This window comes from Aulostomus chinensis, chromosome 7 (assembly GCF_037954235.1).
Source record: "Aulostomus chinensis isolate RoL2024-O1b breed Wild chromosome 7, RoL_Achi_v1.0, whole genome shotgun sequence".
In the NCBI taxonomy this organism is placed as follows: domain Eukaryota; kingdom Metazoa; phylum Chordata; class Actinopteri; order Syngnathiformes; family Aulostomidae; genus Aulostomus; species Aulostomus chinensis.
In genome coordinates, this window is record NC_141326.1 from 17,443,351 (window position 1) to 17,512,329 (window position 68,979).

A 68,979-nucleotide genomic window follows, 5' to 3' on the forward strand; every position below is an offset into this window, starting at 1 on the left:
TTTAGTCTCTCTGGCAGCTGAACTGCCTCAGATGAAGAGAGGATATGTGACCAATCGGAAAAAACTATTGAGAGGTTAAAGGTCAATGAGGTGTGGCATCAGACTGTACTGAAAAAGCCATATCCATTTCATGGCTGCACGTACTGTGTTCGCCGGAGGGATTTGTGAATGCCGGCAGCAATATGAGAAACTCCCGGTCATGCAAAGACGCGGCGCAGTTCTCCTCTGGAATTCCATACACACATTCTCAGCTATATACTCCCTAATGCAATAAGACTCATCCTGACACGCAGTACATGTTCAACGTGATATCCCTATTCATCTAGTGTATTACATTAGCTGGATATTTTGCAGTTGCAGTATATGAATCGGTCAGTTGGCAGAGCTCCACCGAGCTAAAAATAGAGACAATAGTAAATCCTGCCCATCTGCAGACACAATCAGCCTTCAAACAGATGCTCTCATGTGAAATCTAAATTTAATAGATGAATAAATGAGATAAATACAATTATTCAATTAGCCACAGCTACATGCAATACATAAACGCCCTTCTACGTGATCAAACTGACCAACGCATAACTGGAGGAAAGTCATGGTTTATTGATAAAATGAATTCATATTTGTCAGGAATTTGAATTATTTTAGCTGCACCAGAATAAATATTCGATCAATATATATTCGATCAATATAAACATCTCTTCTTTCTGACTGACTGTAAAAACTATGAGAAATTGATACTGGAGAACAAACACATCACCCGTTTCAAGGAAAATGTCCTCCATACATTAGGAGGCGGTCTCATTTAATGAACATTATTTTAATTCCACCTTAAACCGAACAAAATCCTTCCGATTATTTGGAGAAGAGTAAATGAAACAAACCGTTCAGCTGTTCTGACTCAGTCATATATTCACACCTTTAGCGTAAACCTTGGTTGGTCAAAGTTAAACCAACAAAGCATTTAATGTGTTTTTGTGTATCCAGTGAAAACGCCAGGAATGCGGCGTCTGTATGCACTGACAGCCTGAGAGGATTCAAGCTAATCTCCAACTATTTTCTGAGAAACAACACATGCTCAAAACCTCCGTGTGTTTTGGCCTGCATTGCTGGTGCTTTCTAAAGGACAGTTTATAGCAGTTATCGGCTATAATGGAAAATCCTGCATATTAAATGATTGTACAAGTTCCCCTCATGGTCCCTATATTTTTTTGTAAGTGTATTGAGTAGCATATCACATGACATGCGAAGCGATAGATAGATAGATAGAGATAGAGATAGAGATAGAGATAGATAGATAGAGAGAGAGATAGATAGAGATATATACATAGATATATAGATATATATACACAGATATACATAGATATACATAGATATATACACACACATATATATAGATATATACACACACATATATATATATATAGATATATACACACACATATATATATATATAGATATATACACATACACACACACAAACACACACACACACACACACAATATGCTGTATATACATTTAGTTGCAAGGTCAATATTTTCCACTCTTATCTTGTTTGATGTGTCCAGACTGGACCAGCAGCCACAAACCAGTCCTGCAGATGATATGAAGAAGATAATGAGATGAAGATATTTTGTGCATTTTCATCACCAGTCGATGTGATAGATGGACTACATTCTCTACATACTCTTGTGTTGGGGGGCTTCTAGCTGGACCCCCCCCCCCCATTTCCAAAGGGGACAGGGACCCTCAGCTGTGAGGATTAGTTCCTGGTTGGTTTTGTTTATTATAACTGACAATTTTCAATGCTTTCTTTAGAAACAAAAAAAAAACCCGAATTCAAAGCCATTTTTTTCAAAGTGCTCTCAAAATAAAGTCATCAATTGTCATTATTCTGGTTGAATAACGTTGTGAAGATGATCGTTCTACTCCGAGCAGATTACCGTGGCAGTGGGGAGCAGCTGTCAGTGTGCAATCTGATCTGCTCTTGTCCATGTAGCGAGATCAAAGCTGTGAACGAGAGATGTTTTAAAGAACTGAACGTAGCCGGTGTGATGTCACCTGCTGGGTTGTGAACTGGAGTTCTGAAGCTTTTGACTTTTAAAGCTCCTTCCTTAACAACTGACAGCGCCAGATCATCCAGAATGAACCTAACCAGTTGCAGCTGATGCGTCTGACTGTGTACTGTATTGATTAGAGACTCTTAAAAGTGACGGTATGGAATTCTGTATCAATCATACAGCTACGTTTGATCTGCAGTTGTGTTCCCTAAACTCTTGTCAATACCAACAAGATGAATAAGCCCGGCAGGCTTTCTTCTTTCCATGACCCTTGACCTCTAATAAGAACAACATGGGCCTGATCAGAACTCTGGCGAAAACCGTTCCAACTGGAAACAATGACGGCAGGTATCTAATCAGCAGCTCTGAACTCGCATCCTAATTCGGTTGCAGGCCACTAAGGGGCTCTTTTATGCAACAAATCTATCAAAGCCTGTTTAGGATATCCTTTGCATCCTGCCTGTCATGCCACAAATCCTGGAATGAGCAGGGATCAAGTACATGGGGGAACGTCAGTAAATCAGGCTGAAGGAGAACAGGTAGTCATTACTCAGAGGAACAACTGTTTGTAGCCCATACGCACATACCTCTCGCCTTCCAGGACCCTCAGGCGGTCATCTATACCGCTGAGGAGCGACAGATCCCATACAACACATGACTGTCTCCACCCGGGCCAAGACGTTCACTGTCAACGCCTGACAAACACAGACATCTGCACAGCTGTAAATACCCTGTAATATACAACCAGAAACACCTCTGTGGACGTCTCAATTCCGCTCTCTCCTTCGCCTCCTCCCTCTGTCTCTCCTGTCACGGCGTTTGAGATCTTGATTCTGCCCTGGTGTTGCGGAGGTTTTGCCCTGGGACAGTTTTTATTGTGAAACACATTTGCAGAGTTGCATAAACTGAGACAAATATGCGGTTTGAAGAAAAACGGAGGCAGTTGGCATTGAAAGCAACATATTTGTGTGTTATTGCAATCTGGTCATTTGCGTGTGCCAGTCGGCGACTCTCACATTCCCGAACTTCGTTTCTGTGGAATATTTTGACGTTCCCTTCAAACCCTCAAAGACACTGAGCTGTGTTGCTGTGAGTGTGTTGCTCAGTCACACACAAACTCCACTGTGATCTGCCTGAAAAAGGAAGCCACTTTTTGCTAATTGGCCGGGTGTATTAACGTGTAGCGATGCAGCACCGCACCTCGCAGTACCTGAAGTTGATGTGGTCTTAATAAGTAGCCGCACACAGGAAAACCTCGCAATGGAGGAGTCAGCTGTTCAGATCCACTTCTGTGTGAAGCCTCTACGGGGGTCTTGAGGAGAATGACTTGCTCATTAGACCAATCACATCACATTAAGTACTTCCTTCCATATTTTTTTTTCTGTTTCCTTGATCCCTGCTGCTTCCGTCTGCCAGTCTATCGCGGCAAGTTATCATTACTCATTGGTTCATCTCCAGCCACATGTGAAGGTCAAGCCTGATGCACACTGGGTAACATAACATCTGACAACAGATTTTTTTAATGTGGAACGGGACTCTGGCGTCGTGCAAAATATAAGGTAGAGTCAATTAACTTTCTTTAATCTGTTAAAGTCACTGAGCGCCGTGACGTTGTTCAGTCGGAACATGAAATAGTGGACTTCAGAAATCACAGCCGCCTTGCGGTCACGCCATCATATGGATGAGCAGTACTCACATGATTTGACTGGTATGAAGACAGAAGAGGGGTAAACACCCGACTTCTGGATAAATCTCAATATAAAATGCATTTTTCTTTTTTCTTTTTTTTTTTGGCATTTGCAAACCGTCACTCGTCCTGCTCTCTCTCCCCTACATCTTTCTCTCTTTGTGAGACTCCTACTCCCCCAAACAAAACAAGCGCTCCTTTAGCTACTATCGTTCCCCTTAATTTCCCTGCGCAAAAGTTTGCTTTGAACTCTTTCTTCTGGAAACTCTTTTTGAATGAAACAAAAAAAACAACAACAACCGGCGAGCCTTTTGTAATATGTTGAACACATTGTAAATGGTAATTATTTCAACCAAAACATGTTAATCTCACTTGACCACAATAGTTTTCTTGCCTGAAGCTCAAGAAACAGAAACAGAAAAAGGAAAATACTTTTTTTTTAATCTGAAAAGTACAACAAAATCCAAGTCAAAAACTGTTGCTAGAACTCGAGACTTAAACCCAAGTTGTTGTTTGTTTGCCAGTCACCTACTGTACTTTGAAATATTGATTTGTTAGAGCACTTTGTTGCTATGTTTTTTTTTACACATGTATTCCTTGAGTTTTCCTGCTAGCAATGTACCAGAAAACATTCCAGGTGGAATTCTTTCAAGGCAAACTCCTCCCTTGTGCCTGTGTGTCCTCTTTGATTGCCTCTTTCCTCCTCTTACCGTGGCATGTGTGAAGACGTCTCAGTGCGTGAGATAAACTGCCATAAATATTATTGTTTTGCCTTTGGTTATTGGCTATTATTATCATTCATTTAATACACGCACTTGCATGAGGCAAGAGTGTTCCATGTTAATGAGTCAATGACACACAAAAAAAAAATTATCATAAAGATAAATTTGGAACAGACAAAAATGTGTGATTAATTGTGATTTACTATGGACGATCATGTGATCAGCTCAAGAAAATATCTGACAGCTCTTTTAAAAAGTGAACTACTTCTGTTTAACAATTACTTCCATATTTCCATGTTGATTTGATGAGTAGCATCTTGGAACATATCAGTGTTTTTTCCCCAGTCAAACCCTTCTCATAACCTCGTTCATTTTCTCCACCTCTCAAAATCCCATAATGCCGTTGGCTCTTTCCTCCTCATTTAAATCCAGATTTGGACCGAAGGGGAGAGTCGCTGAGGGACAGAGGGATGAGTGACACCTGCTTAACGCACTCGTCTTTCTTGCATCTTCTCTGTCTTTTTTAGAGGAATATGTAGTTTGTTCTTTGCAGCTGACTGATGAATAAACTATGGACATAGAGGAAGTGCTTCAAATATTTATTGTCTTTGTTACAAGACTCATGGAGAAATCACTGTGGAGGAACATAAAACGTGGAATTTCCTGACCTGCTGCTGGTCATATAGTTTATAGATGAAAAAAATCCAACCCAATATCATTTAAAACACCTTCTGATGTTCTACTCTCATGATCTACTGTTCTGATCATCTGGATTATATTTTCACTGCATGATAAATATGACTCAGCTTTTTCTCTGTGTTGCAGCTCTGGAATGCATGAACGTTCTATAAAAGTTCTGTATGTTTATCCTCGCTCTGAAACCACACTGAAGACCACTAAATCAGTTAAAAGAAAGAGGACTCCCATGACTCTGATTAGACCTCTCAAAAAAAAATGTCCTCCTATATCTAAGCATTGTGTATGATTATTATCTACATGATTACATAATCCCACTCACTCAGCTTGGCGTTGCATAATGATTGTTTTCATGCTCACGTCGCAGATGTTTATGCTTTTGCAGCTTTATCGGTTTATTGTAGGAAATATGTAACTCTTGGTAGGTTAGATCACATGCTTTCATGTTTCCTCCTGGAGCTACTTTTTCCCCTCGCTTTCTCTCATAAACAAACACACACACACACACACACACACACACACACACACACACACATTTTGAGTAAACAAGAGACCAGCTGGTCTTGAATCATCCTGACAAACAGCGCACAGGGACTTGTGTTGCTATATCAGGACTGACTCGGCTCACATTCTCAACCTGCTGTGGACTCAAAACTGCATGTAACTGCACATTTCATCATTTAATAGATTGATTTCTCACTGTTCTGCCTTTGTGTGCACGTGATTCAGGTCTCAGAGGCTCGAAGCAAATTTATTTAAATAATTTTCCAATGAAGATAACTGAACTTTTACATTACATACGAGTGGAACATTTGTACAAAAATACTATCAGCCCAAAACACAACAGGCTACTTGATTATCCTTATAGTTATACAGTACACGCTACTGTAATTAAACTACACTGAACATGCTGTGTCAGCTGTACATGTATATATATATTTACAGTCATTCAACATGAATGCATTGCAAATTGTTATGATTTATAAATACATACACATTCACTGTGCAATGGAGGACAATCCAGTACAACAGCTTCTGTCATGACTCCAACTTTATGCGGAGTTTGTAATTCTACCTTATGTTTATAACTCAGGTTATCGCGGCTGGTGCTGCGTTAACAGTCCACTGAAAGGTGTTTATTAATACTCTGACCATCTTATTTATGTAAATACGGCCAAAATACTAGAAAAATCTCAGTTCAACACCACTGCAAACCGCAAGATCAGTGATAAACGTAATGAAATCAATAATGTGCATTATTATCATTGCAAATGCAGAACTTAGGGCAGAAATGGTGTATTGGATCACATTGGCTTGTATAAGTGTACCGAAATGAAGCGTTTTCCCCAACATCATGAATTTTAATATCCTTTAAGCTCCACAAGTGAAATCTTTTTTGGGATTACAAGTCATGTTGTGATCCTGTTGCATTGTAACATCGTTGAAAGTAATTCAATATTTGATGTTTTGTTTAGTTTCATACGGATGAATGAGAGGAAAATGACATTCGTTGCATTGCTGGCATCCAAGATGTTTCTCTTCTGCATGAAAACTTCCGAACAAGAAGAAAATGATGTTTACCTTCTAAAACAGCTGAGATCCTGTCACATGGTCGACATAAAAGATGACACAAATTCATAAACAAACACCATTTTAAATGACTGTTTTATATACAGTGGTTTTGACCTGTATATGTAACTTGGCCTGACATATTCTCTGTAGATTTTCCTCGCTCATAGACTGATCCGTCATTGATTCTCGTCTCCTCCTCCATACCGCAGTATCACTTCTGCGATTAAACCAGCAACGTGAAGTCACTCCCCCCCTCTCTTTTCTCTGTGGTGCCTCCTGTTCCTGCTCTTCTTCATTTCTTGGATGTGTTTCCATTTGCCACCTCCTAATCCTCGTCCTCGCGCCCGCGACGGTCTCTTCTCCAGCCAGAGGGAGTCACAGTACTCCTCCAGCGAGTTGATGGGTGAGCTCATCAGTCTCAGGTAGTCTTTATAACGTTGACGGGATTCCCCAACATGGTGTCGCTCCGTCATGGGGCCCTCGCTGGGTCTGGGCTTTCCGTCCAGTTGTCCGTGTGTGAGAAGTTGCAGTGTGAGACGCAAGAGAGTGCGGGTGAAACGAGTGTGTTCTTGAGCAACGCAGTAATACACACCAGCATCGGAGGCGTGGAGGGTGCGAATTAAAAGACCTCGATCAGTGTTTACCACACGATCATCCAGCCCGACCTGTGAGGGGAAGACAACAGAATGTGGGGTTTTTTTTGGCACATGAACTAACTTCATCACAAAAAGTTGATGACTGGCTAACTGGCATACCATGGAACACAAGATATTGTCTTCGAACTGTCAAACTTCACAAAACGACTCCAACAAACGGTGTCTGTCTACACTTCAACAATCAATCAGCATGACTGCAGCCTGATTCCTCCCACCCACTGAACACACAAACATTTTCACACCTGATGTTTATCCAAGGTGTGTTAAACATGGTAATGACCCCTGAAACAGGAAGCACACTGAAATGGGTGTGGTGTCACCCCCAGTGTTGTCAGGGGTCAGGGGTCATAAAGTGGTGTGGACAGATCTTTAGATGCACGATGCGTGTAACCAGTGACCGTTGGAGGCAGAGTTTATGTGTTGAATCTGTAGTGCTTTCCCTGCTTTTCTGATGTTCCCCTACAACGTTTATGAAACTTATTTTCTCAAATTATGCTCTAGTTTTTTTTCGTAAGGATTACATTTTAGAGATCATCTCCAAGAATTGACGAAACAAATTTTAGTCAAGTTAGTCACAATATTATCTTCTGATCAGTCACAGGACTAATATACTAATAAGTTTTATTCTTTCGTGAGCGCGGTAAAACAAATACATGTGTAGTAATGGAAGACAGAAATACAACTGTTTCGAGGAATCTAAACTGTATGAACTTCTTATTGCAGATGATTTCTTAATGAGAAGTTACAGAGTAAAAAGTCTGCAGGAGTTCGTTACACTGGCATGCAGAGTTGAATTGCTGCATGTGAAAATGTGGACAAGCCTCAAATATTACGTATTTGCAAGTGATCCAGCATCAGACTGCTCCGAACACTCCATTTCCAACATTTTTTTCCCTCTGCTTTTGCAACAAGCTGCTTAATACACATTATAGAGCAATAAAAGAGCAATAATAGGTCCCTTTTAAGCTGTAAGTCTAAGTAGCGTGCACATTTTTATGGCCTCCTCCTTCTATTTTGCATCCACCATGATTCACCAGGTGGTATGGCTGCTGTCAGGACATAAAACAACACAGCTGTGTTCAGACAACAGGGAAAGACCATGAGTGTCTACGCTCATGCAGATGCTTCAAAAGCATACCCCACCCTCCCCAACCCCCCACCCCCACCCCCCACCTCACACTTGTTCGGACCCCACAGGAAATGTAACCGATATGAAAGCTAGAGGCCCAGGTGTAGACATCAGGCATCCCATATTTGTCTGTGCAGTTATTTTTCTGTATCCTTTTTTTGGATGTGAGTTTCTGTTCCTGTGTGTTCAAGTGTGTATGTTTCCTGGTCTGACACTGATGATGTGTCGTCCAGTCAGTTGCAGACCCACAAACTCCATAGCCTCTTTGAACCATGACCTTCGCTCACATTGGACTCACTGGTCTGTCTTCTATCACTGTCTGTACCATGTTTCCTGGCATACCTGATGGATACAGCAAAACACACTGAAAATCTATAATGACTTAAGACTTTTCTTGTTTTGTTTTTTTCAGGCCATCTGTAATTAAACTACAGTGCCAGATATATCAACTCACCCAGATGGCGTGCGTGCTTGTGTGTGGCAGTGTGGACGTGTGTATCTGGGTATGACTGATAAGTGATTAAGCCAATAAATGCAGATGCGATGCAGCTAAGTGTGCATGCATCTGGACTAAACTGCTGACAGACAGCTTTTAATGGCTGAATGACACAATCCACAACTGCGAGTGTGAACTTGTATTTCCCATGCCTTTAGTAAGTCTGTGCTTTCAGTTCATAAACACATGCATGGCGTTCAACGTCATCCGGGCTAATCTCATGACTAATTTTTGAATGCGCTGGTATTCTTGGCTCCAGGAGTTGAATGCACACCTTGGCGCAAACAGATGCACTTTGAAAAACCAAAATCTCACAAGTGCACATCTTTAATAGGTGAGCTTTACGAGGAGATAAGAGGAAGGAATGTGTTGGTTGAGGATGTCTCTATCAAAGTAAGAGCCAAAAAATGTGAGGAGAGAAACCCAAAATGGAAGCAACTGTGGCAAATCGTGAAGAAAAGACGAGTATGAGAAAACAAAACATACGGAGTAACGATCATGAATTGAAGGGGGGAAGTGAGGAGAGATTAATGTTGAAGTGATGAGAAGGGCGAGGGACAGGAGAGGAGAGGAGAGGGGGATGACATGCGTGTGTGTGTGTGTGTGTGTGGGGGGGGGGGGGGGGGTATAGAGAGTGAGAGGCTGAAATGAGCCAGAGACTTTCAGACATGACCTGCTACAACAACACATGCCCAGCTGCAGCGGAGGAATGAGTAAAACCTGGAAATAAGTTGGCATTGTTAAACCTTGATTTCTTTTTTCCATTTGGTTAAATGCCTGTAATAAGTCTGAAGACTTAAAAAAAAAAAAAAAAAACTAAAGTGGCAGAACCAGACTACAGACATCATTGCAGATGTTAAATGTCATCACGCTGAACACAGAATATGTGCATAACGTGGTTTAAGTCATTTCTTTCTGAAAAAAACACACGTTTCGTGGGGTTTGTTCACTGCAGAGCTTATTTTTTGGCCAAATCTGCACCCACGGCAATGCTAACATCCAGGGTTGTGTGAGGCACACTTTCTATCCAGACCCCCTAGTCGATTTATGTCCACTTTTTAATTGGAAATATATAATGCTATTGGGGTGCAAATTGTTACATATTATTCATACTACAAAAAGTCTTCACATGCTTGTCCCTCAAACCCCGTGGATTTATGTAAACAAGACTGTCTCTGACCTGATAAGATGGAGAAAATGGAGCGTTCCGACCTGCTGTAGCGTTACAAACCAGGGATCATGAATCTGAGAGCGGTCTATAAACTGAGAGTACAGTTTTACATATGGCTCTGCTTTTTTCTGATAATGGAAATCTACTATTTTATGCAAGTTTGGAGAAACTTTGATTGATCTGGAATTTGGCCCAGTCAGTGTTTGTGTTGACTTCTTCTTCTTATTTTATTTTTCAGCCAAATGAATAAAATCATTGCTGCCTCCTGCTGGTTAAAATATGATTTTTTTCCCCCTCCCAAATAAAAACATTGTAGGAGTTTATTTGCATATAGAGCAGGATAAGTAGGATCCATGTGGAGATGCACTGGAACGCCAGATGTGAACTCGGATACGTGGAGCTGTCAGATCACACATTAATGAAGAATTGTCTTAGTTCGCGTGAGGATCACTAAGTACTTTTTCAAGACTCATATTGAGTCTGCGAGAGCTTTTGTCCTCTTTGAAGAAAAGAACCCCAATGATGTCATCAGTATCGTTGGTGGCTGGTAAAGAGAGAGGAGGAGAACAAAGGGAAAGAACAAAAGCGGCAGTGACAGTGAAGTCGTCTCTGACTGCAGGAATACGGAAATCATTAAACCTTATGGCTATTTGATTGTCCTTTAAGCAACTCACACGAACAAGAAGCTGAAAAAAATCAAGCAATGTAAAACGCAGACAACTTTTTCCGTCATGCAAACGACGGAAAAAGTTGTCTGCGTTTTACATTGCTTTTTACATTTCCCGTGTTGAGCTCAAGCTTTGTGATGCTCACTACTTTTGCGCTGACAGACCAACTGCCAGATCTGAATTAAAAACGCCAAACACCTCGGGAATTTTCATTTGGTTTGAGCACGGTGGTGTCGCATTTAAATAATCTGACCAACAGGAGAAAAATAACCATGTAAACACTTAATCTGGTCATTTCTGTAGTTCGACTAAATATACTGTTTTCACCAATGCTCGCCACATGTGGATTTAACACAAGGTGACGCAACTGAGTTTTCAGGAGAATCAGATGTAGAAGAGGAGTTGTCTGTAGTGACGAGAAGATAAAATAGGATGAATGTTTGAACGCCTCAACGCTTGTGAGGCTCAGTTGTTCAAGCAAGAGTGTGAAAGAAATCAGTGAAGCTGCAATTCACCAAACATTCAACCAGATAAAGAACCGTTGGACGTGTTTGAAGATGTTCTACTGCAACGTTGAAAGTCCGAAGTGTAAAACTGGTTCTCACTCAGTTACTAGGTACGGCGTGGGATGTCACGCTGGACCATAACATGCCTGAGGCTCCTGGGGACAGCAGCACTACAGGTGACATTACATCCAGTTATAACAACTTCCACTAACAGCATCTTTCTCTTCCTCTTGTGCTATATTTTGGGCAGATTTGATGATTCATGAGCAGCACGGTGGTGCAGTGGTTAGCACTGTCGCCTCACAGCAAGAGGGTTCCCAGGTTCCTCCTGTCTGGAGCACGGGATCTTTCTGTGTGGAGTTTGCATGTTTTCCCTTTGCCTGCGTGGGTTCTCTCTGGGACTAGAGGGGACGAGGCTGATTGATACTCTAAATTGACCGTAGGCATGGCTGTGAGTGTGAATGGTTGTCTGAATGTGTTGGCCCTGCGATGGACTGGTGACCCATCCAGGGTGAACCCCACCTCTCACCTGAAGTTCTGCAGGGATAGGCTCCAGCCCCCCTGGCAATCCTTAACAGGATAAGTGGTAGAAAATGGATGGATGATTCAGGACAGGCTGAACCACTTTGCGAGTGTCAAAAAGTTATATTCCGATTAAATGTCTTGAGGTGGGTGTGTATGTGTGTTATGGGGGGGGGGGGGGGGTGGACTCCTACATGCAGCTCTTTATCACTTTGTCTGGGGTACAATAGGTCACATATCATTGCATGCTTACACACACAAACACAGAAAACACCCCATTGTGTTCATTACCCCAAAACACATGGCTGTCCGTAGGGATCACTCTGTTGTGATTTCCGCTGTAGGGGATAATAAAGGAGCGTATGTGTACACACACACACACACACACACACACACAAAGCAAAACACAAGGCTTTCTGCTGCGTGAGCCCATAAAGGAACACATGGGTTTTTTTAGTGGCCCTTGCACCTGTCTGTATGTTTACATTGACCCCTGAAAGCAGGGACATGGGACCACTTGTGGAAGTAAATACGTGCAGTGGGACGTGTGGGAGTGGGTTGACTGGTAATGGCTGGGGGAAGGTTAGTGTGTTGGGATAGGGGAGGTGAGAGATGCTTATTCAGCAAATCTCTGCTGTTGGAGTGTCATCATCACTGCGTGCTTTCACCCACCGTCCTGTCAAACGCCATCTGAGGCCATTCTGACGAAACCTTTGATTTTACCTGTAAGAGTTCTCCTAAACAGAACTAAACCTTCCAATCAATGTCTTTCCCGTTAAAAGTTCTTCACAGAGCTGCTAGGACTGAATCTTAATTGCAATAAATACACAAAGAAAGGGGCGGGGTTGACCCTGTTGCCGTGGACGACGTCACGTTAGTACTAGGCAATCCAACATTCCTACATTCAAATTTTCAAATTTCAACCACATTTCCTACAGCTGGTGCATGGTCAACTCAACACTGTCGAAAGATGCACCTTGTCGCCATGTTCCGATAACATTTTAAGGTAAACATTGATTAAATAATGCTAAATATCAGCAGCCTTTTCTATGACTGTATCTTGTTAAAGAAAAAAAAAAACGCTAATACACAAGAACAAGCAGCTTTTTAAAATCCTGATGTGGATTCTAAGCACAGCTGATAAGACGTGTGATGAAAGACTGAACATAAGAGTAACTCTTCCTTCTTGCACAACTGATAAATTAGACGCAAGAACGTCATTAAAGGAACATTTGGACCTGAAATAACATCAAAAGGTTTGAGATTAAGGCGATACCTGTTTTACACCACTGCCTGCAGCAGATGATTCTTTGTGGTCGTGAGTTTCTCCTAAATCAGCAAGTTGGCCTTCAGACGTCCTGTACATACCGGCACTGGTCGTACAAATATGAAGTAAATGTAGTAATACCGTGTTAAACAGTTTTGCCAAATTTGAGCCTCTCTGCTTCCATCACTTTTAAACTTAGATTTGTATGAGAATTTTTAGCGTCAGTGTATCTATTTGTTTATCTCAAAATGTCTGTCCAGGAAATTTCCGTTGAATAGCCTCCAGTGATGGAAGAGGGGTTGCATTCCAATACTCAAATGTACTTGGCTTCCCTGTGTATTTTTTTTTTTTTTAAGGGTGGGGCGGGGGGGTCATCTGTCATTACTCTCCCATCCCCAGGCCGGGCCTGAGTCTGGTTTAAGTCATCCCTTAGCTACCTCCAAGACGGAGGAGCTACAGAACATTTCTGAAAGCTCAGGACACTCATAAACATCAAAAGTGTGAGGAACTAGTGGGATCCTCATGGCTCCCTCATTACCTATAACTACACGACCAATGGGACTCTTTGATATTCATCCCATCATGAGAGCTGTGATTTGTGTCATCAGAGTCCAGACTCTGTTATTATCTTCCCAAGAGGTGCAGCAATGAGATTGATGGCACCAATAGTGACTGATGGTGTCAGTACTCCATACCTCAGACCAGTCATGTTGAAGACAAACTAAGTATTTGATGCGTCTGAGTGCTTTGAAGAACTCAGGTAAGACTTTAACGTCTGTCCTGGACCTGTAATTTCCCTCAAACTTAAAAAAACCAACAAAAAAAAAGTGAAAAAACTTGACCTCAGCAGTAAAAACATGTTCACCTTCAGACTTAAGGAGTTAATTAGAAGAAGAAAGAGAAGAGGTGAGCTGGAGTGTGTGTGTGTGTGTGTGTGTGTGTGTGTGTGTGTGTGTGTGTGTGTGCGTGCGCGCGTTTAGATCAGTGAACTCTCTGACCTCCTCCCTGCGTTCAGAACCGGCTCTCTGGATGAACCACTTGATCTGAGCCTGCTGAGATTTGGGGATACACTCCAGGAAGGTGGAGTTGCTCTGTACCCCAAAGAGAACCTTCTCCTCCACCCATCCCCCAGCAAGACCTGAAGAAAAAACAAAACATTTATCTTTGAAAAACTGTACAATGCAGCTTTTGACTACATAAGTGAAGAATTATGTCCACATACTGTCATCTGCATCCCAGCACTGACTAGCAGGGTCTCCGTGCTTGATGTCCTGCCTCCTGGCTCTCCTACAGAACCAACGCACACGTTTAACCCATGATGGTGACACAAAGTACTGAGATAATATAAAACCTTTACAATCTGACACCAAAAACCTCAGGACCAAACGCCAGTCACTTTAAGTCATTGTCTTTTTCTGATGTCCCAAAGATTCTTATGGATTAACAAGCCGGCATTGATAGAATTTTTGGCATTTTACATAAGTTAAATCCCTTTAAGTGTCTTTTTTTTTTTTTAAGTGAAAATGGGGAGACAAAAGAACAAAAAGGAAAAATTACAGAATCTGTTGATAAAAACAGCCCACATCAAAATACACAAATCAGTGATATTAACCTGCGTGAAGGATGACTTTGGTTCTGTTAGTTTTTTCAGTGTCTTTTAGCAACATGACACAAAAACTAAAGGACCAATTAGCTTTAAAATGACTGGGGACCTGGTGCATAAAGCATGAAGGCAGATCTCAGTATTGATCCAGATTTATTGATTTTCTCATGGTCTTTAACAACATTGTGAGATCAACCACACGTGATCCTGCAGATGTGGATTAATCGTTTCATTTGGTGGAGCGCAATTTCTTTCTTTTCATCAATTTCTCAGGAAACTATTTTCATCAGAAACATTCGTTAATAAGGATTTAATGATTTGGATCATGATTAATGTTGAATCAGATAAATGTAGTAAAAAATGACCACAGATGATCAGAGAGAACATCACACTCTCATCTAGGCTAATGTTCTTACGCCTGCTTATACGAACTCATATTTCATTGAATTTTCTTTACATCTCTGCTTCTGTTTTGACTTTCACACTCATGCCCTAAATTGCAAAGCCCTCTCACCAAGTGATGTGTATCCTAAAATGCCAAACATGTGAGTGTTGCATGACAGTGACCTCCAGCAACAGTTTGTCCAAACCCGGTATGAATGTGATTTAGGATGACATCTTATTACTGGTAACCCTATACTGTTTCGCTGGGTGTAAACTGAAATGCATAACAAACATTCTTAAGGCATTTTGTCTCTTTTCAGGACATTTTCAGGTCAAGCTCTACATACGAGTGCAGAAAGCCGTATGTGTGGATATATTTCTAAAAAATTAAAAAAAAAAAAAAAAAAAGGCCCACCTCATCGGCTGGGCAGGCGGATAATTGTTATTTTATCTCCTTTTTTTCCCGTCACAAAAGTGATAGTAAACGTTCAAAAAATAAGTGGTGTGTCATGTGACTTTCTAGGGTTTCTTCAAATCCACCTCCCGTCAGCCCCGTGTGGTGGGACATCTGTAGCCTACACTTTCAAGGAGCCCTCCAGACCAAAAGCTGAGGCTCCATTTTTCCACAAGCCATAACAGCATCCCCACTGGCATACAAAAAATATGTCACCGTGACCCCTAACTGTAGGGTACAAACTCTATAGAGCCTAGTTTTGTGCACGCAAGTGCACAACAGGAAGGAAAACACACACACACACACACACACAGAGTCTAAACCTCAAGAACTACACTCCAGAGAAGTGGAATGACAATCGCATTAATCAGCTGAGGAATAGCGTCTCTAATGACTCAGCACTCAGATGGACTAATATCCATGCAAAAATGCTGAAGCAGTGAGGAGAACTAAAATAGGAAACATATTTAGTCCTGAACTCTCTCTGACAAGTCCACAATAAAGAACCGGCCTCAGGAACACAGATTTCCCACCGTGGAGAAGTAGGGCGACTTTTAAACAAGTTCAAAGCTGTTTAAAGATTCATTTCCGTTCATCTACATGCGTTCATGGTGCGTTTTGTCTCATCTAATCCAGTAAGACAGTGTGTGCTAAATATCATATATCAGAGCACGTGTCACGTAAATACCTCTTGGATGCAGGGATGTACCGTGAACACGTATGTCCATCCCAGGCACAGTAGGGGTCTCGTGCCAGGCAGCATTCGGCGCAAGCTTGACCGTATAGATGACATCGACTGAGTGACACCTGGGCGAGCCCCTCACGTGACCCCGCATACAGCTGTTGCTATGGTGACACACAAACTTCAACTTTAGGGGAGGTAAATGTGAAGATTTCAAAATGAACCATCGTACGGAAATTCATTTGAAGTGTAAAAAATATCAAATGACAACAACAGAAGCTCACTTATTTACATAAAACTGCAGGTATTTTACACTACTTTGATGTTAAAAAATAAATTAAACTAAGATTGTGTGTAAAGGGATTTGATGCCAAAACATGAACAACAAACAAAAAAGACGGTTTGCAAACTGCCATTAACAAAATAATAAATTCAACGATTCTACACAAACATTACCACGTATCAGCTTCTGACAAAAACAAGCACGATTTAAAAGTACAATAAGAATGTGATAACATATAAATATTAAAGAAAAATGTTGAATGTTAGCTTTAATAATGTTAGTTTCTATAAGGGCAACAGTTATGTGCAGTATTTATTTATCTTTGGACTTTTCAGAAATGTGTTACTTAACGCGTATTAGAATGGATACTTTTTGAACCTGTGGGAAAAAAAAGCCATCATTGTGCGATAGCTTTGTTTTTGTAGTTGTTTCTGATGGTCTTTGTCATGTAAATTCCTTAATAAAACTTACAAGGGAAAAACTAAATGCGTTTGCTTGTAAATTGTGTTTTGCACTGTAAACCCGCTGTGTTCGTCTGAGAGTTATAAGGCATTTGTAAACTGAGTTATGTGCTCATTATATTGTGGCATGAAATTAGCTCCGTACAACACGGTATGGCTGGATGTCAAAGTATTTTAACCATTCAGCTCATTTAAATTCTCAACATGACCACCTGGGAAAAAACAAAAAAACAACCCACACACGCTGAGAATTTCTCTGCGTGAGGAATTTAAAAAAAAATGTATTTCTGAGGTTGTGTTCTGACTTGTCTAAAGTTAAAGAGATTCCTGCACAGAACTTTCACCCTATGAAAACACAGGAAAGTATGCACATACAGACACACACATGCGCGCACACACAAGTCAAATGCTGCTGGAGATTAGGATTGAAATGTGTACTGACACCCCTGACCCCTAGATAATGAGGCAGAAGAGGGAGAGAGGGCCAGGAAGAAACTGAGAGGGCTAAAGAGAGAAAGGAAAATAGAATACCAGAATGAAATGGGGGCAAAAAAAAAAAAATGTCCTGAGAGGGCATTTCCTGTTTTGCAGAAGGTGTGAGTAAGCAGGGAAACGTGCATGCTTGAGGAGGGGCTTCGTTTTCATTCTTTTGTGGTACCCAACAAAACAAAAAAATCAATAATACTTCAACCTGAGTGGGTGTAATTAAACACTGAAAAGCACCTTACTGGCTGTTGTGCATTGATACCCTATTGCTACGAACACCAATCATGTTTTCAATGAAGATGGCATGAATGAAGGCAGAAAGCAGAAGGAAACAGTAAAGGGTTTTAAATTAAAGAGATTGATGAGGTCATACCTGTTTAGAGGATATCTCCAGACTGAGAACGGGAGTGGGAACCTGAAAAAAGCAAAACAAATACATTTTACCAACTCAACAAACACTCACACGCTTCTGGAACATTTTCTTAGCAAAGCGAAGCGATTCTGTTGATAACTCGTGTAAAAGAAAAGAGCAATGCAGGGTTTTTATACCAGATGGTTGATGAATATTTAATTATTTTTGATTCATTTACAATCCAAATCTGGGCAAATGTAGAAAACTTGTCATCATCTACCAAAGAAAGTATCCCTGTAATATTTGCAGTGTGTAGTTGTGTTGCACGTCAAACCTGGAAGACTTGCAGCTCCTCAAGAACAACTTCCTCTGTTGACCAGTTGTCTTGGGTGATGCTCACCACCTTCAGAATTGTTCCAACATCTACAGCCAGAAAATTGTTTTAGTTCATGGCGTGAATCTGCTCAGACCACCAGGACTGCCTGACGACTTGTGTTGATGTAGTGCCCTCTAGAGGCCAGCTGAGAGAAAGCAGGTGTTCAGACTCACCTGTTCCAAGGAAAATGACTTCATATTGTCCATCTTCTGCTAAAACTCTGTCCACCACAATCTTAGTCAGGGTGTAGTCCACCCGGACACGTGTGAACACGGGTCTGCCAGTCAGAGGGTAGACGGAGCGGTGCATCAGAGGGTGGAAACGGATGAAACTGACAACCTCATCTGGGAAGTCTTTGGTGGTCTTGATCCTTGGATCATATGTTTTGCTGGGACACTAGAGTGTGAGAGAACATATGCTGATTTTATGTAAAATTCCACTGCATGATTGTGATAAGTCACTTCTGTCCCTCAAACAAATGGACCGCTTGCTCCTCATAACATTCTAGAGAAACATGTCTCCCTCAAGTGGCCATATGATGAATAGCAGGATTCAAAGCACATCTGGAACATATGTTTATTATTTGTGCCATCCCCCACTTCTCTGGATATATCTTCAGTCTAAAAAAAGTGACTCATCTGTACACCTGAAGCTTATAGTAACTCCTCCATACATCACCAGGCCCCTGATTAAACAAAATGAATCTGATCAACATGTAAAGTAAGCTGACCAAAGCCAAGGTTATGTCATACGTCATGGGGTTGCAGATCCAGATGTGACTATGCATACCCTACAGCATTTTGAACATTTCACCCTCCACCCATGTGCTCTTTCCTATGAGGCAAAGTTTATTATTCTGCAATTAGAAAGTAAATTGAAATTTTTCATGCACTTCTCTGAAAAGAAAATAATCTTCAGCTCAGAGTGACTAAATAAGAGTTTTCTGTTTGACGCGCTGCCAATCTGTGCATGGTGTCCTACGCACCGTTCCAGGACGGGGGTAAGGTATCCTCCCCTCGTACTCAACCCATCGGTGGTCAGGGCCTTCCTTGTGGGCGTAAGGTCCATTAAACACAGCCCTAATATCTGCCATGCTGTACACACACACAGCTGAGCCACGGAAGATAGAGCTAAGGGAGACAAAACACCGGGATAAAGGTGGTGTAAGGGGTGGGGGTCACAGGTGGTGTTGATGTTGGTGGGATGAAGAGTGAGAATACCTGGAGGTGGTGAAGACCGCATACACTACAGGGTTTTTGTCATCTCTGGTGGGAAGAATGAAGATGTCCTCTACAACAAAGAAGAAACACACAGAAAGACTGCCTTTTTTTTTCTATTCATCATCGAAGAGCTCTTCTTTCACTTTTGATTGGAGACACTTACGAAGCTCATCAAAGTGTGTGTCCACTCCGTCCGGTCCAGGAATAGAACACACAAGTCTTGCTTTGAGGAACGTGGTCCATTTATTGGTCAAACTCCTCAGCCCACCCACGTCATTCTGGAACACAAGTTCAAACAGTCTAGCGAAACCACCCACAGCTGTTCAACTTGGACAACTGCAGTTAATAACTCACATTAAAATCCAACCGTAATCTATCTAACAGAGTGAACAGCCTGGCTCCTGACTCCTGCTCTAATTAGATAAATATACAGGTGAACAACATGCCGTTTGTATGGAATCTGATTATTTGAAGAACTTCATGTTAATTGAATGGCAGACATGAGTAATTGAAAAGAGAGGGAACGCAAAGAAAGAGGGGAAAAATAGAAATGCAGCTTGTACAGAGACAGTATAAAAACCAAATATAGCTGCTGATTAATAAGTTTTATCTTTAGCATATGAATTGCTGGTTCAAGTACCGACCTTTGATCAAGCTGTGGTTCAAGCCTTCAGGTATGTAATACACACAAGACGTCCCCATTAAACCCGGCCGCTTCCCGAACTATGTGGTACTCCATAGGAGCGGTCCTTACGGCTGAATACGCACTCTTGTGTTCAAGAGACCAAAAAAATGTAAGCACTTAATGAGGATGTTTAACAATGGTGATAATCTTCAAAGAAGAGAAGTGCACTCATTCCCTTTAAAATACAGAAACACACACACACAAAACAGAGTGAACGATGGACAGAAACACAAAGAACACAAGAGAGAGAGAGAGCGAGAGAGAGAGAAAAGGAAAACGAGAGAGGATTGTAATCCAGAAGAATCTCCTTCAAGTCGGTCTTGCAGCTTGCTCTCAAGTCATAAATACACTGGAAGCGCTTCTCTAAGAATGTAGTAACAGACCTCCGAATGCTACGAGCAAACTGCCGTAGGCGCTCGTCCCACTTAACTATAACTGATCCCCTCTCATCAATCTGTCTGGCCTCTGCTCTCAACCAGCTGGTTCCTATTGTGTGTTTGGAGGTTCTCACTGTTTGCCACTCGGCTGCCAAACGGATGTATTCTGACAATACCATGCGCCAGCTTCCGCTTTGTTAACCAACAACTTGCATCACCGCCGGGAAAAGGAAAAAACTTTGGAAACGTTTCAAAAAGAGAGTTTAGAATTTTAGAGCCTTTCAGTCGCTGGTTTGAAGCAAATGTCTGAAACTATGCAATGCCTCTTGCTGTCAAAGTTGACAGTTTAGGCATAGTTGCACAAGGCTTTAATGAACATCTACTGAGGAAAAATGGAGAGGATTTATACGCAGTCGGGAAGTTCAATGTGGTCTTTGATGCCACCTTTTATCAGCCATATTGCATAATCAAAGACAAAATTTGGTAAAACCTGGGAGGCCATCAGCTACATCAGAGCTTATTTGAAAAAAGTTTCTATAGTCTTTTTTTTTTTTTGGATAAACCTTTGTCATTGTGCTTAGTTTTTTTTCTAATCTGCTGTTTACATCACCTTTTCTAATATAACACTTCAAATTGATTCTTCAAAATATGTTGACTAACAATATAGTGGGAGCTTCTCCCAACTACATTCACCGAAACAACAATCCTGGCAGCAGCAGCACTTTGAATGTTTTGTCAGGACAGCACGAAGGGATTCAAATCATGATTTACTGCCTCTGACAGCAGCAACTCTCTGACTCTTTCAGTGGACTACAAAAGTATCCTGAAGGCCTCTTTGTATGGGACATAACACACTTGTGTAGGAGCTGTGCTCCTTATCTGATCAGATAGCAGCAGGAGTTACGGCTCCTTCATACTCTACTGTCAGAGCTCCTACTGTCTCTCTCCCCGGGGTCCACCATCTTCCTCTTTCATCACCTGCTAGATCATGAATGGTCATGTATAGAAGTCTGTGTTGAGATCCCCTGCACCCTCACCCCTGTACCCCCCACTTTTCACGCCACTCTTGTGTAATATCTCACCTTGCACACACGAGCCACGCGGGACAGGATGCTCTTGTCGTTGCCTTCCCATGACACCTCGCGGAAGAAAAAGTAGATCTTATCATCATCTGGATTGTAGGTGTCGGCGATGGGGTGAGCAGATATAAACCTGGCCTCTAAAGACACGCAGGGAGAGGAAAGGAGAGTGTTAAAATATGTCAGGTAATAGCTTAGCCGTGTGACACGGCCTTGGGGTGGCATTAGTGTTACACTTAGAACGCGAAATGTTTACAATCTCACTCTTTTACAACACAGACGTCTGATTTATGTTGTTTCTACTCAATAAGCTTAAGCTCGGACCAAACATGAATCTAAAACCTGTCATGTAGTTTGCTACATGGACAAATTTAGTGTTAGACAGAATATTTAAGTTACTTTAAAAGCAGTTTTGTTTACCTCTCTATGATTTTCAGCCTGTCTGACAGTGAGGCGGCAGTGTTGGAGAGAGATAATCCTGTAATTGGAACACCCAGGCTCAAAAATCTAACCAGCTAACGTCTCAGAGTACAGTCAAAGAGCTCCTTTTAGTTAAAGCAGCAATGAAAATACTTAGATCATATTCTGCATTCAAAACTGTACTTAGAAAAACAAAAAGCTCCTTACACAACAATGACTTTCTGTATTATCGTCTTCTGCAGTCATGTGTCTTGTACTCACCCTCTTTTATGTCTTTCTTTATGGTTTGGTTTCCCAAAACCTCTTAATGTAAAAATATGCAAATCTTCAATTTTACAAAAATAACACCTGTATCAAAAAGCTCTGACATAATCATGAGTCATCAATAAAGACGTGCTTTAAACTAAAAGGTAAAGAAGCTAACAAGACGTGTGACAGTAAAGAAAAATCCCATTATTTCAGTGCCCTGGGGCGCTTGTTACCAAACTGTTGCTTCGTAAACATCCAGCTGTTGGATTGTTTATCTGGTAACATCTTGACTTCACAGCTTTTTGAGGAAAAAATGTAGTTTGATCTGGATTTTTTTTTCTTAATGCGACCAGAATGGATGCTTTGTACTGTAAAATAACACAGAATATAAACTAACTTCAGGAATGGGACATGCAGGATCACTGGAGTTCCTCAGTTTTTGATAGTTAAATGAAAAGTTGTCACTCCCTGAAATGAGTCTTATTCTAACTGTAGACCAAACTGACTTCAGGGACACATTGTAAATGAAGAAAATGGTAAAGGAGTCACTTCAGCTTCACCTGAATTATATGCATTTTTTATATTCAGAACAAAATTGAGGGGAAAAAAAGATAGATTCTGAGGTTTTTGTCATTTCACCGTTCATGGATATTGTGGAATTTGTCTGCACTGAATTGAGAACATGAACAGATACATGTATAAATATAAAGGTGTGTAAAATATCAAACTGCGTTTGGGTTTTGATTTTATCTTGGTAGAAGTGATTAGGAACACCTATGAATCGGTCAATCTGACTCAAGGCAGGACACTCATTGTATTAACATTAACATTACAATATTAGCACTCATAACTTTATGTTCACTATTTTTGCAGCTGTTTTTATTCTTGAGGCCAATACATCACACACTCACACGCACACACACACACACACACACGCTTGCAGTGTTAGCTGTCTTGGCCCGTTGATGCTGAACAGACATCAGAGTGTTGCCAACTACTGTCAGTGGAATGCAGCTAAGAACTGATCTAAAAGTCATTAAATGTCACTAAATGATGGCATGCACTAATAGGCTTTAGTCAAATGACAGTATGTGCCATGCAACAATAGAAATGTCTCCAGCTGTGGAAATTTGCCAATTACACAATGTTCTGGGAGGACTATGACACAAATTAGGATCCTCACAAATCCTGCTCCCTGTCAAGGTGGAGCAGACAAACAAGGAGGAGGAGAGCCAGAGAAGTCCTCCCAACAAACTAGACGGAGGGAGAGAAACTTGTTCGGCAGTTGTTTTTGCTTGCATAGAATCATAAAGTCCCGATTCAAATAAAATGTATATGTCACCGAGCACGAATAATTTGCATATTTTTCATGCCATCACATGATCTTTGCAGTCTGCCTGCCTTTGGTTGCTTCTCTCCCCGACTCTGTGCACACATATTCTTTGACACAACTGAGTTCCTAAGAAAACTATTCTCAATTCCATATATTTATTATGTTTTGTCGTCATACGACGGGACAGATGCCACACGGTCTGACAAAAACACACATAGTTTAAAAAGATGGCGGCTGTGCTTTGATTTCAGCTTTATTTGCTTGAAAATGGTCACTTGGGGAGGAAGTCACACGTGACAGAATATCTTCCTCTCACTCAGCACAGCATCCTTCTGAGTAACAAACCTCAAAGTGCACTTGCACAGCTCATTCACGTTTATATGTCAGCCACTGAACATGCAGTTCTACAGAGTGAATGGAGAAGATACAGACAGAGGCGTGTGCGTGTGTATAATTTGCAGGGCAACTCTCTCCTTTAAAGGTAGCTGAGGTTAGTCCAAAATATCTATAGATTTACTGCGGAGAAAAAAGGCTCTGAAACACTTGAGCTAGTGGATTTACAGCTCTTTATAGCTGCTTTAATTACTATCATTTATACCTAAAGCTTTCTGGACGGATATGCGGTGAATTCCTAAATTAAATGCCGTAAGTAATTCGTCATTCAGATGGATAGCGTTAATAGAAATGTACCGCTAGAACGTAATGTGGGAAACCGTAGTCGGGAAAAGTAGTTGCCATCCGTGTCCTGATTCAGAGGGGAACTATTCCAAAGGCTTGAGTGTTGCAGTGACATTACATCAACATTAGCTCAACTCTCGAAGCTGAGCCAACCACCCTAGAGTGATTCCCCCGACTGGAATAGTTTAATGTATGACTGACGAATACGCTCAACAGAAGGTCATTGTTACTCCTGCAGCGATGTTCCACTGGCTCACAGGGAGAGAAAAACACTGCAAGAAATGATGTGTTCCTTCAACACACACGGAGAGAAAAAGAGAGATATAATTACTCCAAACATCTCCGCTGTTGTGAAATGTAGAGACCGTGTGTTAGGATTTAGATCCTGGTGACAAGCAGTGATGCACCGCGAGACCAGAGAGCAGTGAGGGACTCCATCGTCCGTGATGGCTGCCCGTGAGCATATTTGCGTGTGCCTGGTTGTGTGACTAACATCATGAACTTTGTGGCACACTGTAAATTCCCCAGTAGGTGTGGTCCCAGCTCAGCTATGGCATTCATATAAAAGTTCCAGCCAAATGAATACACGGGCTGTTTCCTCTACACTGGAATGCCAATAACCACCCTGAGGGCACAGAGAAGCTCTTTGTGTCAGTGAGGAGGTTGGAAGTTTGCAGCAAAAAAAAGAAGAAAAAAAAAAAGCAATAACACGTTTTGAATGCACTCAGCTTGTTAATGTGGATCTGTGCAAGCATGTGTGTACCATTGATCCAGTAGTCTTCAGAGATATCCGTGCGTATGTAGTGCTGGTCAGGAGGGGGGCCAAGGGAGCGTGTGAATGTCGTGTCTTTACCCAAGAAGTCTGAAGCGGTTCCCACATAGAGATACTGGTCTGAAATAAAATGTACAGATACAGGGCAAAATAAAAACAGCACTACTTCCACATTCGCAGATGACGTGTTGTTTTGTTTTCTTCCTGATAAAATGTCTGCTCCTTGACCAATGTAAGTTGGGAGAGATGGAACTGTCAGCAGGGAAAATACATGGATACAAATTCAACTACAGAGCTTAGTGGAAACTTTGAAAAGGAACCTAATTTATTTCAGGGAGAAGAGCGCCGTGAAGCAGTAACATTCTGGTGCATGGGAGATAAGGCACACGGAAGACTGCTAGGCTAGTGAGTTATGACTCGTCCTACCTGTGAGGACGGAGGTGAATGGCTGCGAAGGATCAAAAGGACATTTCAATCTGCCAGACTCCACTGTACTGGACAGCAGTTGGAACACACCATCCTGAGAAACAAAAAAAAAGGGGGAGTTTTCCTTTTTTTTTTAAACTTGTAGCTAAAGTATTCTTGTTGAAAGTTGCTCAGTTATGTGAACTTTACCTGTCTGTGGCCGGTGAGTTCTATAAAAGCACAGCTGGGGTGGAAAGCCCCCGTCCCGCAGGCGTAGACGTGTGTTAGATTGTAGTTGTGGAGGACTCTGACAAAGTTAGCACACTCCAACTGGGACAGAGTAAAACAGAATCGGATGAAGTGTAATGAAGAGTCTGGTATATCCTAAAAGATAGAAGAATCAATATGATGTTTTTGTCACTAACGTTTGCATTTTTTCCCGCCAGTTTGCACGTGTCCACTCGATCCCGGGGAGCAGGCCAGTGAATCTGATGATCAAAGTGACATTTAACATTTAATTTAGAACACTTTTTTTTTTTTTAAGATTCTTTTGGAGGCAACCGCGTGAAGTTTCTGCTCTTGACCCTAATTGCAGTGCGTTCAGCAGTGCTTGCGAAGCAAAAAGGCGGCCGGGCATCAGGGAACATTAGATTTGGTGGAGTTTGAGCCAACTATTTGATTTAAATCCATTTTTTAATAGTTCTGAATCATTTTTTTAATTCTTGTGTTTTCTTGGCAAGTACGATATAAATTACAAATCAGCACTGACTACCTTTCTACAATCTTCACAACGATAGCAGGAATATTAATCAACTTGACAAACGCCTCCAGATCCAAGACCAACTGACACACAACATGCAGTCTCCCTTCCATGTACCCCACCATGTTCACACATGTGTTATAACAGGCTTACGTGCTTAGCGTGTTACCTCCCCCTAAATCCTACCAAGGAGAGCTATCGCCAGACTTTTTCATGGTTCAACAGAGCTTGAATAGTCATGCAAACACATCTCTGAAAATATTCAAACCTCTCAGGATTCCAATTCATTACATGCCGCTCAGGAATTCACAAAGAAAAAAAACCCAAACGTGATGAACGTGATGCATTTGAGGTCTGTGAAGGACATTAAATTGGTTTCAGATTATTAAATTATCAGTGGCCTAGTTGTTAACCATACGAGGATATTTACAGGCCTGTCAAAAAAGAAGTTGATCTCGCACTCCTAACAAGGTGGAAACACCTGGAATGTTTTTTAGCAGCTGTATTTTAGTGTCCTTTGGCCTCTTTCCAGGTGGGGTCTCTTCACTTGCTGAAAAACAACAACAACAAAAAAAGTTCGTGGCAATGGATCATATTCACTCTGGTGTCAAGAAAATGTCCCAAAGGAATCGGAGCATTGGACTTTTGTTGCATATCTTCTCAGCATCAGTATCAGTGACCAGAGAGGCAACACTTAGAGAGCAGCCCTAAGAGTTAAAACAACCAGATAAAGATCAAATAAACACACTGTCGTCCCACTTGCGGATCAACCTCAGCTGCATAAACACACACTCACATCCACAAACTTTAACATATGGCGCCTCTTAAGATGCATGTGTGTTTGTTCATTTTGTGTGTGTGTGTGTGTGTGTGTGTGTTACGTTAATGGGTAAATATTGTATGTATGTGATGATGCGTGTGTGTGCGCACCCTGCGAGCCAGTGATAACCCTTACCAGACAGATAGTTTCGGAGTGCTGTTGACAGAAAGGTGAGCCATTCTCAACAACAATACAAGGCTGAGTGCATTCCAGTGTAGCAACATGATGGAAAAAGAATACAGCATGTCATGGTACACATTTCATGCAAAGATGTTAAAGTACTTTAATAATGAGCTGTTCAAAATAAATAGCAGATGTATTAAGGTGCCTAACACATCCCAGGACCACGACTTGAGTTTCCTCCAGCGCTCTCATTCCTTCAAAGGGTGCAGGGACTCTCAAAACTGTTGTAAACACGTCGACATCTGCCTAAACAGCCTGTCAGCTATAGCAAATGGTTTGGATCACTCTATACACGCATCCATTTCAATCAGAGCGTACTTTTCTGGGTGCTCTGGCAAGGTTGTCCACGTCAAGCAGGTAGACGTGATCCCTGGCTCCCAATAGAAGACGACCTTTCTCCTCATCCAGCAGCAGCGTGTGGGACAGGAGGCCATCAGAGGGGCCCAGAAATAAAGATACACTGCCAGCTTGCAGCAGCTCTAGTCAGGAAGGGAGACAGACACACAAACAAGATATTACTGATTTATCTTACATGTTAAAAAAAAGGAAAATCTGGTGCTGATTTGCTGGACATTGCAATCTCAGCAGGATTATACGCTCCATGTTTATATTCCTTCGCTGCAGTTCACTCACAACAACATTCTCAAAAAAAGCACTGCGTTATCTCTTCCAGAGGGAAAACATGTCTTTGCTTGAATTGAAATGGTATAATCCCCTATGGTTCAACACCTCTGCTGGATAGAGGAGCGATACAGTAGCGTCGACAGCACGCCACCTCAGCAGGTACATGAGCACGTATCTTTATCAGGGTGTTTTCATAGCTCCTTCATTAACCATGAAGATGTCTCTCAGTTAGGCCAGCTGTTGACAAGCAGATGAGGGCTTTGCTTTTCCGACAAGACCTCGTGTCCAGACGACTGAACAGAAGCATAGAACTGACTGAATCTGTCTGATATGAGATTAGATCACAAAGAGAGCAGCAGGTGGAATACCTGTTTGCTCATCCTTGGTTATATGGCCTCCAAAATATAGCTGTACCATATATAAAAAGTTAAAATAAACTGTGGGAATTCCATCAGTAACAGTTGGCCTCCCGGCTTTCAGGGTCCTTTATGAGGAGAGTATTCTGGGAGCTGAATCCTGTCTACATTCTCAACGCAGTGCTATGTCCTTGATCTCCTTGATCTGAGGAAATCTCTCCTATCACCAGCCGCTTTTCAGTGCACCAGTATAGCAACATGCCTTGAATAAATACTGGCTCAATGCAGGGGAGTCCTGTGGGAGTCACTCTGAAAGGATTGACATTGTGATTACCCTCTTGGTGTGAAGGATTGGAGAGGTTACCAACCTTCAATATTTGAACTTCTGGGCCCCCTCCACACCACACAATCCACTTTAATACCTCCTCCTATACACAAGCTCACACATGAACACACTGCACCCCCACATGTTCATACCTTTCAACCTCTACACAGACACAGACACACACACACACACAATGCTCAGCTCATAGCAGTCTAAACCTCACAGAGAGATTATGCCTGCTGCTAGCCCTTTGCTAATGCTAATCTGTTCTGTAAACACACAGCACTGTGAGACTATTGAAACAGCATGCTTAGCTGATGCTGCTCAGCATAGCGCTGCACAACTCTGTCTAACGAAGAAAGCTCTTGATTAAGAAGAAAGCTCTCTGGAGGAGATTAAGTGCTCTCTCTCATTCACACTTTTATTTGAGTAAGACATCTCCGTGCTGGCTTTGGCCCATGCTGATAAAGTAGACATCAATACAATCATGGGTGTTATTTCCTGTGAACGGCAGGTTGTGCTCCTTCAGTCACAGCAGTGTCTTCATCACAGAGCATGGAGAGGAAATGATTTTCGGCTCTATTGATTCTCTACGTACAGTCGCTGTACATCTGAGAATGATTCCAGTTAGCAGAATATTTTGGGTAGGCAACTAACTAAGGTAGATAACGCAATAACTGTGTGTGTGTGTGTGTGTGTACTGAACAGTGGCATGATGTTCAGATAATAACTGTGCAGCTAATTCTGGTGAGCAAAACTCTACTGCATCTTACCGTACTGTAAAATCTACTGTACTTATCAGAAAAAAAGAACAACAAACTCCTAAATTGCCTTTTTCTCAATTTCTCCAAACATACAACATATTTACAGGTAACCAAAATTCAAAAATCCAACACACACTTAAAATGGATCAAGTTCTCAAATGACAAAATGTCAAAAGTTGTTACAAAAACAAGCTCCCAAATATTCCACATTTCAACCAAAAATCTTGACATTTGTTTACTTGCACACTGCATTTTTGTATTCCTACTATACATTTTTGCACATATGCTGTCGATTTTGTACGTACCACTGCGTGTCTGTTCTTTTGTTATTATTTTTACCTAACTTATTCCATTCCCTGTACAGTGAGCAATGCCAGCCCGGTACCAAATTCCTTGTTTTTCTTTAACTTGGCCAATAAATTGATTCTGATTCTGATTGCTCTTACATGTCTTGAGTCACACAGATTTTTTTTTCCCTCTGCATGACCACGACCCCACTAACAGAGTCATCCAGACACCCAGCAGCAGAGTCCCGCTCATAGACTAACTGGAAGACAGTATTTTAGTTGAATACCTTGTGGATAAACACTGCTACCCCTCCACTCATTAACAGGTAGCCATGGTAGCGAAAAAGTAGCCACCCTGCTTCGTTAACCCGCATTTTACTGTACGTGAGGCCACGATTTACACTATTAACAACATGCAGTATTGAAGAAGACTGAAAAATAGCAGTTAAGGCCATCAACTCATTTAGATAATGTTTACTAGGGTAATAAATGCAGTAAAAAGTAGGGACCTTTTCTCATAGTGTTATACAATTGGACCTGCGGACGCTGACTATTAATAACAACTCTTCCTCTGAGACCGTGACTTCATCCTTTGATCTCATGTTAGTATCTATTTAATAATCGAGTGAGCAGCATATTAAAAAAAATATTTACATTATGACCAGATGATTTTACTTTCCATCTGTAGGAGGCTGTCTATGTTGTGGCTCTGGAAGGAAAATGAACTTCAAGTTGTCTGTATATTAGGGATGGCCACTGATGTGTTTTTCAGGCTAAAGTTCATGAGTTAGCAGTTGTTTTGGAGCTGTTCACTCAATCAGGAATGATTCCACTTTGATCGTTTCACCCTTCACTCACTGATGTGATGTTTGAAGAGTGATCGCTGCAGGGTGTTGTTGTTTTTGAAGAGTGTGCACCGATGAGATGTTGACAAGATGTGGTTATGGAGGTGGGGGGTGAGGGGTTGAGTGATTTTGTTTTTGACCGATTCTTCTTTGCTTGAGTCAATCGGACTGAGAATGCCAAACATGGACATTGTTCTATTGTCCAAAGGAAACTCAGGCATAGTCAGATGGGCATTCTCCTCTGAGTCAGCTCACTGAGAGTCAGTGCCAAGGAATACACGCTCCGATAGAATATCATACAATACACTCATCTCAAATATCTGCGCCCAATAAAATCCAATCATATATCCAATATAGGCTTGGAAAAAATGTGGAATGAGACCAACTGTAGGGCTAAAAACTAGCCTAACTGCTGAGTAAACACTTTCCTTTGCCATCATTATTCCTGCAGCTACTTAAACATATTTATGTTGGACACTGGGGACATAAATATGACTCTATTTGAAGCCATACTGATTTTAGGAGCCTTTGACCAAAGGAGAGCTTTCTGGTTTTAAGTCAGAGTGGGTTTACTTTTAGGTCACACTGGGATTCAATTTTATGGAGCAAGACAAGTTCATTTGTGCGGTTTCTGTAGCCGATACACAGCATGAGGGATGGAGACTTTGAAGTAACGTTTGTGCTGGAATTTAGAATGGGTTTTAAAGGGAGCAATAATTTCATTTTACCCTGGTGGCACAAAGCAAACAGACTTGGATGATGTAAAACTAAACACAAGGCGGACACAGCGCACACCGACAGTACTGGCCAATATGTCTCCTATAGGCCAAGAAATGTAAGTTCTATATGAGTAATATGGGACTGGTCTTGAATAGCACTGGATTTGATTTAAAGTAATACTTTGTCATCAGCAGCATAGATATTCAATGCCTTTACAGTCATATTTCAAAGCCCTGAAAGTTCAACAGAGTATGATAACGATAATTAAGAAGAAGAAAAAGCAATCGTGCATGAGTCAACTTGGTCTAGGCTATTGGTTGTGTTTTCAGCGGTCGGCGTATGCCTGTAAGCACACCTACTATGAGGCCGATTTTTTGCGAAACTTGGCTGAGAGTTGTAGTGTGGCCCAAGCAGAAACCCATAAAATTTGGGGGATTATTAGTCATAGCACCACCATAACCCATAACCCATAACACAAAATTATTATTGTTTTTTTCTACACTTGGATGTACTCCTCCCAGTGGGTCAATCCATCTCAAATTTGGTCAGAAACACGCTCGGACTATCAAACAATGTTACCATTGCGAAGCGACAACTTTAGTTATTTCCCCATAGAGCAGGAAAAAGTTGCAACTTGACTCCTCATCGTCAGATCACAAACTTTTGCTTATGTTAGTATCAGTAATACTTTGAACTGGTCAGTACAGATGCAGCACTGACAGTAAAAGTTTGAAATGATTATGATGATGTCACATTGCCCAGCCCAAGACTCAGCTGAGTCACACGCCCCATGGACAACCTAGAGCACGGTGCACGTGTTCAGATGATGAAGGTCGTTGGCATGTTGGTATGAGATCAATATCTAAAATTAGCTTAGCGTGGCAAACTCTAAATAACTGTCAGATTTCTATAAACATGTTAACGAACCAAAGCATCAAAGTTAAAATAAGACCGACTGATAAATCAACAATATCTCAATTCTTACCTCTGTGGCTGAGTTTGACCCGGGGGACACTTTGTCTGATGCTTGCTCCAAAAGGGAGGATGGCCAACAACATCAATCCCACCAATGGGACCCCTGGATGGGACAGCACCTTAATCCTCTTCCCTCTGCTGCCATAATTACTGCCAGACGTACAGTATGGACCCCCAGCTTCATTCAGACTCTGATTAGCTGTGTCGTCCCTCTTCATGGTGTGTGGATCAGTCTTGGTCCGTTTTCACTCTGTCCTCCTCTTCTGCAACCCTGGAGGGAGAGCGACGTTAAGAGTGAAGCTAGGGAGGAGCAATCATAGGAGTGTGTGCGCCTGAGAGTGTGTGTGCACTCCATTGTAATTTCACGCAGGATATGTACACACGTCTCTGTTGTGACCATTCAGCTGTTTCACCATGGAGCCCTCCTGGCATGTCCCCTCTCCTCACCCATCGTACATCAGCTGTTGCCTGTCACTGCCTTTCCTTTTGTGTTGCTTTTAAATCTGTTTGCTCCAAACAAAGGTCAGGCTAACAAAACAGTGACATACTACTATCTCTCAGCCTCTTTCAGCTTCTCTCCCTCCTCCATCTCCTTTTCACGTGATAACTCATTTATTTCCTCACCTTAATAACACTTGCCAATAGTTTTAGAATTGGATGATGACCCCGTCAGCTTCTCCTTTATGTCCTGTAAAAAAAATGGGCCACGTCCTGTCAAGAATTCCACAGAGCCTTAAAGAGGCCTGTCGCACAGGCTTTAGTTCAGTGTCATAGGAAAGTGAGATGTATGAGTGAGCAGTCATGGGAACATGTGCTAGCTTTTCTCGCACACATAGGCAAGAAGAGCTTGAGTGATGTGCACTTAATGAACATGAGACAACATGGTATCTTTCAAGAGGGAACCGTTTTGGTCATGTTCTTCCCACATCACCAGAATTTGATGTGGAAAACATGCAAATGTGATGATCAAGGGTGCACAATTGTGAGTTTCTTCCTCCTTTAGTAACAGTTTCTAACTAGAATGCCCCCCAGAAAAGGCATAGCTGCACCAAGGAGAATACATGGATACATGGTATTATCAACCATACTAACCACATCATCTCCAGGCCTCAAGAGTATTTCTTCAATATATTTTGAATTCTAAAATAGATATTAATGATTATATCAAAAACGGGTGTTATGGATCAACTCGAGGAATTATATCAAAATTCAGCTTTGACATGTCCACAAACATCTGAAGCACAGGTGTGCTCTGCTTTTTCCCCTTGCTTGGCTAAAACTCCAACTAAACAGTGGTTACAGGCCAAGCACGAATACAAACACGTACTATTGGCCTTGAATTACTTTGGTCTCTGCCTCCTATTAGGAATCTCACATATTTTAAGAGCAATTTTAAAGTGATTTACTTTTTTTAATTATATGGTGTTCCTTATCATTAGGCCTATTAATATTAATCTATTTAACTTTTCCATATGGTGAATCAAACTGAACTTTGTGGTTGCCGAAGTTGGGTCCCAGCAAGTCTTGAATTGCCCTGGATTCAGGCAGCCATCACTGATAGTGTTTGGTCAGTCACATGGGTCTCCCAGGCCCTCAACTCTGCAGTAAACAGAAAATTTATTTGTGAAATCCTCTCTCCTTATTTGCTGAAAGTTGGAACGGGATTCCAGGAAAATATCTTTTCTGTTTACTGCACAGTGGAGGAGCCATATTACTGTCTAAAGATTCTATATCAGTATCGGTTGTCATAACATAGCGCTGCTTAACAATTAAACTTTAACACACTCCTTCTCAAAAAGTGGGGGGGGCACACATGTGTGACCCCGGGATACTGCTTTTTTCTCTTTTTTTTTTTGCCTTACTTGAATGAAGTGTAATTGCACATCTGCTACAGTAGGTGGCAGTGACGCTCATTGCCAGAGAGCTCAAGGATGTAAGTTTTTTTTTTTAATCGATCATGCGCACTCACAGCACAGAGCGGGAGATATGAAGCACAGTGAATAATTCTCAAGAGACACCATGGAAAAATATTTAACAGGGATGAAAAGAAAGGCAGAGAGACAAACAAAATAATGATAATGAGACAAACAAAAGTCTCCAGAAAGCTAAGCCGAGGAAATATGACGAAGCGTATGTAGCGCTTGGCTTCCCCGTGACGAGAGGGAAGATCGGTGTGTTTACTAAGCAAACACACCGATCTTCCAACAAACAATGTTAATAAAGTTATTCTTTGTTGTGAGTCACTCAAAAAAATATTTAGTTTAAATACCAGAAAACTAGGATTTAATTATTTTTTCATTTCGGGCAAATTGATGCACTTTAAATCTTTTCTGTTACAGACCAAAAAAAAACAATGATGATAAAGTTATTCTTTGTTTTAAGTTGATCTACATTTTTCTTTTTTGTTTTCTTTCATGTTAATAAGGATACGATGTTACGCAGAGGTGTACTTATAACAATTTTATAGACAAATGATACTATTTATTTATAGTCGTGGGGGGAGAGTGAGGTGCACAAAATGTTTTCTTCTTTCTAGAGGGGGCCTATCAGAAAAAAATTGATCACTTACAGCACTTTTGAGGATCCAGGATGAACAATTTGATCCAGATCAGCTCCAATAGTTATTCACTTGTTATTTGCATTGTTTGTTTTTTTTTTGGTATTGTTGTAATAACAAGCAATCAGAAACTCCCTGGTGATCACTTTATTCGGTTTATTTGTCTGTGAGCTGGAAACAATATGGTCGTGTAGCAGAATGATTCATTCTTGGTCAATCTCTACCCTGACAACCAGTGAGGAGGTGATGTATCTCTGGTTGTAATTCATTAACGTTATGTGCCTGTAACGCTGCATTACCCTATCAAACTACCGAGTTTAATAAACCTACATTCCAGCTCATTCCACCGCCACCTAGTTACTAATTAACCAGAGAATCAATGGAGAAATTCATGAACGCATCAGAAGAATTCCCATCCTCCCCCCTCAGACCTTATTGCTTCATCTCCCTCATTACTTTTCCTTCCACCCCCATCTCAAATAACACCTGTCAACCACAACATAAACAATGTCAAACTAAATCAGTTGATGTGAAGTAGCACACAGTCGCATATCTCTAATAATCAAACATGTTGCTTCAAGCCAGAAGAATTAGAAAAATAGACACATTGGGTCAGATCTTGTCACTCTGAGGGCCAACTTTCATTCACACCAGCACACAGATTTGCATCGCATGGTAGAATGTACACTTGCATGTTAGCACACAGACACAAGCTGTAAAAGTACAACTCATTTCACTTAATCTATTTTTCCTGTCCGGTTTTGTCATCGGTGTTTGAGATTTGAGTTCATTACGGAGAACAAGGGCACCGATTCAGGCCCCCCGTAGCTTCAAACTGGAGAGGATTAGACCCTGATAAACAGACTGATGTTTAGTTAAGATGACAAATTGAAGCCCCTTAACACCTTTGGGGTTAGAGTTGTAGATACAGAGCTGCGTGGGATGGATGGGCAATCAGCAAAGTGAGTGTAAACGTCTCAGGGGTTAACGTGTGGAGTTTCGGTTCGACCTATGATAGCCCTGTCATGGTAACTTTTACATCATCGCAGAAATGATCTTGTTAAACGATTTCATGGTCATATTGCTAACTTATGTAATTGCTATTGTTAGTTAGCAAACGTTAGCTTACCCGTACTGCAGAAAAATGGCCACCTCGTCATGGCCTTTCAGCCCCTTACGGTTTTTCAGCTTCGACCAGTGTAGAAATGTTGAACCAATATTGACCATCGTCCTGCTGCTTTGTTTGTCCGACAGTATTTGAGAAGATAACAGCATGAACCCCACACACACTGTTATCTCACCACTGATCAAGGTCATTTGCTTTTATCATATGAGAGGTCGATTAATCGTTTACGGTGACAGAACTACTTTATGAGCACTGAAGATAGTGCTGGTGGTGCTCATCAGTGAGCGCAGTGACACAAATTAACCCGCAGTGTTCAAGAAACAGATCTGCCTTCACTCTGTTGGTGTCCGCGTCTATCAACACTACGAAGCTTGGCCCCCTCAAGAGTTGAACGAAAGATGACAACAGAAGATTGACATGCAATTTTGCAGGGAAAGATATAGTATATACAAGTCAGTCAACCCTGCTGAGAGCGTGAATGAAGATGAAAAGAGAGATAGGCAAAAAAAAGTGTGAAAGACATGAGGAAAGGGAGCAATGGACAGCTTGAGCTCATGTGGGTTAAACTAATACCCTTGTTTCCTGGCAGCTTGAGCGTGGAGTCCCTGTTGTCTTTGGCAGCATGGCCGGCACATGGTGCTGGAGGTGATGGGAAACAATCCCGATGGCAATGGTGAAAGATTTAACGCTAGCAGTGGTGCCGCTGATGGCTTCTGAGCTACGTCCAACTTTCTCATAGATCTACTCACCATTAAAGAAATGCCACACAACCGGCAACTGTCACATTCCGAAAAATATTCCCATTAGACGTCGTGAGGGAGCAGCAGATGGCGAGGACGTGCTCCAGCCATGGGCATTCTCTCACACAGACCACCCCTCATGAGGCATTTGACGACACCCATGTGCCCTGTAGAGTAAGCTATTATCAAAACCCACCATCTCTACGGGACAGACTGCATTAGCTGGGCTATTTATCTGTATTCCCCGACCACAACCATTGACTAGGCATAACAACATAGGTAATTGTTTCTGGCTCTCAGGACATTAATTGTTTTTCTTGGCAACAGTCAATCATCTTTTTTTAACCTTAGCATTTAAGCAAGCACGCAACTCCCCTGTGAGTCTATGAAAGTTCATGTCTCGTAGGAAAAATGCCGGACAGACACCAGGCCACACAATTTGTGTTTTTACTCAATACAAACCATAAAATATACACAATGACCATTCCATTGCAGACATGTTGGTTCTGTTGTAACTCCGAGTACAGTAAAGTCGGCAGTGAGGACTGTACAAATACAAAAACAAAACAAAAAAACACGTCATTCCCTACATTTTAGTATATTTTTTAAGGTTCTATGTTGTTTCCCCTCTCTATGATGAGATTTAAGAAACAACTTAAAAAAAAAAAAAAGCCCAAACCAAAAACAGCAATATTGATCTGAATGGTGCAACGTCTAACAATGTTATTAAAACACAAAACACACATATAATTCAGAAGTCACTGCGTTTAAAGTCCTGCTGAAATTACAGTTCCAGAGTGTTTGCAGAGTTGTGACATATCTCCAGTTGAAACTGGATAGGAAGGAGGGAAAGCAATATTGAGAGGTATTTGTTGACAACATGGAAAACTGGACATATCAGAGGGTGTGATAACATGGCGTAAGGTGAAGTTGACATCACGGAGACCGAAAATTATGCTTGCGCATAATCTGGACCTGTCACAGTTCTCACTTTACTCAAATGAATACTCTGAGCTAGCAATCTCATTACGATGTAATTTCGGTGAAAGAAAACAAGGGTGGAGGTGACAACAAATCAAAGACACACAGATCTATCATTACTGATCCCTCTCTAATATATCAGCTCATGCAAGATTGACTGACAGGTGGATGTCATGTTGTTCTTGGTTCAAACTGCTGGGTGTGTGCTTGTGTATGCATGTGTCATAATTCAGGAGAAAAGGAAATAGAGTTTGATCTTAAATTCAAAGACAGTGATTTGTGTTGTTGTTGTTCGTGCATGTATTGTTGATTAAATAAACAATATGACAGAAGATCTGTACCAAAAGGGTTAAAACTGCATTCTGAATCAGGTGACAGTGTAGGTTTAAGGTTATTCTGGACTGAGATCAAAAACACGGCGTGCTAAAAGATTTTGGCAACTGTTACAGCATCAGGTTTTAACAGATTTGTTTACTCTAGTTATAAAGTAAACAACAGGGTAAAAAGCTGTAATTCATTTGAGAAGTTAACCCCAAACATAACACAACACCATCTATCAGCACAGCACGTGTCTTTGGGGGAATTACGTATCACTTCAAACATGAGCGCACACACATGCACAAAATCCGCCCTTACACACTAAATGTAGACGTCCTAAGGTGGTGATTGAGACAGAAATAAGCTTTGAAGTTCCAAAATGGTGCCAAGAATTCTGCCTGAATAATGAATGAATGCATATTCATAAACATGTTAGGTAAGGATATCTAATACCTCTCCGTGGAGGAGAACAGGAATCATTTGATCCCATGCCATTAGGAAAGTCTGAATATCCCACAGCTGTTTAGCTTCTAATAAAAGCTATAAATCATATATCCACAGGCTGCCTGATCACAGAATGGCCCTTGCACAGTCAACCCACATGCGGTTCTGATGGTCAACTCCACCGCAACAAAAAAAGTAAGTTCACGAGAGCAATTTTCAAAGCAAATCAGCGAGGCCCAGTTTGATGAAGACTTTTGCCGCATCAGATTAGAACAGAACAGACATCACAAGACTTTGGAAACATCTATGTATGAAATCATTGGAAACAAGGGAACATTCCAGAGAAATTCCTTCCTTTGGAAATGTCAACGGCAAAAAAAAGAGATGGATAAAATTCCAAACTTAAGGTGCTGTCTGTCTGTCTTTGGCCCCTGGTAAGCATATTTTCCAGACAAATGTTGGTAACCACACACACACACACACACACACGCGCGCGCACTTGCACATACACATACAATCTCCAGATAACAATGTTGCGTTGCCCTCACTTTCTGTTTGGTGTATCAGTTTAATCTATTAGACTACATCCAAGTGAGCCACTGCTGAGGTCTTAGGTCTGCTGTCACAGGTTGAATTGAAGGGTGGGAGCGTCGGGGCGGGACATGTTACTTGATCAGTGTATTTTTTCAATAGGGGAGATGAAAACGGAAAAAACACAAAATGGAAACAAAGTGGAGTGCCTATTCAAAACCTAGCATGTAACTGAGACGGCTCCAAATAGGTAAACATGCCAGAAGGCTTGTTGATAAAGCAAAACAAAACAAGTAATTCTACACATGCCCAATAGGTCATGACCCGGGCATGCAACTCTGAATTTGTATGAGTGGCTACATGTATGAACATATGTGAGTAACCTAATCCCATCCTGAGGTAGGCAGATGGGAGCAGCAGGGCATGAAAACAGTAACTGACAGTTCTAAGTGCTCTCACTTGTCTCCTGACAGCCCGAGGATACGAGGGTACACCCATGTGTGCTATACAACAGCTCCTCTCCACCCTTTCTCAAAAATAAAAAGAGACCTGTATTGTTTTTTCTCTGGTGCATGCTGCATGCTATCTCCACATTAGAGCCACAACACTTAAGCACACACACACAGGAAGCTACAAAGCTGCAGGGCACACAAACCCAGCCCGATTGTCTTTACTGGCAAGTAATTGACACCTAGCCATTGTAGACTCTCCAAACATACTGACATCACAACTGCAGTAAATGTACCATTGTAGCATTTGTCTGTCTTCACTGATTCTGGATGTGTGACCATATAAGGACAGGCTGGTGTGCAGCGTAGCTATATGTTTCAGTTACACCGTCCACCCAAAACCTGCAGAGGTTAGAGAACACCATCTTTCCGTTTTTAGTTTCATACCGTCCAGGAAAAATGCTGCATGACACTGACAGGGTGCAAAAATGGTGCTGCAGGCCAATCAAAACACACACACACATTAGCACACACACACAATTTACCGTGTTCTATCAGTGCAGACAAGCTGTAAAGAGGAGTGAATTTAAGTCTACAGGAGAATATGGACCCAAAGACAATACAGAGAACTGATCTCATACTGGTCTGTTCAACAGTACATAAAAGCATAGATTATTTAACACTAAACTGAACTATTTTTGCCAGGACAGATCGGTAGCAGCAACATCTAAATTATAGACTGGGCAAAAACAAACAGTAAATATGGTCTTTTTTTTGTGTAGCACATAGGTTTTGCTTAACAACTACAAAACCTACTAAAACATGAAGAAATACATCCAACTAAAGAAGCTTACAGCCTCTACATAAATGGTAAATGGACTCAATTTTATATGTTGCGCTTTTCTACCTTAGCGGCACTCAAAGCGCTTTACTGTGTCATCTCATTCACACACACACACACACACACTGATGGTGGAGGCTACCATGCAAGGCACCAAACTACTCATCAGGAGCAATTATGGGTCCAGTGTCTTGCTCAAGGACACTTCGACATGGTCACCGGGGTCAAGGATCGAACCAGCGACCCTTCGGTTGCTAGACTGCCACTCGACCCCTGAGCCATGCCACCCACATATACTGTTTGTTGCCATTTTATTTGCAGGATTCTAACACCTGTAATATTGCTACATTGCTAGCTCAATTAAATTCTTCTTCGTTGTTCTGAAATATAGTTCCAGTGGCGGCACAGCACAGCTTCATGTGTAGCAAACACTATGCAGATGAGGTGATTTATGTATGTAATATTATTCAGAGATAAGTGAGCTCGCTGTGAAGTATCACACCAGGGTGTCAGTACAGCTCTAACAACACAACAGCTCATTTTCCATCTCAACAATCACACACAGACACTATAGGGTGCAGTTTCAGCTACAAAGCACGTTGTCATTTTCCAACACTTCCTTTTAAATGTTCATCATAACCTGCACGCTCCTTCCTGTGGCCGCACACAGAAGTCTTTATATAGCACGCCTGGCGGACATCATTTCCATGATGTAATTATTGAACAGCATTTCAAAGACCTGGAGCAGAAATCATTTGTCCTCCCATCAAAAATAAAATCCTGAAACACAGCCAAAGATATCTCTCCATGCTTTCCTTTGATCAAGTTTCCCACATAAACACCTCAAAAACCCTAAGCTCCTTGTAAGGAGTTTCAAAGAAAACAAACACACACAAAAAACCAACACTTTTTGAAATGCAGTAAGTGGTGAGAGGGATAACTACACAACTGAACCCACACGACTCTCCTTCCTTCAGGCTGCAAAGAAAAGCAACAAAAACCCATCCTAGTGAGACGCAGTCTCATGTTCATTGCAACATAATGTGGTGTAATGTGATTACTCGTGGATCAGAGATGGCTCTCCGTGCTGCCCTCAGCTCCCGCTCTCCCTGATTAAACACCAGTAGAGCCGAGTGCCACTCCTGGATGATCTCTGTGCCAATGCTCGACCGCAGAGCCGAAGTCCCTCAGATGAAAACCGTAAATTAAATACATTAACTTCACATTTACAATGTTTCTATGAAGTGAATAAACTCATTACATTGCTGATGACTTTCACAATTATCGAGCAGCTGATTTCTGGCCAGTTTATATTTCTGGGACGGATGAGAGTGTAAACCCTGGTTAGATTCATAACAGCTTTCTGTCCTGGACTTTGTTTAATATGATTAGCAAATAGAATAAAATGATCGATGCTTAACTTTGATGAATCCACAAAATAATACACTTGTAAATCGTGAATTCATAGCCTATTAAGATAAAGAGATATCGACGTTACTTTATTGAAAACCCAATTAAAAAAAAAGTGACTCAACGGCGACACGAAATGAATTAACACGATTTAAGTGAGTGTTACCATCACGGCATGCGTGCTTCACCTTACCTGCGCTCTCAGCTTCGCCTCTCACACCCAGTAACACATGTCTTCCGTGGGGCGCCTCTCCGACCGTCTCATGCGCAAAAAAAAAGTAACCGCAACTTTTACACCTCACACAACTTCCTCTCGTCTCAGAAAAAGAAAAAGAGAGAGAAGTGGATGGATACACGGGATACTTCCCTAAAATATTTCCACACCCCTCGTTATTGTAGCCGAACGCACTCTGGCGCTCTTGAACTCTTAGTGCACTCTGTGCGTGTGTGAATGTGTGTGCGTGTTTGTGTTTGTGTGTGTGAGGTGGAGAGAGCAGTTCTCCTCACGGAAGACAGACACACGGCAAACCTCTACTGCTGGAGGGGAGGGGAGGGGCCCTCAGCATCTGTGGCCCTGCCAGTTAAAGACCCGGGGTCAAAACTCTCCAGAGGTCGCGTCCTCAGACTAAAGGTTGCTTCGAGTGACGTCGTGTAGTTTATTTCATTTCTAATTATTGTTAACAGAAAAATCTTTTTGAATATAGCAGTGTATGAAATGTTCAAATGTTGTTAGGTCACAAGGATTTCTCCCTCCTATTCTGTCACTTCTGCGTGATCGGGATTATGTTCTCATCCTTCTTGTTCGGGTTTTCTCTATTTTTGTATTTTCTCCTGCTTATACTCTTCCTATTGTCATCATTTATTACATTTTTGATGATCTTTGCTGCTGTTAACACCAGATAAGACTCTGTTGCAGGACTAATACAGGACTAATTTATCTTATCTTATCTTAAGTAAGTTTGACCCAGCCTGCCAGCCTCTTGCAGCCCATTCCTGAATGTTTGAACAGTTCACTAGGAGTCATCCAAGAGCCTGATAAAAAGGCAAAAAAATGCCATACAACTTGATAATCCCAAACTCTTTAGGTAGCTATCACTAGAAACATTAGATTAGATATTAATAAAGCCAGCTCAACCCCTTTAAAGGGAGCAGAACCGTGGTCTTGCCGGTGCTGAACATCTTTCAGGACGTGGTGTGTCTCTCCGGTGTGAGTGACAGGAAGGATCCAGCAGCTGTATTTGAAATACAGCTGCTGGTTGAAATACAGTATTTGGGCTCCAAGAGCAGATTCTACTGGGTGGGATGCCTTGGCCGCGTGTCATCTAGACAGGAGTGTGCAGCCTCTCTGCCTGATTCTGACGTAAACAGTGATTTCTTTGGCACTCTGTTACATGTATACACAGACATGAGTCAGTCCAAATCAACATAGATTCTTTTTACTTTTGGCAGGCGTCGCTGAAGCGCCTGAGCCAAGTGTACACAGTGGTCCTCCTCACACACAGCTGTAACGTTGGACTGAGACAACACACTTGTTGTGTGTGACACTAAGCGATTTTAGGATATGCATGTGATTGAACTTTGGAGGGAACTGACCTGCTGTGGTTTTGGATCTGGGCGTGTTTCCTCAGGCCTTGTAACCTATGAAGATTATGGGTTATAGGTTGATAGGTTAAAACTGTGTCCTCCCTCCCTGTTGGGAGGTTCTGTCAGGGTGTGCACTTCCCCTGGACAACTCCCTCTGTTTCTCTCTCTCTCTCTCACACTCACACACACACACACACACACACACAAAGTGCATGTGTACTTTTTTTCTGGATAAAATACCCTCACAAATAAAAAAAAAGAAAAAGTAACCTATCACAGGGACCCATCACCTTGCTGTCTGATAACATTTTAGCTGGTCAGACTCATTACATGGAGGAAGGCCTTTGCTGCAGAAACATGCACAGTAAAGAACATCAGCTAGAACAGAAGCACACAACACAGCCAGCAGTAGCCCCTGTATGTGTGGAGCTACACTGCCTGATACTGCTGCGTGACTGGTGGCACTTGTTGACTGGTTTCTCTGAAGTAGCCATGCAACGACGTGAAAGAGAATTAGCTGCAAGTTTCATACATATGTCTCACGGTTATTTTCAGTAAAAATTTAAGACTTTCTTCTCACTGACATTAAGTATGTTCAGTGGTAGGAAGTACCTCAATATTTTTACTTAAGTACTTCACTTTACTACGGTGTCAAGTTATCTGTACTTGAATATTTGCATTTTAGGAGATTTTGGGCTTTTTACTCCACTAGATGTAGCTGAACCCATGTGTGTGTTGCACAAAAGCACACAGCAAAACTGATAAAGTTCATGTACTTCAAGAGGACACGTGAGAGCAGCATAGCTAGAACATATATGACTTGAATACATACCCAAAGCTCTGGAATACACAATTATCACGTAGAGTGAATACTTGTACTTGTGATGTGGAAGTAAACGCAATATTAAATATGTTTCTACTTTGACGCAAGTGGAAGTTTGGATGAAACTTTGATTCTATCTGGGTATTTCTACTTTTATAAGCTACTTAAGAAAAAGTTATATGATGTTTCAAAAGTGTTTTCTTTATCTTTGCACATTTGTATGTCAGGTGTATTCCTTCTGTGGTCACACATCACAGTTTACACTCTAATCTGGATGTTATTCCTGCCAGATTTACAAAGGGGCTAAATTATTATCTATTTTTCTGTTCAATTAGCCTTCAAAATAAGCAGCCTGGTGTTTGCGTCCCCAACCCAATCCCAACCTGAAATATTGTCTCAACCACCCCTCTTTCCCTGAACATGTGTGACACTATATCTCCTAGTATCAGAGGCACCATCAGACACACTTATTTCTGCAGCGTGTGGCTTTTTTCCAGATAAATTAAATGTTCCCAGAACATCTGTCAACTGTTTAAAAATCAGAAGTAAAGACCTATGACAGCCCAGCAAGTGGTGCCTCCATCCAATTAGCCGTTAGGAGAGTTTGTCCAAATCTGAGCGAAGGATAAAACTGTCTGTCAAACTTTTTATTCACCTCCCTGAAAACAAATCGCTTTGATAAATGTTCCTATTTAAATTTTAGGCTTAGAAAAACAACAGGTCTCAAAAGATACAATAGAACATGTTTGACATCGGCCTGTTTTCTCTCTTGATGTATAGAGTGTGAGTGAACGGAGGGGATTTGGCAATGTAAGATACGCTAACACAAACTAAAGAATAGCTCCCTAATTCCAAATCACCTCCATTAAGGAGGATCAACCACTCACCGTGGATGAGGTGGGAAGCTGCAGAAATGTGGGATCAGCGGTTAGTGTTATTCAGATGAATTATGCCATCTTAGATAACGCTGATTATTCTCCTGTAAACGTGTGATGCTATCGCTCAAATGCCAACGGGAGAAAATGGTAGACATTGTGGGAGGAGGAACGTAATCCAGCCTGAAGAAAATAGTGATATAACCGAATATTTTCACTTTTGGAGGGATTAACTCTTATCAAATTTGAAACACTTTCCATGTATATTATATTTAGGTATGGGTAAGTGGTCAATGCATCACTTCATAGTGCTTTCTGTCTCTTCTCCTTTAAGCACCTGGAAAATTACTTTGTGTAATTAGGTGAGAGTTCTAAAATTCTCATAAACTTGGGCATTAATGTTCCATTAGTAAGTTGAGTGTCTTGGGTTGTTTAAAGTATTGAAACAGCTTTTCTCACAAGCTGCTGTGGGAGAGGAGGCTCGTGGCACACAGGAAAAAACCCACATTAGACTACGTTAGGGTAAAGAATGCAGCGCAATCTGTGAGTAATTTTTTAACAGTAATCGCAAAAATCTCCAGTAGGACGGCAGTCAGCCAGGCCCGGTCACCCAGGGAGCTCTAACTCTGCTCGAGACGCACACACACACACACACGCACGCACGCATGCGCACACACACACACACACACACACACACACACACACACACACACACACACACACAGACCCCCAAGCTTTAGTGGCTTATAATAGACTCGAACTGATTAACTAATCTTGATTGCATGTGCTACCACCAGACTCCAGTGCTTTAAAACAGCTGGTGCATATCTAATTATCAATGATTGTTACTTATCGATGATTAGGGATACGATCATTAATTAGATCTCAACTAGACATATCAACAAGTGTGGAAGGACTCTCAGTATGTGTCCAGAAAATCCAACAACACAGAGCTGAGGAAGAGTACCAATACAGCAGCCTCACTTTAAGATGGAACAGGATCTCATAGATGTGAAGAAGTAAACATAGCTGTTCTTTGCCTGAGTGAGATTTATCCACTTCACTATTTATTTATCCTTTATTGAGGGTGGGGGGGAAATTTTAGAATATATTTTACCATGCTGTTGTCTGTTACTCCACAATACAAAGTGTACTTTTTACTTTAAAGGGACTGTTTGAGCAAGCCAGAGCTGGTCCGTCTCATCTAATAACACCACTTTGGTTCTCAAGTCATGAAGCATAAAGGAGTCACGGCATTTCCACAGAGCCGTACCTATAAATTAGAACTCTGCCTTCCTCTGTAGATCTCTGCGCTTTGCAGGTGTGTCTCAATTCAAGGAGCCACAACGCAGCAGTCTGTGAAGGCTGCGGTCGACCAAGAATGTGTGGCTTTACAAAGGTCCAAGTGAGAAATGAGACAGTGTTCTTTCCTGCTTGAATCCCCGCCTTCACCCTGACGTCATGAAGCACCACTCCTGCCGCCCATCAGCCTTGACAACCGGCTGACAATCAGGATGCAGCTACAATAACAGAAATACAGCCAGAAATTAAAATTTCATTTTTCTGGCAGCTCATCCGGGTCCAACAGCACCAAGTATACTTTAACACAGTTTCATGTTCACAAGGCCTGATGTTTGAAAAAATATGAGACACTGTTCCTTTTCTTGCGCACATGTCTCAGTTATAAATATCCGTAAAGACCATAGCAACTCGGACTACTTTATTTAAATGATGAAGTATTATTATTCAATGTTATATTTTAGAAAATTTTCTACAAGCAAATCTTATAGATTTTTTTCTCTGCTTGTATCAGGTAAAGAACCTACAAACGGAGCAAGAAAATGATCTCTTGATTTTAGACGATGTGCTATAAACAAACCTTTATCCTCATGGCCGAATAAATGATAGATGATGAAGTGTAATGAGGGTTTTTTTTTAGACTGCGAATTATACAGTTATACTTGGCAAGACATCAGGTTTTTTGTTTTGTTTTTTTGCAGTTTGCATTTGAAGGCAGCTTTAAAAAAAAAAGACACAGCCTTATGAAATACAGCATATGAAGGATGAAACTCCAGAATTGAGAAACACCTAATGAGTCACTGTAGCATGAGAGAGTTGATGCCCAGGGCAGCCACCCCACAGACAAGGTTCCTGCAGCAGCTTGTATTTATAGTCTCATTAATCGAGTCATGAGCAAACCTTGTGACCATATGTTGTAATGTCAATTAGCTCGCGTTAAAGAAGTTCGCGGACGCTAACTATCCTGTAATACACCCAAACATCCTGCGCTGGACAGATAAATATTGCAATTTGTTTTTGAATCAATGTGCTGTTTATTTATTTATTTATTCATCTCACCATGAAGACTCGCTCTATTTTGTCTCCGACTGGCATAGCAGGGATGGAAGGATCTTTAGTTTCCAATACTTGGAATACAAAATATGTTAGTGAATGTTTTAAGGCTTTGGGTTTTTTGTTGTTGTTGTTGTTGTTTGTCACAATATCCTAATCCTAATAAACACAACAACTTCCTGGTTATATGCTGCCCCCTAATGTTTTGGAGTGAGAAATATTGTTCAGATTACCTTCAAGTTGTACCTTTAGCTTATATTTTACTTTATTTGCATCTAAGGTACCACTTTACAGTAAGTGCTTTCTTTCTTGCATTGTTAACACTTCACAAGCCATTAATTAACAGTTGTAAATGACTTATAATCTAATTTCCTACACATTGGTGCAGGGTAAAAATGCTGTTGTAAAGCATACCTTCATCTTGCTAAATAGCGACTCTGCCATTGTGTATTAGGTTGTAACCCATTTACAACTGTTAATTAATGGCTTATGAAGTGTTTACATAGGATGTAATAATGCATTTATAACCACTTACTAATCCTTTCCAATGGGAAACTTATGTTGTGTTATCTTAAGTGGTACAGCATCTAAATAAGACACAATATGAAAGTGTTGATTACAAATAGATTATTTCACTCGTCACCCACCAACCCCCCCCCCCCCCCCCACAACAACAACAACAACAACATTAAACACTCGACTGATTTGAGTGCGACCACCAGACTGAGTTGGCCCGACTAAATGGGAGGCAAGCAATCGCAACTTCAAACATCGCAACTGTACAATAAACTCACAGCGCAATTAGATTCAAATAAACATTTAGGCCCATTAGAGTGCAAAAACATACAATCAGAGAGGTGGAAAGTTAGTAAGCACACACAGAGATAGAAAAAGAGTTTGTTTTTCTCCATGTCGGCATTTTGTTTATTTATGTTTTGGGGTTGTTAGTGATTGGCAAGTGTCTGAGCATGTGATTATTTATTTATTTTCAACTGGAACATTCAACTCTGTGGTTTAGTGGGCAAAAGCCTCTTGGAAAGTGACTTGAAAATGAAAACAGGTGGGATAGCAGCTGGTAGAGGAGAGGGATGGACACAAGTGGTCGGGAGAGAGAAAGTTTGCTTCAAATTTAAAAAACAAAACAAAAAAAGAAATCAATTAAAAGAAGAAACTTGGTTGCTGGTAAGAAAAATGAGAGGAAAATGTCAAACTACAGTTAAAACTCAACATAATGATTTAAAATCATCTCCTTATTGCTTATGTTATGTTTTCTCATGATCAAATTCATTCCTGAGCGCTCAACACTTCTTCTGAGAGGTCGCAGCGACCTTGACGTTTGTCGTCCAAATTCTCGACAGTCCGTCTTTGAGTCCAAGTGAACATTGCTGCCAACTCTGAAGACATTTCAGACGTTGCTGATAATCCCGTTCTTGAGAATGAGATGGATGAGCAAAGAAGAAGAAAAAAGAATGTGTGCACACACACGCTAGTCTGTAGTGTAAACAACTTTGTGCAAGCTTTCAGTCTGTGATCACCTTCAAAGCGTGAAAGATGCCCAGTGGGGAATGCAAGGGCGCAGTCACTGCAGTGATGATTATGACTGGCTTACAGAAATACAAACATACCCAATTTTTTTTTCATAGAGTCTATATAATATATCTTGAGAATAAAAAAAAAAGGTCTAACTCACTTTTCAAAAAAGCATTTCTGCCCCTTTATTCAGTTCTACTTTATTAGCCTGTGGTCCACCGTGCCACCAAGATTCCTGAAAACCTTATGTGCAGCACTAACCGTCTTTATGGATCTTCTGTGCAGAAAATAACCAAGAAAAATCACGTCTCAGCCAGGTAATCCCAAAGGTTTCATATGAAGAAGAGCCAATATCAGCATCTCTGTTTCTGAACCTTCCTGCACAGGAGAGAAGGTGATCGTACCAATCATCAGGGAGGGAGTGCCTGTCCTATAGGAAATGGATGGTTGTTATCTTACCATAAAAATGACTGTTATTTTAAGGGAAAATCATAACCAGAAACAGGCGTAACTCACATCCAGAGTGGCCTCCTATAAATCAGCTTAGAGCATCATATTTTAGTTGAATTATTCGTTATTTTGTAAAAACCCTTCAATAAATCCAGCCTGTCAAAAAAGGTAGGCTACTTTTCTTCTAATACGATGCAGGCAAACTCAGTTCATTTCTTTTGGCATGGGGTCCAGACTAAATAGTTGAGCTGACGACTGTCTGAGATCTTGATAGGCCTTCGCATTCCTCTGTGGTGAAATAAACATCTGTGGATGTCATCTGATAAGTCAATAGCACTTCTTAGAGGAGCAAAAGATGTAGGAGAAATGCTGATATAAGGATAAAGTGTAAATTAGACCTTCAGGGTAGGAGGATGACATGTGGCCTATTCTGAGAGTCTTTGAACAAAACACATTTAACAACATCCTCCCATGTGTGTGTGTGTGTGTGTGTGTGTGAGAGAGAGAGAGAGAGATGCAGGGCAGCTATGTTATGTGTCCTTTTATCAAGAAGACCTCTCCTCCCTCATCCAGCTGTTCATGCAATACAGTAGTGGTTTCGAATACAGGAGATTTTCTGATCCAATCTATAATGGAGGCTCATGACTTCTTTCTTTCTTTTTTTTCAACAAATTGAATTATTTATTTAATGATGATATATCTCAGCGTGACTCAGGCAGAAATTGTTCAAATGTTTATCATCGTATCAACTCTGGCGCCGTGATATTATCAACTGGCCATGTTGAGGGTCTCTTGTCATCAGGGGAGGTTGGCAGCAGCTACTGTCAAAGAGAGGAAGTGGAAACAAGGAGCATGTGCACTGCACTTCCTGTCAGGGGGCTTAACTTGTGTGTCAGTATTGCTTGTTCTTTCTTTAGCTTTATCTCTTTCCACGATTTTTTTTTTTTATTACTGCAACATCGTCGACAGCTGAAGCCATCAAATAGGGAAGGAGAGCGTGTGCGTGCCTGCGTGTGTGTGTGTGTGTGTGTGTGTGTGTGGTGGGGGGTTAGATAGATAGAGAAAGCCCAGGGGGAAGGAGAGTACCGGAGATGGCGATGGAGCAATGCCTGTGGCCTAAGTAGGCTGAATTTATTGCAGAGTTCTCACAGCTTATCAGGCATCATAATTCACTGAGTCATGGGTGGTGAAAGAGGGGGCTAGTCCCTTGATGGTGGCACATGCACAAATTGAAACAGGTCGCCTTTAAAGATTGAATCAGGATTTGACGTGCCAGAGTAAATAGTGCTAGGACTGATTCCAGTGAGCAAACACCGAATGCTGGTGTGTGGTAAATGTACACGGAAAGATTCCGGAGTACAATGATATGTTTCTTCATTGTTCATCAAACCTCACAGGCAGCATTTCAAATGTGACTCTTCCTCTATCCCCTCAGCACCTTTTCTTGATTATTTTCCGAACTAATATTGCTCTGCTTTTAGTCTTTTGTAATGCACGTGGGTGGGATGCAGAGGGAGTATGTGTTTCAGTGTGTCTGCTCTCTGCATTCTCTAAATGCATCATTTTAAATCACTGCTGCATCCTGTGCTGCTGGCTTCAGCTTGTAATTGTGGTCACTCAAGCGTAAAGAGCAAGAGAGCAGGGCAGATGGAGGAGGAAAGGCACAAAAGCGAAAGCAAGATGGATCCTATGATAACCTCACCGCTGCCTGTAGAGTAAACTTTCAAGCTTCGAGACCATCAGTAAACCGATGACCTTTTCCTTTTCTAATGTACATAAATTCCCTGTTTTTCTATCTGCTGTTTCTGTTGTTGACTCCAGTCTGTAACTGCAAGTCCAGACGCAACTTCTGCAAGTATGTGATTTTGAGTCATTAACAAGACCTTCATTCTTCTGTTCTAGCATGCCATTCCTCGGAAGAGACACGCCAGCATACCGCAGACAAAGTCGGACGACTGATCAAATTACTGATACGGCATCAACTATGCATTTATTTCTAATCTTCTTTACCGCCCCAATGATTCCCTTATCCGGCTAGTTATTATGTGGCTAGTGTTTCTGCACCTATTCATTATAACATCGGAATGCATATACATGAACTTCATTAAGTCCCACAAGACCTTATTGATGCTAATGTGCACACCAGTGAAGTGTGACTTCTACATCCAAATAGTCGACATCAGGTGTGTTTTTAATTTAGTGTGTCACTTTGGGGAGCACTGAATGTTTCTAGCGCTGGTTGGTCTGCTGGAAGCCATAAATCACTACAATACGTTACTGTATTTCCAACATTTGAAAGCAAGAGCACCCAATTACCAACACATTCTGATTATTGTGGAACTTCAGCATCATTACACAGAAGTTCAATGCCAATAGGGTCACAATTCACACTGCAGCGATTCAGTGAAACCTAAAACTTAACTGAACAATTACGACTAATTGGAAACACTTTGCAGCATTTAGGACTTCCAATAAAAGTAAGGCCGTTTATAGAGTGCTTTTGTTGGGCTCCATATGCAGACGCATAACAAAGGTGCGAGGTAGAAGGGGTCTCTGCAAGGTGGGAGACATGAGTAATTGCTGGTACGGCGGGGATCCTCTTATATATCGGTGTATTTATAATAAGGCCCTCAGAGGGAGTCGTTTGTGCCACCTGAGAGGCTCAGCGGGCCAGACTTGGCCATAAAAACACCATCACCTCCATCACGCCATAATGAGTGCTGTGGGAAGCTGCTGGATGCTGGGGTCTGGTTCCTACCACACAACTCAGGCCGTCATGGAGAGGAAATGAGGTGTGATTGATACAATGACTCACTATGAAGTGGAAGTGGCACTAGGACAAACCAGGTACATGTATACCAGCAGTAGTAGCAGGGCTCCTGTCAACAGTGATGGTGCTGAAGCTGGAAGCAGCTTCAATTTGGGTTTGTAGTTATACTGTTTATTGGAGTGATTAAAAACTGTGTGACTGTGTCAAATTTGGAATTTTGTTCTCTGGCATCATTCTGCCAAATGCTCCATGATAGCAAACTCCCTTTTTCTGTACTGTCACAGGCTGGTAACACCTAATTGGGTCATTTAACAATAATCTCTAACATCTGATTCCATGAATACAGATGGAGTACTGTGTGGGAGCACATGGATATGTGGCGTGACTGAACCTTAAGACTTTAGCTAACATTAAGCACTGTCAAGATTGCAACACACGAGGAACAAATCAGTTTAATATTCAGCCACAACGTTTATTGATGGGTGCTACAGCAAATCTGTCCTCTGGATGATGCTGCAGCCTGAATTATGAATAATACAAGTCATTTTTAATATCCTACAAGAGATCTGCAGTGATGGGCACAGGTCCAATGGTGTATTTCTCTATCTTGGTGTCTCTTCCTGTTTCTTCTGTCTCGTGTGGTTAAAGGCGGGTGACGTGGAACCTTGTGTTTTCAGTTTCTCAGTTCCTGCCGCGACACGAGCTCTGTAACAAGTTCCCTGCAGGTTGATTGCACTGATCTTTTTTTTAATTTAAGTTCACAACCCGTCGTTAAACTGACGCAATAGAGTGAAGAGGCCCAATAGATGGTTGACAGCACAGACTAGAGGTGGAAAATGGCGGCATGCTGGCAAGTCAGACAGCAGCTGGAATGGGTAAGGAGGCAAGCTGGAGCCACGGGTGAGTGTTTGCCACCAAGAAAGAAAATGAACAAGACTATGAGATTCCCGTCTGTGGAAAGGAAAAAGGCCAGTGTGACATCGTGGCATGCAAGCAGTGAACTGATCTCTGTCTAGAGATCGGCATTACCAGTTGCAGAGGGGTACCCATCCTTTCGTCTACTTTCAGGGGGTGATGCGCAAGCAGCCTCCAAGACACACAGCTGATATCCTAATTTTAAAAGAAATCCTTCCTAATAAATTGCACACATTCTTCTTTCACAGAATGTTGAACTCCTTGACACGCAACCTGGCTCACCCTTACACCCAATCAGAATCTGCAAATTATAAAAACAGCAGTGTAAAATACGTGTTTTCATCCCAGCTGAGCAAACACGAGTTGCTATTCAGGGTCAACTGCTTTCTTCTGCAGTGCTGTTTCATCTCAGCCTGTCCAATTTTAGCCTTCACTGATCACTTTGCAGTTCTTTCCACAGACACACATCTTTGTTCTCTCACGCAGAGACGCATCACCACACACATTTGGTGTACTGATACAGCTCGGTCACTCCTACATGCCTTCATATGTGATGAATCTTCACCTGTAATGTGTATTTCTGTAGTGTAAAGAATAGTTGGACACCTCCCACCAGCTGGGTGAGTCAAGATATTTCAACACAATCTGTTGAACTCATGAGCCAGGCGCTGACACAATCATGTGTTTCCAGCACCTCAGCCAATGATGTTTTTCCTCTGAGCTGTGCAGAGACACAGCAGCAGAGAAAGTGAAACTTTTAACATAGACACGCCACAGACACACACGCACCTGCCGCACAGCAGAGCCTCCTTTGTCTTCATGCACGTTATACTCGGCCCCTCTTTCATCTATCAGGGTCAGTTTGGTGTTTCCCATGATACTGCGGCATCCCTACACCTTTATGCTTTATATTGAAGGAATGATCTGTTTACTACCTGTGGGTCTTAATCCTAATGTATAGTTTGGGCCCTACACCATAATCTGTTCCAATAATCTGTGCCATGAGCATTTCTAAATCTGCAATGTTCTGGCTGGGTCATGCTGCTTCTAAACCGCTCTTCAGTTTTTTTCATGTACTTCCAACAATGGCAGCTGAAATGGGACAAGCAGTTTGCAAATAACTGTTGTACAGAAGTTTCATTCACTGAAAGAAATGAAAGAAGCAAAGGAGCAGACCGTGTGGAATTTAACTCGAAAGTGTTGGAGAAAATACATTGCAGGCCGGTCACACATGTTGTGGTCTGAGTCTGAGTGTCCACATGAGCACACAAAGATGACAGCAACTATTAAAACCACCACTACTGTGTAGATCAAGTCTGAGTGTAGACATTAACAACATCAGCTTGGACCCTTTTATTCCAATTGGAACAGCTCCTTATAGACTATTTGTTAGTTCCTAATCCTAGAAATGCGGGCATGTCCTTGGACGGCTCACACCCCCTGAGCCTTCAGCATTCCCTGAAGAAAATAGTGTTCCACAAGCAAACACAATAATTATTGCAGGTACGGACCTGAGCAGGAGCCTGTGTAGAGCACAAGAGTTCAAAAAACAAAATCTTCAGGACTGATAATTCATGCAAGGAATCAACCCTTTACCACCAGCTCAGGGTTGCACCTGGACTCACAGAATCTGGAGATAAACATGAAGCTCGCAGAACTTAAGAAAACTTCTCAATTACTGGGGGTGATATTGCAATTAATGCAACTATCTTTCAAAGAGCAAAAAGACAGAATCAAGAAGTTACTAATTGCTACTTTATTGCAATCCTGTGTGAAGAGGTTTCCTCCTGTACAGGTAAAGACATGACTGTGTGTGGGGAATAGTTTGGGAGTCTACGCGACGGGGCTAACTTGCTTGGCTTTGACACCCCTTACAAAAAGTACAGGCAATAAACATAGAGGGCAAAAAGAGGTGAAGATGAGAGAGAGGGGTAATATGTGCTTGCGATAAATTTGGAAATTGAAACCCTTATCTGCTTTTCATCTGTGGCAGTGGTCATTAGCTGAGTTTGGGCTAGCTTGAAGTGCATTTTTAACCTTTTAAATCACTGGGTCAGTCTTTAGAATAAGGAGCTGGTTATAAATCTGAAGGGTTTTATTTTGTTCCACAAGGAATAGCTCATTAGATTGGAGCAGTGCACCTTAAACCAATACCATATGGTTGTTAACGGAAGAAACTCAATTAGTAAGCTAACAGGGTCATATGAGGGCATTGGGTTTCACCAGAGAGATGGACAGACAGGGTAGAGAGAGCTCCACATGGTTCTCCGCCAAAACATGAGGAGGCACATTTAACATGAATGTATACTCAACTGGGGAAAAGTTAGTGGTACTTATTGATTCTTAATATAGTCATATATAAAACTCACAGACGGCCTGTCGACCCATAACTTCTGTGGCCACAGTGCAGACATAAACATTACACCGCAACAAATAACCGGCAGGTTTCTTCCAACCGCTTCAAACCCACCATCGAGCCCCATGAACGTCTAAGTCGGACCACCTGGGAAACCTGTCTGTGGTCCCTGGTCTAACCTCTACCTGCATGAAGACTTTAGCATGAATCATGACCTCACTCTGGTGAGTTAATCACATCACATCAATGATCCATGCAGGAAACAAGACTTAAAAAACAGGAAGTTGGGACAGAGAGATCGCCTGAGGCTAGTAATCAATCAAGTAGTGTCTGCCGTGAGGTCACCTCTGTGCGTGTGTGTGTGTGTGTGTGTGTGTGTGTGTGTGTGTGTGTGTGTGTGTCCCAACATACTGCAACATACATCAAGTTGCGACATAAAGCCTAGAATGCTAAAACACCAATTTGTAATCTCTGTGAAATTACAAAGGCAATGACAAAGGTATTTGTGTTGCCACAGTGACACATCCATAGGAAGAACCCTATCCATGACTGGCATACAGGAACAATCCTTCTATATGTGGAGCATGTTTTTCAGTGAGGTTAGCTTCGTTGCTGTGGTTTGAGAATGCAGTATGACCCATTGTTTCCTAGGTTACAGCATGGAACTGTCTGAAACAGACAGCGCCGATATTTTCCTGCTTCGCAACCTTTTGTCTGTGGAACACAGGAAACAGATGATGAAATGGGTGTGTGTCAATTTAAGCTTACAAAAAATGAAAATTACTAGAAAAAAAACTGTTTTGAATTTTAGAGGTTGATATGTAATTTCAAAGATTGAAAAATGAAAGGTAGAAAAACAAAGGATTTGTTTTCATTCTCATTTGTCATAACATTATCAGTCAAATGTCCATCCATCCAGTTTCTTCCGCTTATTCCTGTTAAGGGTCGCAGGGGGGCTGGAGCCTATCCCAGCAGCTACTGGTGAGAGGCAGGGTTCACCCTGGACAGGTCCAAGGTCCAAGTCCATCACAGGACCAACACAGAGACAGACAACCATTCACACTCACAGTCACACCTACGGTCAATTTAGAGTATCAATCAGCCTCGTCCCCTCTTGATGTCTTTGGACTGTGGGAGGAAGCTGGAGTACCAGAGAGAACCCACACAGGAACAGGGAGAACATGGAGACTCACACAGAAAGATCCCGTGCTGGAGCCGGGGCTTGAACCTGGAACCTTCTTGCTGTGAGGCGACAGTGCTGACCACTGCACCACAATGCTGCCCTTATCAGTCAAACAGTCCATTAAAAGACAATAAAAAAAGAAAACATCTAAATTCTAGTCATAATTTGATTCCAATATTCCACAATCTATTTTATTTTAATGTGTGGGGATTACAAGGTCCACAGTGCTTTGTATTTTCCCCTTTTCTTGAGGCAACTTTAATTAAATAATATAGTCAATTAATTCATGCCTGACTGAACCTCAGTTTTAAATCAAGATGTCAAGATTGGACCGTGATTGCTCTGCACCAGCCTTACATATCTCGTTTCAACAGTGTGCTCACATTTATCATTCACACTAAAACTAGAGCAGACTTCTACAGTCCCACAATTCCTGAGGGCAGAACAGAAGAACACAGACTGTCAGCAAAGAGGAAAACAACACGTCCTGAGGCCTGTGGCATGTGTCGTTAGTTAGGATTGAAATAGATTCATTTGCCCTGCTGATGGTCTGCAAGATCAGATTTTGGCTACACAGCAGTAATAAATCACATTAATATGGAATGTATTTCTTCTGATTAGCTTCCTGCCTTAATGCAGGCACACAAGCGTGCACAATCAAACACACACACACAGACATGGGGAGGCATAAACTTACATATACACACACGACGCAGGGGAAGATGCTTGTGTTTTTCGAGAAACTTCTCTGGAAATTATTAGCGTGAATGTTAAGCAATCGCCTTGAAACATTGCATCTGTTCCTCTGACACGCCAGTTGAATGAACTTTTCTTCCATGTGAATTCTCTCTCTCTCTCTCTCTCTCTCTCTCTCTCTCTCTCTCTCTCCCTCTCTCTCTAGGCTTGTATATAGCTGGTAGCTATGGTTAATGTACCGAATCATCATCTGTGACACATCCTCCTTTAATCATACCTCTCTGCCATACCACAAATTATGTGTACATTTTCTCTGCTAGTATGGCGTTATCCAAGTCTTTGTTTGGCTGTCAGTTCAACTTAAATAATCAACCAAAATGCAGGGATTGTACAAAATATTACAGACATGTACTCTTTTCATATACTGAGGGGGTGAAAGGCCTCCAAAGCCTTCTTGTTTAAACTAATCCAGCCCTGACGCTGCTCCTGGATGTCTTTGAGTTGCCCTGAAGTCTCATTTGTCCAGTATATGAGCTTTAGAACATTTCAGAATGAGTGAAATCCAATGAAATTTAACTGTTCGTTAACGGTGTACAATGAAAATCAAAAGCAATAAATGTGATCCTGTAAAAAAAAAAAAAAAATCCCCACACTACTGTTGCCAATTGACATTTTACATTTACTTACACGTGCAAGTGAAGAAAATTGTAAATAAATGTAAAAGTAGATGCTGACTTTGTATCTAGTTTCATTGAGGGTTTGAAGTTTTCAGATAGGTGCTTTTGCTGCTAAATAAATGTGGGAACTGAACTAGTCACATTGCTGGGAGATAAGTGAGATGTGTGGCGTGATACAGGGGACCGCTTCAGTACTTCTATCAAGGAGATTATGTTTGTCTGTCTGTTAGCCGGATAACTCTAAAAGTTGTGGATGGATTTTGAAGAAATGTGGGTAGAATGATAGATTTTACAGCTTTAGGAACAATCAGTTCAATTTTTTGAATTAATCCAGGTCTGGATCTGATATCATATCTCGAACTTTGCGATAAAGGAGAAGAGATGTCTAAGTTGAGGTATGCACCCTTCAAGTGCCTTCTACTTTTATAAATGTCTTGATACTGCCGTGGAATTGCGATACAGTGTTTATTACATCTGGTGTTCATTTTGTCTGTGGAAAAGTTTGAGATGAAATGTGAATTTAGTGATGATACAAATCAAGTGTAAATGTTAGCTCAGGTAGGCTGCGTACCCCACGTTTGCTCACATCAGCCAATCACTTCCTGTCATTGCTGTCGTTGAGAGCAAACATCCAGTTCTTCCTTTAACTATTGTACATGTCTGGCCTGCTTTTGGCATATCATTATGAATAATGTAGTTTTTGCACGCATTCTATATGCACGCTGTCTATTTGCTCTTAGATGCTGTTCAAGCAGTTTGTCCCTGCTGACATTTGCTGCAGTCTTTCCTGAAACTCTGCCAGATATGCATTTTCATGAACTCACTATTATCTTAAGGCCAGTGAACTTAATCTTTCCCTTTTAAAAGGATATTGTCTATAGACTGTTAGGTTTTAAGGATCTTGAGTCAAGCATACAAATTGAATCTTGAGCGTTTAACATTCCACAATACTGCTTTTTTTCTGTTAGTTTACTTGCTGTTATGGTACAGTACATATTGTTGATAATACAGAGCTTAAACCTTTAAAAAACACAGGTAAGGTCATGCTGCTTTGGTGTTTATACTTCCAGATGGCTACTTCATTAAAGAGTTTTTCATAGAAAAAGCCATAGATGCTGTTTTTAAGACCTTGCTAAGTGTGCTCACTGAGGGCAAAGCATTGTAAAAGAGTTGCTTTTATGCTCGTCATAAAAGTGTCTTATAGAGCTACTCTGGCAGTAAAGCAGTGGGACTCTATATAACACACACACAGACACACACACACACCCATATGCTTATACGCGCACACACACACACACACGCATAAGACACACACAAATGTACAGGTTGAAAGACTCCCCTGTCGATGCCCCAAATGAAACTCTACCACATGGAAGCCATTGAGTGTGAAATTGAAAACAGGGACAAGGAAACATTGTATTGTTGGGGTGCACTAATGTCACGATGGCAGTTCATCACAAGATCAGACAATCGTGCAGGCAACCAGCACCAAATCAAGATGTCTGACACTTCAGAGTCATTGTTGTTGGGTTTTTTTCCTGGCTGAGTGGACGCTTATAGATGTAGCATAAAAAACTAGAGCCTAATATTCCATAATATATATTTTCAAAAGAAACATGAACATGAGCCGTGTATTGGTGAGGCCAATAATGGTCGATCACGGGTATGTTGATATTTGCTCATTTGTTGTCTGATATGTGGCAAGTTTGAACAAAAAACTTTTTTTTAATAAGACATAAAACATCTTTCCTCATTTGCATATTTTGATGATAAATTCTTAAGCTATATTTGAGGGATCATCATGAAAAGAATCATTTATCGGTTTCATATTATTTAACAAGCCGGTGCAAGCATCTTCCCTAAATGTCCACTAATGATCAAACTCTATTTATTATTATGCATTCGGATAAGCGACATTAAAATTAAGTGTGCTGATTTAAAGTTTTTTATCAATTTGTAACTTATCATGTTGTATTTGATAAAATATATTTCAGCCGCTATATCAGAATTTCCTACTCACTAATAGGTCCCCTTCAGCCTCCAAAGTCCAAACACTTTGCATGAAATATAATACTAACAAACAGCAAGGGTTCTACTGAGGTGCAGATTACTGGACATAAACTTAAACGCGGGAATATAGCGTCAAAGAAGAAAGAAACATAAAGACTGCGAGAGGTTCTGTCAAGGATTGTCAGACCTCATATTTGGCAGTGCCATATGTGACACTCAAACAAGGAGGCAACCGCCCTTAAAATGTTCCAAATATTGCAGCTTAAGTTCAAGTGGTTTGTATTAATAAACGAAACCAGCTGGTGCTGAGTTCCAGAAGTAATTAACCAGGAATATCATGGATGAAAAGGGGGCTCAATTAGCCAAATAATTAAAGTTGAGAAGAAGACTTAAGAGAGTTTTTGTAATGAACTTCATGACAAAATCAAAAGAAGGATTACAGAAGTGAACCGAGAGGAGAGCAGAGAGAAACAAAAACAAACAACGTGAAGGAGAGTAGATCCGGAGGACTCGATTCTCTCTCTCAAACACACACACATACACACACACACACACACACACACACACACACACACACACACACAGAGTAATCACATTATGCCACATTTTGATATCACACTCAAATATGGAGCTTTCCTCAGAGTTGGATAAATGTTGAAAATACAGCGGGGATCAAATAGGATACTGATAATATTGGGCAGCACCAGATCTGCATACGGTAGAGTGAGTAATACATAATGAAGGAACACTTTCCAGCTTTTTATTTCCACTGTTTTCCTACTGTCCTGTTAATCCAAGGCAGAGACGATCAGAGATATTATTCCTCTCTGCTGCCTCAAGGCTACAAAAACAGAGGAGAAATTTCCATCATCTCACCAAGTTATAGGGTGTCATGTGCAAAGGGGGGGGGGGGGGGGCTGTGGGGGGTGTCTCAAGGGGGGGTCAGGACATCTCCTGGCATGCTGGTCTTCAAAGAATACCCATGGTATGCATGAGGTTTTGCCTCTTTTAACCTCCCTTCCCCTCGTTTGTCATGGAGCCGCCGTGATGACAGTAGACCCGCTGTTGTGTGATCTACCCACATCTGGCTGTGCTGCATGTTCACATCTCTGGACCTCAGAGCGACCGTCGCCCAGATATTATCTGGCCTGACTCCTCACTGTCATCACTGAGGTGTCAGAACTATTACCTCCACTATATATTTTCAGTTAGGATTAAACAAGGGAGGGCCTGAGAAAAGTTACTGTTGTCTGCTGGGACTCAGCGACCTCGGAGGCTGAGGCATTGATATACTGATCTGTCAAGTCTTTCTGTCATCCTCTATTCCATTTGGCCCGTCTGTTCCCTGCAGGGGTTGTGACACGCCTCCTAATGTGTATTTAACATCTCGTCTGTCCTGTCACCACGCAGTTAGAATGATGTCTGCACTGCCTTTCTGCAGGACACACTGTGAGCCACTGCTGTACACTCCGCTGGGGTCTGCAGGATCTGTGTCTGTCTGCCTTTTATCCTTCCCTGCATCCCACCATCCCTTTTCTCCCTGGGGCCAACATCTCCTCATCCCTCGTTTAGCCAGAGCTTGTCCTGTCATTACTCACACTCGCCATTTGATGACAGGAGAGCACAGAAGACATAAATGTTTATGTGCCGATGCATAAACGCGCGCGCATGTGTGTGTGTGCCCGTGTGCCCGTGTGCATGTGTGCGCCTGAACTAAGCATCCTATTACACTGTAATCAGTAGTGTAACATCCAACTGCAGGGAGCAAATCACATTAAGATAATTGGGAAACACTTCATGTTGGACAGCTGGGGTTGTTCTGGATTGATTAAATAATTGTGATGTCACAGAGGAAAGCGTGTGTGTGTGTGTGTGTGTGTGTGTGTGTGTGTGTGTGTGTGTGTGTGTGTGTGTGTGTGTGTGTGACTTAATCCACTTACAGGCACACAAAAAGGGCCATTTAATTGGGGATACCATTTGCAAGTGTGCTCCTGGTACACTGGTAAAATGCTGATTTTAGGGTCAGTGGTGGTTAAAGAAACATGTCAACTTCTGGGGAAAGACATGTATTTGTTATTCTCCCAAGAGCAAGACAAGAAGATCAATAACTTTTTTTTCCCCTCTGTACGTGCAGCAGGTAGCTGAAACCCACAGACACAAACTGACTGCTGGTTAGCTTAGCACACTGAGTTGTAATGGGTGGGAAGTGTTAGCTTAGCTTCATCTTGCCTTCGTCATGGCTGTGGGGTGGATGGAAGAGAGGTACATTTCCCAAAACCTTTACTTGTTCCTTTAAGGTTTGGAGTTAAGGTACATCTCTAGAAAATGTGTGTGTGTGTGTGTGTGTGTGTGTGTGTGTGTGTGTGTGTGTGTGTGTGTGTGTGTGTGTGCGCGCGCACCCAGAAGGATTAAAAAAAATAAAGACTGCTGTAAAGAGAGACAAGATTATTGTTTTTTTTCTGGTGGATTAAAAAACAAACAAAAACACACACACAAGGAAGGAACAAAGCTGCTGGAGTACCACACTGCAGACAAAGTCCTGCACACCCATTGGGAGCAAAATTGTCACTCTGATGAATAAACAGTGCTTTGTTTGTGATCCTCACATTCATCATCCACATCCTCGACGCACACAAGCCTGACATTCCTCCTGAGTGGCCACTGGATGTCACTATTATCCCTGTATTAAATCTCACCTTGACAGGCCTTGATGACATGTTGGACACACATAATGACACTTTCCTTAATTGCAACACACTGCACTACTTTATTACAAGTCAGGGAAACTTCTGTCTAAGTGATAAATTATAATATAGTTCCAAAGCAGCAGATGATTCGAGCACAGCTGCGAATGTTCCTCATAATGACACGGTGAATTTGATGGCGAGATCAGTGGGATTTATGTGCAACTTGTGACTGTTGTTCTAAAATTTTTCAAAGGTCACATCAATTCTACTGGCATAAGGACATATTGGCTTGAACTATGGGTATATGCAAATGAGCAGCAAGTAATCAGAGTTCAAGCCAAACTGTTTAAGAGTTCATTGAACTGGAATAAAAAAGATGTGGAGGAAATTGCTTCAGTTTGTCATCGCCGTGGCAAATTAGGCAAGGAGTGAATAAATGGATTAGCAGAAATGTGTGTGCATGTGGTGTGTGTGAGTGTGTCTGAGGGAGAAGTTAATGTATTTTTGTGTGTGTGCTGCATGTTTGTTTGTGGATATTTTACTATATCCCAAATACAAATCCGTTTTTGCGTCCCAATTTAGACAAAATACCAGGATTCCCAACATCAGTTTCTTCTTTTAAATGGCGTATGTCCAGTACTCCTCCCTGTGTTGTCATGGTGATGTGTCCTTTCCCAACCCTTTTTTTAGATAGGTATGCAGGATCTGTTCCTCCTTAGCAATCTGACACACATACAGCAGAGCTACCGTGAACGTGAAAAGCAGAAATCTTGCAGCCTCAAGGACAGAATTCCAAACTTCATCCTGAAATGATGAGGACAAGTTAAACTCACACAGGCTTGTGATAGTCCAAGTGTTAAACCTAAATACGCCATGCAAGGATTTGAACTCAAACATGTCTCTTTGAGTTATTTTGAGTAATTTCGGTTTTACACACTTAAATATCTCACATTTTAAACATGTCTCTTTAATAACTCACCTTGTCCACCTTGAAGTGCAACTTCACAACACAGAACTTTCTATTGCCAGGCATTAGCAATCGATTAGGAGGAGGGAATGAGGACTTTGCCGCTTGAACACCCAACTGATCTTATTTAGATTTAGTCTAGGAGAGGACACTGGAGAAAAACTGGATAGACAGGCTTGACCGTCTTATCTACAGCCTGTGGTCACGTCTGCTTTTTCACAGCCTTGTGTTCTATCAGCTGCCTACACAAACACACGAGCACCTGAAGACACGGTTGATATTACAAACATCGCTGGATGATTAATTATCACATGTACCAGGGATGAGGTAGCTGAGTTAATTCATTTACCTCTACAAAAAACGGGCATGCACATCCTCCTGTGTACAACGCGGGTTCATAGGAGCGTAACACTGCTTTGTTCAATATCGGTGCAAATAAAAAGAAAAATTAAATCACGCAACTGTTCGTATGGGCACAGTTTAACACACCTGTAACCACTCTATTATCCTCATCTGTAGCTTGTTTCCTATTTTCCTATTTCATGTTGTCTGCAGCCTTTGTTCCTCAGAAACATACACACAGACACATTCAGTGGAACCCCTTATCACATTATTATCAAGGCAGACAAAACAAACCATTTTCCTGTATGAGTGGTTTCATATTACATTTGAACAAGAAGCAAATTAGAGTGAGGAGACTGTTGCTGATGAGAAGTGTGTGTCTGGATGCCAGGTGCAGTGAAGAGCTCATTTTGCATATCAGAGAAGTGCTATTATGAGTAGAGCCATGCATACTCTGTATTGGTGGATGTAATGACTGAATGAGGGGAGACTAAATGAGGGGTTGCGACACAATCACACACACACAAACACACACAGCTACTAACGCAGACAGGCACTAGCACAGACACACAGCCAGTCACTAGCTACTGTACGCGCTGGGTCATCATTAATGTAGCAAATGACGGAGGTGAATGCGACAGCGATGGATCCGCATCTCCATAAAACCTGTTCTCTTGTCACAGCCCCCATACATATTCAGACAGGCCGACTGAAGCCATGCCACATCGTTAGCAAATGAAAAGTAGTTTAGCATGAGAATGAGCCCAGGGGTCACAGGAAGAGAGATGCACAGAGACAGAACAAACTCAGCTCGGCCTGTAATTGGTCCAAGAGAGAAAGGAAGCAACGGGCAACAGATTCAAATATGAATTTCTACTTCATCCATTTTGTAAGGATTGCATTTACAGTGTTGCCTGTATTTGGGTCTGTTTTTGTATGGAACATCTGTTTGCATAATTGAGGCATTGTTATTAGCCTGAGCCATCTGATGTTAAAATCATTGAAGCATTGGGGAGTGGGGTTTTATATTCAGGTAGGGACAGACATTTGGACCAGCGAGGGGTATCTGCTGTGGATTTATACATATACACGTATACATTATGCATATTTTTTTTCAAAGTAACTTTTAGACAGAATGGATTTACATTTCCTCCTCCATAACTGTCAGACTGTGGTCTTTTCAAGATTCAGAAAATTAATTTCTGTAAACAAAGTACTGCACTGATGGATTTTCTAGTGTTACTGTCTCATTCATTTTGAAAAGTGACGTTTGGGAAAATGAAGCAACGTATAAATCTTCAATAATTCTGCTCAAATGCACTAACACCGAGCTAACAAAGCGAGTTTAAAACGGGAAATGAACTGTAAATTATGGCTTTCTAGTTTAGCAGTACTCAGCACTTACTCCTGTTCCCTCATTCGCCCGTTCACGGATGGAGGAGGCTGGAAGCTCATCAGGAGCAATTTGGAGGAGCAGTATCTTGCTCAAGAACACTTTGCCACAATCAGTGGTGGAAAAAGGAATTAAACCAGCAACCCTCTGATTACAAGAGAAGCACTTTCCTGTCAAGCCATGCCACCTTTAGCATAAATCCTTTGTGATGTTTTTTAAATGTAAAAGGTAGTAGTAAACAGTCCAGAAGAAGTGAAATATGCAACAACTTTTTTAGTAAATAAGTTTGTTAGATCCACAATATTTGGGTTTGTGGCATTCATCGGGGTCATCATACAGCACATTATACAGATTGTTTAGATTGGGTGAGAAAAAGGAGTTGTTAAAAGAATTACAACCAACAGAATCCATCAACTGTAAAAGCAAGATTCCTCTTCCCGCCTCCCTCCTCTGTTGCTTATGGTGACAGTTCTGGTAGATGTTTTTGGCAAACTGACATTTATGAGGCTCTGCTGTTGGAGGCCCTCCCTCATCTTACTTTTAAACAAAATACATTGCCTGGCAAGAAGAAGTCCAGCCCAGATGTTGAGTTTACCATGGTTCAGGCACTGCAGGGCGGAACAAGACCAGAACCCATCTGTAATCAAGATCAACACCAGTCTGAACCAATTTAAACACACTCTGAGAAGCTGGCATGCTTCACTGCCCCCCCCCCATCTCTATCTCTGTTGCTTTTCTTTGTCTTTCTTTGTCTTTCTTTGTCCTTCTCTCTCTCTCTCTCTCTCTCTCTCTCTCTCTCTCTCTCTCTCTCTCTCTCTCTCTCCTTATATGTAATCTCTCTGGCCCAAGTTGTCCACGGAGCAGAAAGTCATTAAGTGCTGGAGAGGTGACAGCGCAGTGATGGTTCAGCCTGAGAGAACACAGTCTCCCTGAGCAGGCCGGACCACGGCTACACGGATTAGCTCATTACAGGTCGTACACTTGCGCGCTGGCTGCAAAAGTAGAGAGGGAATCCAAAAAGAGCAGCCAGGTGATGTTCTCCGTTCCATCATTTTATTTTTGAGAGATTTTGATTCTGCTATGTTTTCCTTTTAGTTGCTACATGCTTGTTGAGCTATCAGTGGTGAAAGATGAAAGGTGGCGCACAAAAATGAACAGCTGACTGTATGACAAATACAAATGCAAGCACATTTTCTCCATTTTCTAAGACAGAAACACAGTATTGTTCAGATTATTGATGAAATATAAAAGCACTTGCTTGCTACAGGCCGATACCAGCCATCACAGTGGATTTTCTTGTACGTGTGTGTATATATATATATATATATATATATATATATATATATGTGTGTGTGTGTGTGTGTGTGTATATGTGTGTGTATATGTGTGTGTGTGTGTGTGTGTATTTGCGTACCTCATTAAGCCCACAGCAGAGGACAGTAGCCTGGCCAATTACACCGAATTCTCCTTTTCATGCTTCTCCTTCCATGCTTCTCTCTGCCTCAACCCTTCCCTAACATCCCCAAACAAACAGCCATTTGCAAATTGCTTAATGGATTGCAAATCATCCGACCCCTCAAAATGAGCTTAATTGAGGTAATGCATCATATTGTCGGCTGATTTAAGAAGGATAATCATTTTCGATGTCTTACCCATTTGTTTATGAAGAGCAAAGGCTCTTTGACGGAGAAAAATGACCTGTCAACATTAAAATTTTACCGATGACGAAATATAAAAATCACTCAAATTAAATTTATTCCCGTTTCTCCAGTACGAGTTTTATGATATGTTAGAGCCTTTCTCCTGACAAATATATAGAAGATTCACCATATATATAGACCAAAAAGTGTGGGACCACTGGTCCTCAGAGTCCTTGATACAGGTTAAGACATGTATGGCTGCAAAGTGGTGGGCAAAAAAACAAAAAAAACAACTGGTGCTAATCTGCTCAGGAGGGATACTGGGAGGCAGAATAATGTGTCATACTACAACTTGTGTGTGTGTGTGTGTGTGTGTGTGTGTGTGTGTGTGTGTGTGTGTGTGTGTGTGTGTGTGTGTGTGTGTGTGTGTGAAAGAGAGGGACAGAGAGAGATGAGTTGGCCAATGGAGACCCTATTAGAGCAGGTTCCCATGACCTGTATAGTCCAACAGAACTTGTTCAACTTGTAAAGACACCACTTTGTCAATGAGAACTCAAATACACAAACACACACACACACACACACACACACACACACACACACACACACACACACACAAAACAAACAAACAATATGGCCACACACAGACCAGTTTTCAGTCCATCCAATGGTCTCAGACTAATTTGGCAAACACCGTCTTTGCTCCCTGTTTATGAATCAATTCCCAGACCTAAGAACCTACACACACACACACACACACGCACGTGCACACATACATGTCTAATCCTGTCTTCATTGCTTGTAGTTGTACTCTCTCAGTCTTCAACAGCCTCTGAAATAAAGTTCAAGGAAACTTTTTGGGGATCCGATACACATCTGGACAGGAGGATCTTTGACAAAGAAGCTCTGTCTCGTCTGAAATCTTCTGAGGTTATCATCTGAAATGATGTGAATATTTATGAGCTGAGAGGAATGAGACACAGTCATATCTAAAATATGAATTTCCTAATCAGAGCTAATAAATATTTGACTTGTGGAGTCTATCGTGCAGATTAATAGATATTCAGGGCTAAATTCTTAATGTGAAGCAGGCCATACAGTGTAGTTCACCCATTACGAGTCAAGTCATCTCCATCACATGACGTCATTGCCGGACCATATCATTTCAGATCGCGCCCATTTGTGTCAAAAATCCTGGGTAGCACTTAAAATATACTCTTAATGTGCCAAGATGAATAAATCCCAAGGTTGATTTATAGATTTGGGTTTTGGGGGATTATAAAGGCTATGTTTTTTCATGTAATCCAGTGTTTCCTTCTCTCCGGTCCTAACATCTCTGTCAGGAATGATTGACAGCCTTCATCTGATCATCCAGTAACTGTAACATCATGATACAAAACCTTTTTCTTTTTCAATTTGGCCATTTTCATGAATTTGTCTGATGCGATGTATTATCTCATGACACCAGTTGTACAGTAGTGCGTTGTGCCTATGGCACTGACTATTTAAAGAAGGGCTTCCCGTACGCCATAGCAGCTAGATGAAATAAAGTGGTCGAGCCAGATGCCCGATGAGGTTTAATGTGACATCGCCGAGGTGGTTTCTGGTTGTGTTAGGCTAGGGTGACCATAAACATCTGAACTGGGACACTGTAATATTACTGCAAACCCATATTTATGAGCTTATGGTACAATTGGATTTTTCATCAGTGCACCTTGAGATTTTAGTCAGGGCAGCTGGAGGACATCAGAAGGAAAATTATTTCTCCATAAAACATGATCCAGTTTAACCCAACCAGAGAACTGAGTAATAAAGTTGTGGTTTTGTCGTGGTAAGACTCAGCTCCCAGAAAAACTCCTCTCTAGTCGCATTCTGGCATAAAATCGTAGTTCCGTACAGTTAAAAGTTTATTTATGTGTTTATTTTTTATTGGCCAAAAAGAAAAAATCAAAGACCAGTTTTTAATTTAGGGGCCCTAAAGTCCTCTGTTGGCCAGGCTCCACTGCTGATTAAGTAGGTCGTCCAATACACTGTGGTTGATTTGTGACAGCGCTGCAGAACAGTTGATGGAGGTGTTGGGCTGATGCAGGCCGACTAACGTGGCCTGCCTGAACTCATGTTTACACTTGATTCCCTAGATATCACACCAGTGTTTTCTATTAGAGTTCCATTGCTCAGTAAGTGGTGCAAATGAATGGCAGGTGATGTGAATGCTGACATTTTG

General features: G+C 41.5%; 1 protein-coding gene across 1 annotated transcript; it reads right to left on the reverse strand.

Moving 5' to 3' along the window:
• Positions 1–5,323: 5,323 nt before the first annotated feature.
• On the reverse strand, positions 5,324–41,981 carry sema3d (sema domain, immunoglobulin domain (Ig), short basic domain, secreted, (semaphorin) 3D). The gene is made up of 18 exons (XM_086208864.1): positions 41,699–41,981; positions 32,119–32,379; positions 27,531–27,691; positions 25,875–25,937; positions 25,660–25,779; positions 25,471–25,564; positions 25,036–25,164; positions 21,596–21,732; positions 19,615–19,729; positions 19,452–19,521; positions 19,217–19,361; positions 18,405–18,627; positions 18,190–18,278; positions 17,877–17,918; positions 16,280–16,437; positions 14,373–14,437; positions 14,149–14,288; positions 5,324–7,400 (listed from the first exon to the last, which is right to left on the reverse strand). The coding sequence occupies exons 2-18, from the start codon at positions 32,324–32,326 to the stop codon at positions 6,978–6,980; spliced, it is 2,382 nt and encodes a 793-aa protein (XP_086064990.1). The 5' UTR covers positions 32,327–32,379; positions 41,699–41,981; the 3' UTR covers positions 5,324–6,977.
• Between the last annotated feature and the right edge of the window lie 26,998 nt (positions 41,982–68,979).

Excerpts from the sequence above, each read along its gene's own strand:
- sema3d (XM_086208864.1), bottom strand. The coding sequence starts at position 32,326 with ATGAAGAGGGACGACACAGCTAATCAGAGTCTGAATGAAGCTGGGGGT. Across the intron at positions 25,780-25,874 it reads TGGCGGGAAAAAATGCAAAC|TTGGAGTGTGCTAACTTTGT; the intron begins GTTAGTGACAAA and ends ACTCTGTCCCAG. Across the intron at positions 16,438-17,876 it reads TGGAGATATCCTCTAAACAG|CAACAGCTGTATGCGGGGTC; the intron begins GTATGACCTCAT and ends GTGTCACCATAG.